Below are 68,616 nucleotides of genomic sequence, written 5' to 3'. Positions count from 1 at the left end.
AACAAATTATCTGTCTCTCTTTTATTGTGTTTATTTTCTATTTCCATTGAATAGTTGTATTTTGTGTCTTTCACTGTAAATCACCTCCAATTATTTATTTATTTATTTATTTTTACTTTTATTTGTTTTAGACAGAGTCTTGCTCTGTCGCCAGGCTGGAGTGCAGTCGCACGATCTCGGCTCACTTCAACCTCCACCTTCTGAATTCACGCCATTCTCCTGCCTCAGCCTCCCAAGTAGCTGGGACTACAGGCGCCCACCACCACACCCAGCTAATTTTTGCATTTTTAGTAGAGATGGGGTTTCACTGTGTTGGCCAGGATGGTCTGGAGCTCCTCACCTTGTGATCTGCCCACCTCGGCCTCCGAAAGTGCTGGGATTACAGGCGTGAGCCACCGCGCCCGGCCCATCACCTCCAGTCTTTACTAAAAATTAAAGCGTTGGTCCTCTCAGGTGGAGCAGTTCCCTTGATGATGGAGGCACAGGTGGGGTGTCCGCGGGAACTTCAGTCCAGTGCTGGGCTCACCTGGCTTCTGCAGGAGATGGGGCCATCAGGAAAGTGTGAGCCAGAGGACGCCATTTTCACAGAAGCAGGAATTCCCAGGGAGGGCCAATGGTCAGGATGTGGGGACTGAGTGACACAGCAGGTCAGAGGAGAGTTGAGAAGTATGGTGGCACACTGGGAAGAGCACAGTCTCTGCAGTCACATACCAGCTGAGGGACTTGGGCAAGTCCTCTATCCCCTGAGCCTCAGTTTCCTCATTTGTCATACATGGATAACACATCCTTTGCAAATATGCTATGAGGATTCAGTGAAATAACAGGTGAAGCACCTGGCATATAGAGGACCTAAAATAAAAAAGGAGCTATTTCTATAATTGCATCTTGGAGCTGCAGAATAGCTTGAATTTGAAGGTCAACTAAAGGGTCTTAGGAACGTTTCAGAAATGAAATGCAATGAAAACCCCTTCCTCCATACTCTCAAAGCAGGTGAGAAGGTGGCTCTTCCATAGGTGAGTATCAAAGCTGTGTCAACACATGAAGGATTGGGGATTCTAAGGAATTCAAGGTGAAAGTTGCTGAGATGTACAGGCTTCTCTGGGCATGGTGCGCGTGCACAGGGAGGTGAAGGGCGAGAAGCAGCGGTCTTTGGGACCTGCTTCCTGTCTGGGACGGTGCAGGCTTGCCGGGTGGGGGTTTCTCCTGCAGTGGCTTGGTGCAACAGTGATGTGAATAGGATTTCCCCGACTCCCCCACCCCCACCCCCCACCACTGCCCCAGGGTTCAGTCTCACTCCCAGCCCTCTCTTGGCTGGGGCCTGCACTGTGCTGGTCAGTCACTGTTCAAGCACCCCAGGGTCAGTTCTTGCCGTTCATCACTCCCTTGATCCAGTCCACGTAGCTGAGCACTTTGGTGTAGAAGTCATACCCTTCGCCACATCCTATGCCCCAGGACACAATGCCCGTGGCCACCCAGTGATGGGCACGATCGTCCCATACCACATAGACGCTGCCACTGTCCCCCTGGCAGACACTGTGCCGCTGCGTCTCGTCCCCAACACAGAACATATCATCAGAAAACACCTCGGGCCTCTGTCTCTTTCGGAGCCAGGCCTCACAGGCCTCCCTGGGAGCTACAGGCAGCCTGGAGTATTTCAACTCAGTAGTTAGCCAGCCCATCTCCACGCCAAACCCACTGACGTAGCCCAGCAAGCCGCTGCGGTAGAGGGTCTCATTATCGGGCAGACAGACCGGGAGGACGTTGGGGCCCAGCGGGATGCTGTGCTGCAGCTCCAGGAGGGCGATGTCCCCGCTGAAGTTGTGGGACTCATTCTGACGGTAGTCGGGGTGCACAATGACACGGCGGACAGGGTGGTTCCCCAGTTTCAGCATCTCATCTATGGCTGTGTGGCCCAGGAACACATTCACGCTCCGGTTCTTCCTGAGAGAAACACTGTCCTTGGGGTAGATGGTGTGGGCAGCAGTGAGGATCCATCTGTCACCCAGCAGGGCCCCGCCCCCACGGCCATGGATACTGGTGAAGGCTTGCCAGGGGAAGTTGCCCAGCTTAGCTCTGGAAGAACGGAGGGTCGTCTGATTCTGGGCAATGGGGGTGACTGGCCGTCCGCAGACTGGGAGAGAGGAGGGGTAGGGGTGACAGTCAGCAGCTGCATCTAGGCACATTGATTGAAGACCTACTTCTCTGAAGTGCTGTGGTAGGGGATGCGTGAAGAGGCTCTGGGATAAGGACTCTTTTTTTTTTTTTGAGACCGAGTTTCGCTCTTGTTGCCCAGACTGGAGTGCAGTTGCGCGATCTCAGCTCACTGCAACCTCTGCCTCCCAGGCTCAAGCAATTCTCCTGCCTCAGTCTCCCGAGTAGCTGGGATTACCGGCACTGACCACCACACCCGGCTAATTTTTGTGTATTTTTATTAGAGATGGGGTTTCATCATGTGGGCCAGACTGGTCTGGAACTCCTGAACTCAAGTGATCCACCTGCCTCGGCCTCCCAAAGTGTAGGGATTACAGGCATGAGCCACCGTGCCCGGCCGGGATCAGGAGTCTTATACTGATGCAGACCCACAGTGTAGACCATGTGGGCAGACACGGGCAGGTAATCAACGCCAAGTGTACGGGGCACCCATCCTGCATGGGACTCAGGACAGTGGACTGAGGGTAGAGAGCAGAGATGAGCACATGTTTGGGGCTGGTTCTGCAGGGCTCTCCTTCCTGCCTCCTCAGAGGCATTAAAGCAATTCCTTTGGATCATCCTGGGCCCCCATGCTACAGGCAGAGTCTGTTTCAGTGCTTCCTGCCTCAGTTTTGTGTCACTTCCTCATTTGTAACATCTCCCACTACCACCTGCCCTCCAACCCATCCCCAAAGCACCATGAGCCTTCAGGCTACCCCTAGAGTGTTCCGTGGATCAGACTGGGTTAAGAAGGCAATGCTTTCATTCAAAAGTGTGGATCTCCAAAATGGTGGACTTGAACCCTCATGTATAGCTGGTGAGATGTAAAATGGTGCTGCTGCTGTTGAAGACAGTTTGGTGGTTCCTCAAAAAGTTAAATAGAATTATTATGCAATCCAGCAAGTCTACTCCTAGGTATATACCCAAGAGATTTGGAAATATATGTTGATACAAAAACTTGTACACAAATGCTCATAGAAGCATCATTCATAAAAGGCAAGAAATAGAGACAACCCAAATGTCCATCAGTTGAATGAATAAACAAAATGGTGTATCCATAGAAAGGAGTATTATTTAGCCATAAAAATGAAATACTGATGGATGCTATAACAGGAATGAACCTTGAAAACATTACACTAAGTGAAAGAAGCCAGACAGAAACAGCCGCATATTATATGATTCCACTGATACAAAATCCACAGAGGCAAATCCATAGAGACAGAAGATAGATTAGTGGTTGCCAGGGGTGGGGCAGTGAAGCGTTGGAGGTACTGGGCTTTTTTGAGGAGGGTGATGGAAATGTTCTGGAATTAGTGGTAGTGGTTTCACTACATTGTGAACACACTAAACATTACTGTATTGTACTGTTTAAAGTGGTTAAGGCTGGGCGCGGTGGCTCACCCCTGTAATCCCAGCACTTTGGGAGGCTGAGGCCGGTCGATCACCTGAGGTCAGGAGTTGTAGACCATCCTGGCCAACATGGTGAAACCCCGTCTCTACTAAAAATACACACAAAAAAAATGAGCTGGGCATAGTGGCAGATGCCTGTAATCCCAGCTACTCAGGAGGCTGAGGCAGGAGAATCGCTTGAACCCAGGAGGTGGAGGTTGCAGTGAGCCAAGATTGCGCCACTGCACTGCAGCCTGGGCAACAAGAGGGAAACTCCATCTCAAAAAAAAAAAAAAAAAAAAAAAGTGGTTAAAATGGTAAATTTTGTGCAATGTGAATTTTAAAAATTAACTTTTAATTTTTTCTTGGCAACTACAGATTTTGAGAAGTTCTGTAATTTTTTTTTTTTTGAGACGGAGTCTTGCTCTGTTGCCCAGGCTGAAATGCAGCGGCACAATCTCAGCTCACTGCAACCTCCACCTTCTGGGTTCAAGCGATTCTCATGCCTCAGCCTCCTAAGTAGCTGGGATTATAGGCACACACTATCATGCTAATTTTTTGTATTTTTTTTAGTAGAAACGGGTTCTTGCCATGTTGGCCAGGCTGGTCTGGAACTCCTGATCTCAGGTGATTCACCCGCCTCAGCCTCCCAAAGGCTGGGATAACAGGCATGAGCCACTGCACCCAGCCGTGAATTTTATCTCAATAAATTTTTTAAAAAATGGTTGACTTTCTGGCACTGGGTGGCATCTAGGTAGGGAGATGTTTTAGGAATAGAGAGCCTGTCAGTAGATCCTTAAAACACATGGCACAAAACGGGTTTTCTCTTAGTTCAGCTTGTTGGTTTCTCTTCCTCCTTTTCTAGTCCATCTTATTAACTTCCTTCATGCTTTTCCTCAGATATATCTTGACCTCTGAAGAATGAGGAACAAGCCTCTTCTTTTCTGGGCCTTGTTGATTGCCCTGTTCTTCCTCACCTTCTGCTTCTTATCTTCCTTTCTATTCTAAGGCTTTCCTTTAACCCCTGTGTCCCGTAGGTCCCAGTTGCAGCTGCGACTTGTGGGGGGAATGGTGCTGGCAGGTGGCTACTCACCAGGCATACACTGAAGAACCTCCTCCCCATCCTGTCTGTCCTTCCAGGTCCCTGGGTTTGTGCCGGTGAGTGTCCCTGAGGCGCAAAATGAGGAGAGGCAAAGAAACAGGCTCAGAGTTGAAGCTGCTGGCAAACAAACCAGGCGCTCAGAGGCTGGCAGGCGTTTGGGTGGGAGTGAGGCAGATGGAAGCCACCTCTGAGCAGGTGGGGACTCACCTGCCGCCGTGGCCTGATAATAGGGCTCCTGGCAGTGGTTCTGGACCTTGGCGGGGTTGTCTCCAGGTGCGCTGATGGCCTCAGAGCCCCTGCTGGCCTCGCTGATGGGCTGACTATAGTTCACAGCTATAGGAAAACAGCACCTAGCACAGATTTGCCAACTGGCAACCCAGGGGCTGATTCTGGCCCATGGCTATACTTGGTTTGACTTGCACAGTGATTTATTTTTTATTTTTACTTTTAGTTTTTTAAAAACATTTGAGTTAGTTTTCCCTGATCAGACTGTCAACACTCAAAGAGTTTGAAGGTAAGTGTGACAAGCAGGGTAGGGGGAAACAGGCACTTCCATATATGTTTGGTAGGTATGTAAATTAGCAAAACATTTTTGGAGAAAATTTTAGCAATATCAAAATTTAAAATGCAAATATTTTTTAACCTACTACTCCATTTCTAAAAATTTAGTCTAAAGATATTCTCACACATGCGCTCAAAGACACAAATGCAAGGATATGCACAGTAGCACCGTGTGTGGCAGCAAAGTATCTATCAGGAGGGCTGATCGAATACGTTATGACACATCAGTCAAGGGGATTTTATGTGGTCAATAAAAATCATGCGTTCGCCGGTGCGGTGGCTCACGCCTGTAATCCTAGCACTTTGGGAGCCTGAGGCAGGCAGATCACCTGAGGTCAGGATTTTGAGACCTGGCCAACATGGTGAAACCATTACTAAAAATGCAAAAATTAGCTGGGTATAGTGGCATACCTATAATCCCAGCTACTCAGGAGGCTGAGGCAGGAGAATCACTTGAACCTAGGAGGCGGAGGTTGCAATGAGCAGAGATTGTGCCACTGCACTCCAGCCTGGGTGACAGAGCGAGACTCTGTCCCAAATAAATAAATAAATAAATAAAAAATAAATGAGTTAATGCTGACCATATGGAATGGGATGATCTTTAAGATATATTATTCAGTGGGAAAATGCCAAGTTCAGAACACTTACAATACAGACACACACAGTTTATCCTCTTCCTAGGAAGAATATCTAGGAAATGGAGAACACAGTTGTTTCTGGGGAGGGCAGCTAGGAGTTAAGAGCCAGAGATAGAGGAAGACTTACTTTTTAGCATACTTAAAAAATGGTATTTTATCATGTGCACCCTTCCTTCCCTCCCTTCCTCCCTCCCTCCTTCCCAGCCTCCTTTCCTTCCCTTCCTTCTTTCCTCCCTCCCTCCCTTTATTTCTCCCTCTCTTTCTCTCTTTCTTTCTTCCTGTCTCACTATGTCTCCCAGGCTGGAGTGCAGTGGCATGATTACGGCTGACTGTAGCCTCAAACTCCCTGGCTCAAGCAATCCTCCCCCTCGGTCCCCAAGTAGCTGGTATTACAAGTGTGCACCACCACGCCTGGCTAATTCTTAATTTTTTTGTGGAAACGGGGTCTCACTATGTTGCCCAGGCTGGTCTCCAACTACTGACCTCAAGCAGTCTTCCAGCCTTGGCCTTCCAAAGTGCTGGATTACAGGCATGAACCACTGCCTCCAGCCAGTATTTGTCTTTCAAAACCAATCTGAGTCATCATTTGAAAATTTATAATTTTACTTAAAAACCCGGATTTTTGGCATCTCTTTAAAAATGAGATGATCTGCAAACACCGGGCCTATAAATCTGTGCGGAAACCACCACTGGGGCTGGGCAATGGCTGTCTCTTAATAGGGTTGCTTGCCCGCAGGGGCAGGGCTGGGGTCCAGCCCAGGTGTCCCTGAGTCACCTCAGCTGTCACTCAAGCTTCCACTTAAGGCTTGAAGATACCAGGGTCATGGCTGGGGACAGAGGCTCCCTCCCTGCACCCCCAGGAGGGACACTCACCCACGGTTTGGTAGAGGGCCCGGAAGCCCTTGTGGAGGTGGACAGTCTTGTTCTCCGAGGAAGGCTGTGTGCGGAAGGTCAGCCGCAAACTCCTCCCTGAGGATACAAACTCCCTCTGACCAGGGGGCCTGCCCAGAGGGGAGTCTTGCTGACCACAGAACTGGCTTGGATCCGACCCGCTGGCTGAGATCTGAAAGCAGGAGGAGGAGTGAGGCTGCAGATAGGTGTGGGGTGAACCTGTGCTGCTGCCATCACAGGGGCACATCCTCGGTGTGACTGCAGCCCCATCTAGACGGGCCGTGCCCCTCTGGGGCTCAGAAGGCACCTCACAGAGGCTTCCTCAACTAGCTTCTGGTTCCATTATTGACTCCTGAGTTTCTTCCAGACATGGCCGCATACTATAATGTTTCTTTAGCCTACCATAATTATTTCATACAACCCATTATATTTTCCTTCTTTTAAGAAGTTCCTTGGGAACCCCAGGGTTCCCATAAGAGTCGCTGGATTATAAACTCTAAGATGTCAAGGACTAGTTCTGTCTTTTTCACCACTGAGTTCCTGGTGCTCAACGTGGTACCTATAGCACCACAGCTTTGACTCAAATGAACATAGGCATAAGCCCCTGCCATCCAGCTTCTCCTCCATCCCCAAGCCCCATCCCATCACCTTCCACTTCTCTGAGTAACTTTCTCTGGCCAACATCTGTGAAGCAGTAAGACCCTCTGCAGAGACTGAGCCTCTGGGGTCCCTGCCTTTTCCTGCCCCTCCTCTTACCCCATGCACTTTGTAAACGAAGCTCTCACAATGTATGAAAGCCTAAGGACACAGGTGTCCACAGTCCAGGTGCACTGGATGGTATTGCTTCACCTGGCAGGTTGTCTCTGTTTCAATGCCCTTTGACTGTCTCACCTCTGCTCAAATCCCTTCCTGTGGGTTCCTCAACTCAAGGAAAGGGCGGCTTGGAGGGAGTTCCTGGGCCATGCTTCCTGCTTCATCTCTGTTCCCGGTACACAGCTCACTGCTTGGCTCATTTTAGTTCTGGTTTTCATACTGATCCATATATCCCAGGTTTTTGCTAGCTCTCCATTCCCTCATTCTCCACAAGTCCCAAATTCATTCAAGACTTCATCCAGACCATGTCATTATGATCAGAGTAACTGGGTAAAAGTTGCGATGAAGAAAATTTCCAAATCGCCCCAAATACCTTGCTCAGACAAATCCCAGTACTGGTCTTTTGCTTAGAATATCAACAAATGTAACTCCTGGCATTTAAGAGGCCTGCCTTTTGGGGAAGAAGCAATTTGATATAGGAAATGGTGCTCAACTGCTCTACTTGGTTGTAAAACCCTCCAGTTTTCCTTTTGCCCTTTTCCCTGAATTGTTAGCTAAATACAATTGCTTAGGATTCTAACTGGGAAAGTAGAGTGGACACAGGACGGAGTCCTAACACCCTTAAATTCTAGACTTTGCTACTAACTCCATGTGCAAAATGGGGAGTTTCTGAAGCACCCAAGATCTCAGTTTCCTCTCCTATATAATGGTCTGTGTGGCCTCTTCCAGCATGTTCTATGGCATCTTCCAGAGTCCACACTAAGAGCAGTGGTGAGGATGGATACTCAATACCTGCTCCTTCAAAATTCATTCTGCTGTGTGTCCCGCACACACATAAGCTTGCATTTGATTCACTCTTTCACTTATTCCTTTAACACATGCACTGTGTACTATGTGTAATACACTGTGCTAGGTGCTGGGGACACAGATATGACAAAGGCACAGTTCTGCTCCTGAGGAGCAGTGGCTGAGGACACTGACAAGTAAAAAATAAACTAGATGATAGTGTGCTGAATTCTGCATTTGAGGGGTGTGTGTGTGAGACTTACTCTGGGAGGAATCCTATTTCTGATCTTGAAGTTTCTCAATGACAAGAAAAGAGGCCAGGATTAAAAATCTCTGTGATTTAAGAGGAACGGGACTCATGGTAGGTGCTCAACAGACACAGGCTGAATTGAGCAAAGTATCATCCCTTCTGGTTAAGTCTGAAGCAATAAATGCACGCACGTATCTCCTCTCCCACCTCAAACCCCAGTCATATGACAGCAAAGGGATAAAATGGTACACATAACCAAGGACAAAAAAGGGAGAGAGAGGATGACAGCAGATGAACACACTTTGGAAGATGGAGTGGAGATGCAAGTGATAACTTGAGTTTGCAATGATGGGAGCCAACATAAAGCAAGCAGGTTCTCATCACAGAACCAGGGTAAGTTTTAAAAATTGGGGCAATCAAGATAGGGATGAGGGAAGGACTGACACAGGGATGGCAGACGGGAAGCCTGTGAGGGAGACCACAGAATCCTAGAATCTCTGTGCACCCAGGCAACTCCCTCGGGCCCACCCTGGAACAGGGCATGAGCTTAACGAGAAACCCTGGACTTGAGGCCCCATGGCACACTTGACAGAGGGGGCGAAGGTCAGTGCAGCAGGTCCATGAATAACATTGTTGTTTCATTATGACACTGATGAGAAAAAATATCGGCTCCTGTCTGGGGCCACTGTCTGGGTGAAGTTTGCACATTCTTCCCAGGTCTTCAGTGGTTTTCTTCAGGTCCTCTGGTTTCCTCCCACATCCCAAGCTGTGCCTGTTGGGTGACCTGGCATGTCCCCACGGCCCCACTGTGAGTGAGTATGAATGTGTGTGAGTGCGTCCTGAAACAGGATGCTGTCCTGTCCAGCACTGATTCCTGCCTTGCATCCTGAACTGCTGGACCAGGCGGTGGCCACCCGTGACCCCAAACTGGAATAACTGGGTAAATAATCTTACTCATTTTTACTAAGCTTTCTTACATGTAGGCATAGTTCACATGTATTTCAATATTTAATATTAGAAGTGTTTGGGGTCTTTATTTAGGTGTTTGGTGATGTTTCTGTGATCAGTAATTGCTGCAGGTACTTCACTCTTGTCTATATCAATGGCCAAATTGGTTTCATTCTATGTTGTTTCTCTTAAAGTCATACTTGCCAAGAACCTATGGATGATATTAAGTGAGGACTCACTGTACCAAAAACAGAAGGATTAAGTGAAAGTCTACCTGCCAAACAGTGAGCTGCAGCTCCCTCCACCAGGCCCTTCTCTCAGCTTGTTGACCAGAATGCTAGGGTCCCTGAGCTGGAGACTGCAGGAGCTCTCTCAGGGGAAAATGGCTGTCCCCAAATAAAATGCTTTTACATCCTGACAGTTGGGAGGCCCCCAATGGCACATCTAGGTCACCCTGCTGATAACCCTATTTTCAAACCTATCATTTGACAAATTTTTAGCTATCTACACAGAACTTCCAATTAGTATTTTAGTGCTCCACTCTTTTTTTTTTTTTTTCCTTGAGACAGAGACTCACTCTGCCCCCCAGGCTGTAGTGCAGTGGCCTGATCTCGGCTTACTACAACCTCTGCCTCCCGGGTTCCAGTGATTCTTACGCCTCAGCCTCCCAAGTAGCTGGGATTACAGGCGTACACCACCATGCCTGGCAAATTTTTGTGTTTTTAGTAGAGACGGGGTTTCATCATGTTGGCCAGGCTGGTCTCAAACTCCTGGCCTCAGGTGATCTGCCTGCCTTGGCCTGCCAAAGTGCTGGGATTACAGATGTGAATCACCACACCGGGCCTTAAATATGAATGGACAGCCAAGTATTATCAGACATTGTAGGAAAGTCTCTAACACAAAAAGCAGAGACCAAAACAAACAAATGGCAAAAAGGAACTTGGATGAAACAGACCTACTATAGATAACAGAAGAAACATTTAAAAATAATCCCAAAGGAGGGAAAGGAGTTGATATTGCATCAATGAAACAAGAACAATACTCTATAAAAAGGCATATGTAGAAAATTAGAACGAATCCTTAGAAATGAAATAATATGTCAGTGGAAAGAATCCATTAACTAAAAGGTTGGGATTTAAAGATGAGGAAATTTCCCAGAAAGTGGAACTAAAGAGATGGTAAATAGAATAAAACAGATAACAAAGCTAGAGAATCAATCTAGAACATACGACAGCTGAATTACAGGAGAAAGAGAAAATAAAGAAATGAGATGTCTAGAAATTATTTAAAAAATAGCACAAGAACATTCCTAGAATTGAAGGACTAGATTAAAAGAGGCTCTATATTAAAAGAAACCTGTACAATGCGTGAAAAACCACGTGTATCAAGGGACATCATAATGAAAGTCCAGAATACTGGTAATAAGGAAAATATTCCAAAAGTTCTAGAGAGAGAAAACAAAGGATTAGGAATGATAAGGGCATCAAACTTGTTAACAAAGTCTAGACCTAGAAGACAATATCATCAACATTCTAGAAGAAAAAGGTGTCCAATCTAGAATGCTATACCCAGATCAACTATCCATCTACTGTGAGCATAGAACTGAGACATTTAGACACATATAAGATCCTCTACAATTCATTCTAAAATACTCTTTCTAAGGAAGCCACTGGTGAAGGTGCTCCTCCAAAATGGGAGAGTAAACCAAAAACGAGAAAGGTATGGGATTCAGGTTCAGCACAGGACAGGTAAAGGAAATCCCCAGAAAGAGGGAGAAGGGAACTCCCAGAATGTGTGACGGCTTAAAGAGCAAAGAACTCAGGCTGTGAAAACAAACCATCGAGAGATCTTCAGGAGGGATGTCACCAATTAAAAGGAAGACCAATAGACTGAAATCTGTGCTTGAGTATTTCAGAAGAAGATTTACACTCCTGGCGAAGAGTCTGCTGAGATTAGTTACAGAGACAACTAAGCAAACTAAAAAGCAAAACAAAGACAAACACCCCCCACCAAAAAACGAAACAAAACAAAACAAAACAAAAAGCCTTCATGTAACTATCGACTCCTAAATTATTTTATGCCATGTGCTCAGATGCAAATATTTTAGTCATAATAATGTAAATAATGAATAAAGAGTTAACTAAAAATGATAATATATGTAAACTGGCAGAATGGGGAGTGGAAATGTGAGTGGTTAAGACTGAAGACAGATAAAGCTAGTCCTTATCTTCTATACTGTAGTTGAACGTTAATAGAAAATATGTAAAAATGAAAGATAAATAAGCATGTGATTTATACATATGAAGTTAAAGACCAGATGAAACAGCTACATGAATTGCAAGATGACTGCTCCCAAGGAGCAGCTCTCAGGGGTGGGGAGGAACAGCTTGGAGACTGTTGTTATGCATAAGCCTTTTTAAAAAACTTTTTTTTTTTGGAGACAGGGTCTCACTCTGTCACCCAGGCTGGAGTACAGTGTCATGATCAGAGCTCACTGTAGCCTCTACCTCCCAGGCACAAGTGACCCTCTCACTTCAGCGTCCTTTGTAGCTGGGACCACAGGTGCGTGCCACCACACTTGGCTAATTTTTAAATTTTTTTGTAGAGATGGGGTCTTGCTATGTTGCCCAGGCTGGTCTCAAATTCCTGGGCTCAAGTGATCCTTTCACCTCAGCCTCCCAAAGTGCTGGGACTACAGACATGAGCTACTGCACCCAGTCTTAGAAAACTTTAATTAAAAAAAAAAAGTGTTACAACTATTATGTATCTATAATAATTAAAAATTTTAAAATTAAAAAATAAAGTTCAAAAGTTTATGTGTGTCATTTTGATATAAATAAAATTTAAATCAAAAGATAATGTGCTCTTTTTATTTTTATTTATTATTTATTTATTTTTGAGATGGGGTCTTGCTATATTGCTTAGGCTGGCCTTGAACTCCTGGGTTCCAGCCCTCTGATCCTCCAGCCTCAGTCTCCTGAGTATACTGCTGGGCCTACAGGCCTGCATCACTCCATCAAGAACTGTTTCTAAAATGTCCTTATTCTGAATAAGGCTTTGGCGTTAGAAGTTTTGTGACAGCTCTTCTAAGGTAAGTGCGAACGGTGACTTAATCTTTTGTTATTATTTGTGCCCAGCTTCCTCACCTGATAGAGCAGGCACTCAACAAATACATGATGATATATTTTTAACAACCAATATGTGCGTGCCTGCCCCTGGCTCCATAGATTTGCAAGATTTGTGTGTCCCTTCATAAGTCTTCCAAATGCAGGGCCTGCTTGCTGCCCTTTTTGCTCGCTGCGGCCCAGACGGCAGCCCTGGAGGCGCTGCTGGGAGGTTGTGTCCTGGGGTCCACCACTGCTCCCCGATAAGCCAAGCCCGACTGTCCCTACATGGAAAATTCCTCCTCCAGATGGGTGATTCAGGGCACCGCCACTTCCCACAACCCCGGGAGCCTCCCTGGCCACAGTCCTGGCGGGACCCCCCCATGCCCAGCTCACTGTGACAGAGTCCCCTGCACAGTCCTGGGACGGCTCCAGGTCGAAGTCCTGGAAGACGAGCCTCACAGCAAAGCCCTCTGGAGCCTTGATGTCCGTGCTGCTCTCGTGGCCTTTGCGATAAGGCTCTGGGTACCCGGGGGATGTCAGCTGCTGGGGTAGCTCTTGGGCCAAGAGGATGGAGCCCCCGGTGGGGCAAGCCTGGAGGACTCCCCAGAGGAGCAGCCACCACCTGTGAGTAGGGGGGAGGGCAAGGTGGGACCGCGCAGCTGTGGCCGGAAGCCTGTGGGTGTGGGAGGAGCGGGGGAGCCGCGCTAGGACTGAGAGGCCTGGCAAGGCCGGGTCAGAAGCGGTAGCCTCACCCTTGAGGCCCGGGCACTTCCCGTCTCCTCCCTTCCTCCCCTTCCTCACCCCATCCCTACAGCCTCCCGTGCAGCCTGAGCTCTAGGATTGTCGGTTTTCCCTCCTCCGAAGACATCACCTTTGCTCATCTCTCAGGAGAGTCTCATCCAAAGGAGGGGGTGCTTTCTGCTTCAGCACATCCCACCCCACCCTGGGATCCGAGGGAGCAATGGTGGGGCGAGTGAGGGTCTGCCGCAAACAGCCACCGACCACCCCCAGGAAAGGTGCTACAGGCCACAGGCAAATTTCAGTTTCCCCATGGAATATGTGCTGTGCTGCTGCTGCTGCTGCTGCTGGTGGTGTGTCTGTGTGGGGTGTGTGTGGGGGGGAGGAGGGGGTGGGTGGGTGGTAGGGTGGGGGGAGGGGAGGGTTTGCGGCCACACACCCTCCCATCCCTCTCCCTCCCGTCCTCTTCCCTCCTCCTCTGCCGGGAACACACTCACATTGCGCCTGGACAGCCTGTGGAGTGAGGGCTCCTCCAGAGATATTTCCCCCACACTCTGGGTCCGGGCATCTGGAACTGGACATCTGGGACCTGCGAGAGAACTGGCCCAGGCTAGGGAACAAAAGGTGAAGGCCGGTGGGGGAGGAGGAAGTTCCTGGAAGTGTTGAGCAACTCCTCAGTTCCCCTTCTCCAATTCTCCGGGCGGAGCGCCACCTGCCGTCGGACTCAGGAACAGCGGGCCGGCCGCAGCTTAGGGGAAAAGTCCCAAAACCTCGCTGGCCCTCAGAGGTCAGGGTGACAGGACACTGACTTGACCCTTTTGTACTATTTAACATTGATTTTTGCCACGTGTGTAGGATGACTCCTTGTGAGTTATGGCTGCTGCCTTCACTCAGCCATGTCTCTTCCTCCCCGACCTTTCCCTTCACCGACATACCTGGGGAGCCTCCCTCTTGTGGAATTGAAGTTTGTGATCCTTGAACTTGAGCTTTCTCTTCCTTTCCCTCCTCACCAAGCAGGGGTGGGGGACATGCGCTTAGGTGGCCTTTTGAATCCTACCCACAACCTCTGCAGGCTGCTTGTCCAGCATGGTCAGGGCTGGGGTCGAGCCCAGGTGTCCCTCAGTCCCTAGTCCCAGTCATCACTCAAGCCATCACTCAAGCTTCTTTAGGCAGTCACTAGAGCCCGTGGCTGCTCTCACCGCTCCCCGAGGAAGGACATTCACCCACAACTTGGTAGGAGGCCAGAAGACCCTTGTGGAGGTGGGTGGTCCTGTCCTCAGAGAAGGCAGGTGTGTGGAAGGCCTTACACTGTACACACACACATGCACACACACACACACACACACACCCCTCTCAGAGAAGAATCTATTGCTTCCTCCATTTTGCATATAGTAATATGGCAGCAAGTTACAGACCTAAACAGGATATGCTCTGCATCTTTGGTTTTTCTAGGCTAGAGAGATTTAGGAGAGCCACAGTCCATGGCTACAAGGAGATGATAAGAGAGTGATGGCCAGGACAGATATAATTTCTCAGGTACAGCCTTGAGCTCAAGCCTGCCTGTCTGCCACATCCCAACCCCAAATACACCTGGGGATGATCTCCCATGCCCGTCTTTTGAGGAGTGGGCCCCTCTGACTAGGACTTCTTTCCTCCCGTGACATCACTGAAACCCGCTCTCTCACAGAACTCTTAGGGTCACCTGGAGCACCTTGGAAGCCAGAGATGCAGCCAAAGAGTGAACAATGGTACCAATCCCAAGACCCATGTGTTAGGAAGAAACCAGCCAAGACTCAGATCAGGACTGGGGAGTCTACCTCTCGTCTCCATTCAGAGCATTATTTCCTTGTTTGCTAAGAGGGGCAGGAGCTGGAAAACCCAGCTAGCCCATCTGAGAAGACTTTCTTGGAGATGAGCTGGAGGAAGGAGGAGTAAGGCCTTGGAAGGAAACTCCAGGACGGGTAGGATGACTGACTGTTTCGATTTGCATGGGACTGACGGGTTTCCCAGGACATGAGGCTTTCAGTTTTAAAATGAGAGAAGTTCTGGGCAAGCCAGGACTGGTGGTCACCCTAAATGGATAGGGGTAAAAGTGCTAGAGTGAGGCTGGGTGGGAAAGAGGACAGGGAGCCAAGAGGGTGGAGAGGCAGTGATGCACCAGCAGCTCCAGGTGACTGGGCAGTCCAGGGCCTGGATGTGGTCCCTGTTTGGGGTAATCCAGCACTCTGAATATGAGGGCCCACCTTGGTCTCACCTAGGTGGTGTGTGTGGCTGCAGTGTGAGTTAGGGTCAAGGACAAGGGGACGAATGGCCGGTGATGTGGGACTGGAGAAGGAGCTGATGGCTCTGTACATAGCTGGTCACTGCAGGCTGCTGTGGGCTAGGGTTGAGCTGTGCCCTGCTGGGTTTTCAGCACCACCTCCCCTACATGGGACCTCGTTTCTAACTGGCAGAGTAGTCAATTAAAAAAAGGGCATGCCTTGGCACATCATGGTCAAACTGCTAAAAGCTGAAGACAAAGAGAAAATCTTTTCTTTTTTTCAATCTCATCCTAAAGAGTATACACAACAATATTTTCAATGTCACTGTTTTCTCATCAAAAGCAATATAGACCAGAAGACAGTGGAATAGCTCTAAAATGTTGAAGAAAAAAAAAATGTCAACTCAGAATTGTTTTTCTAGTGGAAGTATTCTTCCAGAATGAAGATGAAATAAAGCTATTTTCAGATAAAAGAAAACAGAGATTCTTGTCACCAGCAGACCTCCACTATGAGAAGCGCTAAAGAAAGTTCTTTAGGACGGGCACGATAGCTCATGCCTATAATCCCAGCATTTTGGGAGGCCAAGGTGGGAGGATTGCTTAAGCTTGGAAAATGGAGGCTGCAGTGAGCCATGATGGTGCCACTGCACTCCAGCTTGGGTGACAGAATGAGATCCTGTCTCAAGAAAAGGGTTCTTTAGAGGGAAGGAAAATGAAACCAGATGGAAAAGCAGAACTGCACGCTGGAATAAAAAGAATGGTAAATTTGAAGGTAAATACAAAATACAATTTTCTTTTTAATGTCTTTAAAATATGTAAAACTGTTCCAGGCAAAAATGATAACATTGTATTGTGAGGTTTATAACATATGTAGCTGTAACATATATGAAGGCTATAGTATAAAGGAGTCCCCAACCCCTGGGCCACAGACCAGTATTGGAGGTGAGTGGCGGGTGAGCAAGGAAGCTTCATTTGTATTTACAGCTGCTTCCCATCACTCCCATTACCACCTGAGCTCCGTCTTCTGTCAGAGCATTGGTGGCATTAGATTCTTATAGAAGCACGAACCCTATTGTGAACTATGCATGTGAGGGATCTAGGTTGCGTGCTGCTTATGAGAATCTAATGCCTAATGATCTGTCACTGTCTCCCATCACCCCTAGATGGGACTGTCTAGTTGCAAGAAAGCAAGCTCAGGGCTCCCAATGATTCCACATTATGGTGAGTTGTATAATTATTAATATTTCATTATATATTACAATAACAATAATAATAGCAAGAAAACATGTGATAAATGTAATGTGCTTGAATCATCCTGAAACCATCTCCCTCTGGCCCCCATCCCTGGTTTGTGGAAAAATTGTCTTCCATGAAACCAGTCCCTTGTGCCGAAAAGGGTGGGGACTGCTGGTATAGAGGACAAGGGGGTGGACTCATGGTTACAAGTTTCCTTCATTTCACACGAAGTGGTACAATAGGAAATGAGAAAACTGAAGAGTTCAGGATGCGGACGAATTCCCAGAGCAGTGGGTCTCCACCTGTGGTCTGGGAAGACACACAGTTCCTAAGATCCTTTCACAGGGTCTGTGAGGTAACAAAATGACTTTCACAAAAATACTCAGATGTTATTTGCTTTTTTCCCTCATTCTGTCATGGTATACGGTGGATTTACAGAGGCCACATGATGTGCAATCCGTGGTAACGAGCGGGATGCATGCTTGTGTATCTTTGTGTTTTAAAATTTTCTCAATTTTTATTTCTAGTACAGTGACTAGGAATAGATATACCCTACTTAAGCCAAAGCTCTCTGGGGTTCTCAATAATTTTTTAAGGGTATAAAGTTTGAGAACAGTTGCCCTAGGGGGACCACTAGTAGAAAAAAGGCAAAGAAGTATAGCTAAAAGGCCGATGTAGAAATGAAAATGGATGTCTGAATTTGGGGGGACTTGTTTCTAATAGGGTAACTTATTAGAAATCATCCTGGTCTGTCTAGGACTGAGGGTTTCCTAGGACATGAGGTTTTCTTTTTTTTTTCTTTTTTTTTTTTTTTGAGTCGGAGTCTCGCTCTGTTGCCTACCCTGGAGTGCAGTGGCGCAATCTCGGCTCACTGCAAGCTGCGCCTCCCGGGTTCACGCCATTCTCCTGCCTCAGCCTCCTGAGTAGCTGGGACTACAGGCGCCCGCCACCGCGCCCGGCTAATTTTTTGTATTTTTAGTAGAAACGGGGTTTCACCGTGGTCTCGATCTCCTGACCTTGTGATCCGCCCGCCTCGGCCTCCCAAAGTGCTGGGATTACAGGCGTGAGCCACCGCGCCCGGCGGACATGAGGTTTTCAACACTAAAACCAGTTAAGTTCCCTGGCACACACCAGGACAGTCGGTCAGCTTTTTTCTAACTCTTCAATCATTTACTTCGGTTCCCTTTTCCTTACCCAAGTGTGAGTCCCTAAAGAACACAGGCCGCTTCTGCTCTATGTTAAGGTCCCCAGATGTAGGTAAGGGAGCTGGGATTCCTGGCATGCTAAGTAAAGGTAGCTACCAAATTGTAAGGATATCATGTTTACAAATGCAGAAAGCACCTGTGAGAAAAATCTAAAATAAGTGCTTCCTATTAGAGTATGGGGTTGCGAATGATTTAAACCATGTTGCTCTGTTTAGTAAAACTTCTGTAATATTATTTAATAACTTTAATAGTTACAAAATAAATGTATCTGAAATTATAATTGTGACCAGATGGTCCTTTCTGAGTCAGACAGGACTAGAGAATGACGGGATGGATCCTTTAATCGACATCTCTGATCCACATGATTAATGAAGAAGTTTTTGTCCTTAGATATAAACTTAGGCCACGCATGGGTCTTTCCAGTGGTAGCTGGGCAAACAAGGTTGGGGTGCTCCAGTGACGTTTTGGTTTTATTTTTTAAAATCATGTTGGTGCTGCCCCCTACTGTCCTGAAAGGGGAAGGGCAGGACAACAGAAAGTGCCTTGGGGCTTCCTGGCCAGGGAGTTTCTCTGCAGCCTTCATCAGCCCCCAGCATTTAGAGAGGAGCTTGCCCTCTCTTGGAATCCAAACAGCCACAGGAGAGCCCAGGCAGAGGAGGCTGGGGCAGCACGAGTCACTCCTGTCCACAGCTTCCCTGTCTTATCTCTAGATACCTTCCCGTGGGCTGGGACACGTGGGGGCTTTTGTGCCCAGCGCCAGGTGAGAAGGGAGATACAGGAGCCAGGTGAAGAGCAGCAGGGGTGATGAGGCGGCTGAGTCAGCCAGGCTGGGACCCCGTGCTTCTGTCTGGCATGGCCAGTGGAGATGTGGACAGCCCAGGGCAGAGGGGTGACCCTGATGGGTCACACTCCTCCACCCCCAAGTTATCTCAGGCTTACAAGTCAGGGCCTTAACTTCCATGCTTTATGGACACCTGGGCAGTGGCTAGTTCAACCCCAGTGAAGTGTCAGCAACTAGGTTTAGCCCTTAAGCCCATCCTCCCTACTCTGCCAGTATCTAAAATCTCAATCAACCATGCCCCTTCCCAGGTTAAAACTTTTCAATGACTGTGCCTCCTGATCCATGAGATGAAGCCCCAGCCACTCGTTTTGTCTCGGCAGGTTCTTCCTTCATAATCGGGCTCTGCGTGACTTTCTGGCCCCGCTCTCCACTGCTCCCGCCTCGCATGTGTGTTCTAGGCACAGTCATGATGCTATGGCTTCGCAAACACGGTTGCATTTGCATGTGTGACTCCCTGACCAATGCCATGTTCTTTAGTCATCAGCATAACATGCTGGTTAAAGGGTTGGGCTTGTGTGCCACACTCACCACGTTTAAACTCAGGCTCTACCATTTAAAAGTTTGGTGATCAAGGCCAGCTTACATAATTTCTCTGTGCCTCTAAACATCCTCATCTGAAGAACAGGGATGAGGACAACAGTACCCACACCCAGGGTTGTTGTGAGGGTTAAACGAGTTAACAACCAGAATTGCTTAGGGCAGTGCCTGTCATTTGGCAAACAATAAATATCATTAGGCAGAATGTAATAGCAAAATGGTTAGATCAGTGGTTCTAACCAGGAGCAGTTTTGCTCCCTAGGGGATATTTGACGATATCTAGAGATTTTTTTTCCCATTACTGGCATTTAGTGGGTAGAGGCCAGAGATGTTACTAAGCATCCTACAATGCACAGGCAGCGCCTCCCACAACAAAATGTTATCTGACCCTGAATGTCAATAGCGGCGAGGTTGAGAACCTGAGGGTTGGGTGGTCAGGCTCCAATCTGTTTGGGTTCAAATCCCATCTCTGTCTTTAATTTGATGTATAACCTTTGGCAAATTACTTAAAATTCTCTGTTCCTTAGTGTTCTTACCTATAGAATGGTGACAATGTCATGTGCTTGGGTTCTTGAGAAGGGTCAGTGCCCGGCATGTGGTAATCATGCCTGGGATGCCGGCCATTTTTACTCACCTCTCTCCCCGTGTCCTCTCCCCTGCGAAGCCTTCCTTGACTCAGAGAAAATGACTTTCCCTGTGCTCGTGGACTCTTGATGCATGATAACCTCCTGCCCGTGTGTCTGTCTTTCCCACAGGGCTGTGGGCTCCTTGAGGGAGGAATTTTGTCCTGCAAGTTGTGGCAGCCCTAGGACTGAGCACATCTAGGTGTCCACCTGTGTCTGTGGGTGAGTTCTTGCGATGGGGCAGAGTGGGGAGTATGCACCAGGTTTTGGAGTTTTCAAGGTGTGCAGGGAGGAAGAGAAGCGGGTGGTAGACAGGTGCATCTGGGAGCTGGGATTGAGTAGAGATTGAGGGTCTGAACACGGCCCTTCCCCATTTACTATTCTCTAGTGAGAAGCCTGATCATTGCCATGTGACTGCTTGCTCACTATTGGTACCTGGTTGTAGAGAGCAGCTCTGTGAGTGGAAGGAGAAGGATCCTGCCCTGGAGAGGGCCTGGCTGGTCCTCACCTGGCGTCTATCATTTGGTAACAGGGCTTCTGGAAGTGGTAGCAGATCTGGGCCTGGTGGGCATTTTGCTTCTCCTGGGTGGCAGCAGAAGTCTCTAGATGGCAGGCTGGGGACTTCCCAAAGGCTCTGACTCTTAGGAAGAGCACAGTGGAACAGAAAGCCCTTATACCACCTTCGCTGGTGTATTCGTCCATTCTCACACTGCTATACAGAGCTAACTGAGACTGGGTAATTCATGAAGAAAAGAAGTTTAATTGACTCACAGGTCTGCAGGCTTAACAGGAAGCATGACTGGGAGGCCTCAGGAAGCTTACAATCATGGCGGAAGGCGAAGGGGAAGCAAGGACCTTCTTCACATGGCAGCAGGAGAAAGAGAGAAGGCGGAAGTGCTACACGCTTTTAAACAACCAGATCTCATGAGAATTCCATCGGGAGACAGCACTAGGGGGATGGCACTAAACCATTAGACACTGCCCCCATGATCCAATCACCTCCCACCAGGCCCCTCCTCCAACACTTGAGGATTACAATTACACATGAGATTTGGGTGGGGACATAGAGCCAAATCCTATCAGCGGGTGTCCTCCTTTTTCCAGGCTTTAGATTTGGCAAAACCTGATGGCATCTGCACAAAGTCTCCTTTCATCTGCATCTCTCCGTCTCACTCACCCTCTTTTCAGCAAAGAACCCTCTGGCTCTAGTTTCACTGGGGTGGTCCTGAGAGGGGTAGGGAAGACCCAGAGGCTCCTTACCCTGGGAGGTCAAACTGACCATCCAGGTTTGGCTCTTCCCTGCTGGTGTGTCTAGAACACCATCTTCCCCTTCTCGCTGTGGACTTCAGGGCCCTGCTGCTCTGTCCTCCACAGAACTTGTCAATCAACTTCCTACCAGCTAAGATCCGGTGCTGTCTGATATATCCGCCCTACGTCTGGTCACTCATGCCGTCTAATGGCGCAAGGCACATTGAGTTGTATTCTGATGTCTCTGTCCTTTTGAAGCCACAGAGTAAGGTCACACAACTGTGAAAGGAGCAGGGTACCATCTGAAGATGCTGGACATTCCTTTTAACAATTACCTAGGGGAGAGGCAGTCCTCAGACAGGACTCAGGTCCCTCAAAGAGGAAGAGAAGGGGGCAGCTGCCCGCCTCTGAACTTCACACTCTAGACTCGTGGAAGGGCAGACGCTGAGCTGTGGGTGCTGAGTGGTCTGGGCTTAGAGCTAGGATGGGAGGGCTGCGAGCACTGAGGGTGGTGTCATAGCTTTTTGTGGCTGGATACGTTTTTACTGCCCGAAGTCATCTATTGCCCCCACACCCCAACCCCATTCTTCTGCCCACTTAGTGAATATTGAGGCTGTAGTCAGGATGGGGTCATTGCAATGAAAATCAAGGTTAAGACTATGTTTCAGTTATCTGTCTGCTGGTAAAAAATCACCCCCACATTTTGTTTAAAACAGCGAGTATGTACTATTTCACACAGTTTCTGTGGGTCAGGAATCCACAAGTGGCTGAGTTGGGTAGTTTAGGATCAGGGTCTCTCACAAGGCTTTGGTCCAGGTGCAGGTTGCAGTCCTCCGGAGGCAGGACTGGGGCTGGAGATCTGCTTCCAGATGGTCACTCACATGGCTGTGGGCAGGAGGCCTCAGTTCCCTGCCACGTGGCCCTCCTCATAAGGACACTTGAGTGTCCTCGTGGCATAGCAGCTGGCTTTCCCCAGAGTGACCCAAGATGGAAAGAGCAAGGCAGAGGCTGCAGTGTCTTTTATAAGCCAGCCTTGGAAGTGACATAGCATCATTTCTGCCTTATTCCATTGGTCACACAGACAATCCTGGTACGATGTGGAAGGAGACATCACAAGGACAGGAATACTGGGAAGCAGGTATTGTTGGTGGCTGTCTCGGATGCTGGTTCTCATAGAAGTAGATGTATTATTTTAGTACAATACATGCAGACGATCAGCTAGCAGGATATTATTTTTGCTGGGTGTGCTTGTATTTCAGGTGCATTGACCCGAATCCAGAGTGCCTTTGGGGCTCTGACCCTCTCCTCCTCCACCTTGAGATCTGTAGAGTCCTCTCGTTCATCCCACCCAAGAGCAGGACTGGACGGATCAAAGCATGGCTTACAGGAGGCCAACACAATAGCGGGTAGAGCTTTGGGAAGACAGCATAGGTTTCAAAAGAACCAAGAAGCTGTTGAAAAGAAGAGCAGATGGGCAGGGAAGACAAGTCCCAGATAGAATGCCCTTTGCAACCTAGAGGAGGCAGACCACAGTGTGCATCCCGACACTCGAAGACAAGGTCTCCACCAGCAAATTGCCCAACAGAACAAGTTCAGAGCCTGGAGATCCCAGTTCCAGATCTCCCACACCCTGTGGGCTCTGTGTGGTCTTTCGTCCTGAAACAAAGTCCTTTAGTGAAGGACTCTTTAAATTCACTCCATCTGTGCTTTGCTTGCCAATAGCAGGGCGTTTCTGTTATACACTGGACTATCCCTTCCTTCAATACGTTTATGGCTGAGGCTGCATTTGCGTCTCAGATAACCGAGGTGCATATTACTCTCTGTTCTATTTCCCTTTTGTTTCCTTCAAGACTTTAATAAACCCTCATCCAAGAGGCCCACCTTGTCCCACCTGTGCTTCTCAGAAAAGACGGAGTGGTGGGAGACAGGCTGGGGTGGGGTTTTGCCACCTGGCTGCCCTTTCCCCTGGGGGTTCTTGCTCCAGTGAGGACCCAGCAGGATAAGCTTTAGTTGCATTAAGGGTGACAATAGTTTCCTTACAGCTGGGTCAAGGATATGAGCGAGCCTCTTCTGAAAACAGCCAGGAAGGGAGAGGAATCCAAGGGGAGGAGCAGGTGTGGAAGACAAGACAGAAGGTGGATCAGGACCAGGCCTGGGAGGGGGAACAGGCACACAGAAGTGAAAGAATTCACCTGAGGTTACACGACTCCTCGAGCGGTGTCTTTAGCTTTGCGTTGTGCCACCTGCCTGGGTCAAGGAAGATGCCACAGCTGTTGTTCTGTGCACAAAGAGGGAAAGGAAGATGTTGGCTCTCAGCAATTCTATAGAACAGAAGATGGAGAGGCCACACGACAATAGGCACACACACCGTACATTGAAGAAGTGCATGCAAGCAGAATCGTGTGGGATATGCACACTTGCGTGGAAGAAAAACTGTTCCATTCACGCTGAGGTAGACCCTCCATCTACGACTCGTCTGTAGGGTGGGGGTGTGGGTACAAACTGAGGCGTGAATGGAGGGGAAACTGGAGCTCTGCTAGTGTAGAAAGATAATGGGATGTGCTCGCTTCAGCAGCACATATACTCAAATTGGAAGGATACAGAAAAGATTAGCATGGCCCCTGTGCAAGGATGACATGCAAATTCATGAAGTGTTTTTAAAAAAATTTTAAAAGAAGAAGAAGAAGAGGAGGAGGAGGAGGAAGAGGAAGAAGAAGGAAGATGGCGAGATATCCTGTAGGAGACCAGGGCCAGGAGGATGGAGGTCTCTCAAGAAGAGGGAAGCATGAGGAATCTCCAGCGTAGGGTGAGGGCGCTGGTTCCTGTATTCAGCTGTCACAGGGATGAGGGGAGCAGCTGGGAGGGTCAAGGGAGAGTGGCAGTACCTGCAGCTGGTGACTGGGGGAATCCAGGCCTGGGATGTGGCCTCTGCTGCTGGTGCCTAGCACCTTGAATGAGATAGCTTCAGTACGTACTGTGGGGGATGGGGGAGTCCCAAGGGCTGGGGGGTTGGGGTGGTTGGAGCTGATGACTGTGCAGCCATCACTGCAGTAGCACTGGGCTGGACAGCTGACCCTGCACATCCCTTTTCTCCTGCATTGAAGCCTTCTCTCCATGGATGGGAAGGCTAGAGTGGCTGTTGCAGCAGGGGCTCTGGAGGGCAGTGCTGTCCTGGGGAGCCCATGCATCCTTCTCTGGGGATGGGGAGTGGGGTGCAGTGAGAGACTCTGGATATGGATCCCTTGGGGAGGCAGCTCCCCTTCATCCTTGTCACCCCCAGATGGTTTACCTGCCTGGACAGCAAGATGATGGCTACACTAGCCCCCATTCTCTGGTATGCGTCACTTACACTTTGGTGTAAATATGTCACTGTGTAACCCCAAGGGTAGTGGCACTTGCTGCCTTGTCCTTAACTGAAGAATACAAGGCTTTGCTTCTAGTTAAGAGAATTTCAATCATCAGGTGAAGAGGCAGGGAGTAGTGCAAGTAATGATAGCCAGCATCTGTCAGGGCGCACTCCACTCCAGGTCCTCTGCTGAGTGTGCGTGCAATCTTCACAGAATTCCCAGCAGGAGGGAAATGCTCTTGGTGTTGCCTTGTGGGCTGGTCGATGTGGCTCATTTGCTGAAGGCTGGCGATTTGTATATACTCCCGCAGCTACTGATAGGTGGCATTTCATGCCTGGCCACTATGCAGCACTGCCTCCCAATTTTGGGTGGCATTTTAGGTTCCTCTAGAGCCTCTGAGGCAAGTGATTTGTCCATGAACTCAATGGCCTGGCTATGCTGGTGACCCTCTGCTTGGGCACTCACTGCCCATGGGGAACAGAACAGAGGCTCTGAGAGCTGCCTCCTCTCCCTGGCGGCCAGAGTAAAATGAGGGCAGAGGGAAGGCAGCTTGGGAAAGGGTAGGGTAGGGGGAAGCAGGAGGCTCACCCCCAGCTAGATGGTGGCTCAGGAAGCCCTTGAGAAAGATGGAGGTCCTTCTTGTTTTTGCTGGAAAGGTGAGTGTGGAAGGTCAGCTACATTTTATCCCCCTGGTACCTAAGTGGCCTCTAGTGGGAGTGCGTATTCAGCATGGAGCACAGGTTCCCACAGAGCAATGCCATCCCGTTGGCTGAGGCCTGGGGAGAGCGTGAGGGCCTGGAGATTGCTGATTCTGGCCCCTGGGCAGGCAGGGTTCTCTGGGTACTGCTTGCACCCTGGCCTCAGAGGCCTTGGCTACCACTATTGTTTCTTTCTTTCTGTCCTCCATGCAAACTCGGGTCAGTTATATCAGAGACCTTCACAGGGCGCCTGGATTTGACCACTAGGTCTCCTCACCTCTTGTCCTTCACCTCCTGCTGTACCTACAAGGTCTCCCTGATTCCCACCTGCCCATAATCATGGACACAGCCAGGATGTGCAGGGTGAGCCCCCAGGGACCCTGACAGCATGGATACTCTGATGACTGAGGGCGTTACACCAGGGAGAGGGAGCTGGGGGAGATTTCCCAGACAGCTGGTTGGGGGTTATGAAAGTGGCCTCATGGCTGATGCGGTGGCTTACACCTGTAATCCCAGCACTTTGGGAGGCTGAGGCGGGCAGATTGCTTGAGGTCAGGAGTTCAAGGTCAGCCTGGCCAGCATGGTGAAACCGAGTCTCTACTAAAAATACAGAAAAATTACGTGGGTGTGGTGGCACGTGCCTGTAGTCCCAGCTACTCAGGAGGCTGAGGCACGAGAATCCCTTGAACCTGGGAGGTAGAGGCTGCAGTGAGTCGAGATTGCACCATTGCACTCCAGCCTGGACGACAGAAAAAGATTCTGTTTCAAAAAAAAAAAAAAAAAAGAAAAGAAAAAGAAAAGAAAGAAAAAGAAAAAGAAAAAGAAAAAGAAAAAGTGGTCCTAGTCCCAGGCCAGGTGGGAGCAGCAGGCTCTAGGGGAGGAATTGCATCCTGTGGAAGAGCAGGGAGCCGCTGGAGGGGGTGGGGGTGAGGGAAGGGGCAGCCCCCACCCTCATCTCCGTCCTCTGCACGCTAGGGATACCAGGCCTCTTACTTGGGGTACTTAAGCCTAGACCAGATGTGATTCCTGCATCTTAGGGAGTGACATTAGGGTGGGGGAAAGGGACCAAAATGGCCATGCCTCTGCTTTCTCTTGGGATCTTGGGATCTGTGGTGGCCTCTAGGGGTTCCCTGCTGCCAATAAGTGGTCCAACCATGTTACAGGATTGGACCCCTGGCCGGGATGGCCTTTGTGCTTTAGAGTTGAGGCACTTCCTGCTTCTACCTGAGTTCGTTTTCAACATACAGGCGTGGGCACGTAGGAGTCAGGGTCATGTGGGAGCTGGTGGCCGAGGGGAGATGTGGGCAGTTGGGAGCGGTACACGGCTAGACGTTGTTGCTCTGCCTCCTCTTGGGATCCCCAGTGGGATGGAGCCCAAGTCCTGGGCAGCACATGGTCCTCTGCTTCACAGGACACACACCTGTACCCACCCTCCCCATCCACTTTCGCTCAGTTTATTTTGGGGAAAGGGCTCTGAATTGACCTTTGGTCTTTACAGACTCTCAGGGACCATCTGGAGTTCCAGCCAGAATCTGGGCCCGGCGGAGTGGGAGTGGGGCAGGGGCCTGCATTGGGCTGACTTAGAGAGCACAGTTATTCCATCTCATATGGAAATAAACATTTTGGATTCCTGATCACATCCCTGGGGTTTAAGACTCTGGCCAACCAAGTCAACTCCACAACTTTGTGTGTCCCTTGGAGGGTCTGGTGTGCAACCCACCTGTCTGTGGCCCTTGTCCCCTCCCCTGCCCTTTCTCCACTCACATCTTGTTCCCACTGGTGACTATCTCGTCCTTCCAAGGATGGGTGGAACCTGATTTGAATGAGGGGTAAGGGTCTTGTGAGGACGAGGACATGGGTTGGGAGTGTGTATGTGTGTGTGTGTGTGTGTGTGTGTGTGTGTGTGGTGGGAATGGAATATCCAAGAAGGTGGTGGAGGAGGGAGGATTGAATTTGGAGGATCCCTGGCTTCTGCTGCGGTGCATAGCGCCCCCTGCTGCCCGCAGGGGAAACAGCAGCTCCAGCCTCCCACAGCGGTCCCCTCCCCTCTGCCGGTCGAGCTCCCACCGTCTTGGAGATGCCTCTGAAGCTGCGTAGTCCACCTCTGATGCTTGTGTTCCGTTAGGGGGTCTCCAGGCCTCTTGGTGGGGTCTGGCCCCTGGAGGAGTGTGGTCGAGTGGAGGATGGGGACCTGCAGTGGTCATGATCTGGACGCCTACATCACTGGGAGTTTTGAGGGACTGAACCCACTTTAGCTTGGGTCTTAAAACCACCATGGTAAGAAGTGTCAAACTTTGCGGGGAAAATTAAAATGTATAAAAATACTTAGAAAAACCCACCATGGGGGCCTACAAGCTCCTGAGTCAAGGCCTCTGCCGAGACTCCACTGACCAGCATGGTCACTGAAGGGCATGGAGGACCGTCCTGTGGGAAGAGGCTTGGACGCGCACTGTAAACTCAAGAGCGAGGACACTGTTGATCTGGAGATGTGGGCGATGGGTGAGTACACACGGAGCATCCTCCTGTGCCTTGGAATGGGACAAGGTGGATTCCAGCAGCCCTCAGAGCTTCTGCTGGTTGGCTTTGCGAAGAAGGGGCTTTCCACTCTACTGGGGACATCTGCAGAGAGGTTGGGCAGGGAATAGGATATTCCATTCAACCCCGAGTTCCTTTTTTTTTTTTTTTTTCCTATTCCAAATTCATTCCAGAGTGTGTGGTAGGATCAGTATTGCACGCCTAGTTCTTGGCCACAGCCCTAGTGCCTGTCTTGTGTGCATGGGGGGCCCAGCCATGGCAGGAAGATGGGGCAAGAGTCTTCATCTGATGAGGGCCAGGGACTTTCCAACTCCCTCAACCCTTCCCCCGGGCTCTGTTCCCACCCTCACATTGAGCCCTCTTCTCTCTGACACTTGCCCCCCTAGGACTTTTATTCTGAAAGAGCCAAGGCCCCTGGAGGTGAAGAGGAGGCCCGAGGCTGGAGCTGGCCTTGTCCCTGAGCCAGCTCCACCCTTCTGGGCTGTTTTCCAAGGCAGCGACTCTGGGACCCTTGCTGTCCTCAGCTCTCCTCTTTATCTCTGGTCTCCAGCCTTTCTGGCCTTTCAGCAGAGGGTGCCTATAGCCAGGACTGCTGGGCTTCTCCCTCCTATGCCCTCAGACCCCTGTATTCCTGTCTTTTATTCCTGGACCTCGCATCCTCCGTCTACTTCCTTTTTCTGCTTTTTCTGGCTTTCTTGCTGCTTGCCCTTCCCAAAGCAGACAGGTCACCGTTCAGAAGCTCCCCGCCTCCCCCAGCATTGGAAAAAGGTCTTACCCCATCCCATCCCTCTTTCCCAACACGTAGGATGGAAGTATCAAATAGCCAGATGCCTTCAGATGTCAGAACTGTGGGGTCCGTTGAACCCTGTGTGGGTGGGGCTGTGTCTTGGGCCTGGTTTTGTTGAGTACATGAGGCTTTCTCGAGAATAAGGACAAAGAAATGGACAAAAAGCCTCTGCCGGTAGCCCTCGTTTAAACTCTTGAACCCCAGTCACAGTTTTCCAGAAGTCCATCAGGATAGAATTTTCACTAATCGCCAAATGCCCATAGCTTAGTTCTTTCTTAGAAGGAAAAGAAGAGGTCAAATGGACAGGAGGGAGGGGACATTGGTTGTTCTCAGGGGCTCCTTCCCTTTGCCTGCTTCTTTCATCTGGGAGGCCAGACCTTGACCTGGAAGTGAGGTCACTATTGGGCAGTGGTGTGTGAGAAAGGACTTTGGCCTGGGGGCTGCAAGTTACAAATTAACAAGGGGAGGGGTGAGGAGGGACCCAGAGGGAGGGTAGGTGGCCAGAGGCAGGGACAGCTGACCTGGCACAATCTGGGCTTGAAGGGGGCATGGCAGGAGGGTCTGTGGGCTGGTGCTGTCTGGAGGGGCCTCAGTTCCTCTCTGGCTATCTGACCTTCCTGAAGACCTGCTCGCACACTGCATCCCTTGCAGTCAGTTCCTGGGGAGAGAGGGGAAGTAAGGGGGAGCGAGAAAGCGGGCTTTTGCCAGCCAGAGCCCCTTCCTCAAGGTCCTTGACCTCCATTTACTCCTTCCGGATACAGCAACTTCAGTGTTTGATGTATGGGCAATTGTATCATTATTCCACATCCTCAACTTTCCACCCCTCAGGAAGGAAGGTGGCTGGGTCAGGGGATGTGAAATGGCTGAAGCCTCCATTGCTCCAGTGATGATTTATGGGCATTCATCCGACTCATAGCCAGGGCCCACCTTGGCCACTCTGTTTCTTCCTCTCCCCACTCCTCCCAGTGCTTTTGCTTTCCCTCCCTGGTCAATTCCTTGGACAGGGAGTGGGGCTGGGCTGGGGGAAGAGTGGTGGACCTATCTGGTTTGGACAAGGGAATGCCGCATAGCTGCAGGCCCTTCTCCCAGACACCCAGCCCCTACCCCATTTACCAGATACAGCATCTCTCCCTCCAGCCAGTGTCTCCAGCCCCGGTTAGGGACCTCCCCTTTCTGCACACACACCAGCTGCTCCTCCTCCCAGGTTACTATGGTCTATAGGGAAAGAGGGAATAAAGACATTGGGAGGCAGGACGCTCAAAATGCTTCCCAACTCACTCTGAGTGGGCTCCCCTTTTACTCCGCAGCAGATACTGTCTGCTCCAGCCCCTCCACTGAGCGAGGGAGCTGCTCTGATTCAGCAGGACTCCCTTTTCCCCTTCGGTTTTTTTTTTTTTTTTTTTTTTTTTTTTGATGAGACAAGGTCTTGCTCCATCACCCAGGCTGGAGTGTAGTGGCAGGATCTCGGCTCACTGCAAACTCTGCCTCCTGGGTTCAAGTGAGTCTCATGCCTCACCTACCCGAGCAGCTGGGATTACAGGCATGCACCAACATGTCCGGCTAACTTTTATATTTTTAGTAGAGACAGGATTTCTCCACGTTGGCCAGGCTGGACTCAAACTCCTGAGCCCAAGTGATTTGCCCGCCATGGCTTCCTAAAGTGTTGTGACTATAGGCATGAACCATCACACCCAGCTTCCCACTCCTAAAGGTCACCGAGGGGGGCCCAAAGTTGTCTACAGTGACCTTTGGGTGAGAGCAGGGGTGGTAGCAGAATAAGTAGAGGTGAAATTGGGGAGGGCATTTATGAAGAATGGAGACTTTTTCCACTGAATACTTCTGGCTGACCTAGAGGGACTTTTGAGAAAAAAGAGAGATTGGTTGGAAATCCTACCAGGTAATCTCATTTCTCCTCTTTCTCGGTTTCAAGAATAGCTGAAGTATCCTTAGAAATAAAGAGTCAACCCCTCTGGGCCTGAGCATTCAATCAACCTTACTGAGTTTTCCCATAGGAGAGGCCCCAAACAAGGAGCTCAGAGTCTTGAACGGATAGAGGAGCAGTAAATAGGTAACTGTGACACCAGGCAGTGGGGCAGGCAGAGTGAAATCTTTAAGGAAGTTGGGAGTTAATTAGATTGGAGAGAATGGGAAATTTCTAGCAAGGAAAGAAACAGCTAGAAATAGCGGTAAAAGAGAAAGGCAATTAGTTCCGAAGGGCTCTAACCTAGAGTATATGTGGTGCAGGCAATTGAAGAGCTGATTCACAGAGACCCCTTGTATGCTGAGTTAAGTGTAATAGATGATGTAATGTAATAGATCATCACTGAAAGGGTGTAAGTCAGAGAGTGACATGGTCACATTTATATTTTAGGTAGACCCTGTGGCTACAGCATGCAGATTAGAGGAGGGTTAAGACTGAGAACCAGCTGGGTGCAGTGGCTTACACCCTTAATCCCAGCATTTGGGAGGCTGAGGCAGGAGAATCACTTGAAGTCAAGAGTTTGAGACCAGCCTGGGCAACACAGTGAGAACCCAACTTTAGCAAAAACAAACAAACAAACAAGCAAAAAACCAATTTCAGGCACCAGGTGAGAAATGAAGGCCTGAATTAGGGTGGTGATAGAGAAAGGTTAGGAGGGAACACAGGAGAGCCATTTAGAAGAGTGATGCTCAACAGAAATAAAATGGGTCAGGAGCCATATTAGACAAGTAAAGATAAATAGGGGAAATTAATTTAAATAATATATTTTAGTTAACCAAAAATATTCAAAATATTATTGTTTCAGCATGCAACCAATATAAACATTTCCAAAATGCTTCTTTTGTATTTGGCATTGTCTGAAAGTCCACTTACAGCATCTAGATTTGGACTAGTTATATTTCAACTATTCAATGGCCATCTGAAGTTAGCAGCTGCTATACTGGGTAATGCAGAAAAGTTACAAAGGTTTCTTGGCCAATTAGATGTGGTGGTGGTGGGGTGTGGGTGGGTGTGTGTGTGTGTGTGTGTGTGTGTGTGTGTGCTAGGAGCCTAGAAGTAAGGAAACAAGAGATATTGATTATGACTCCCAGGTCTCTGGCCTGGCTGATTATTGCCATTAGTGGAGACAGTAGATATAAAAGTGGGGTAGATTTGGATAGGAAGACGGTGAATTTGAGTTTGACCTTGGGCCTTCAAATGGAAATTGGTTCCAGGACCCCCACCCCACCAAATCTGCTGAATAAAATGGCTTAGTATCTATAGAGAACCTACGTATATTCCCCTGTATACTTTATTATTATTATTTTGATACAGAGTCTTGCTCTGTCACCCAGGCTAGAGTGCAATGGCGTGATCTTGGCTCACTGCAACCTCTGGCTCCCGGGTTCAAGTACATCTAATTCTCCTGCCTCAGCCTCCCAAGTAGCTGGGATTACAGGCATGAGCCACCATGCCCAGCTAATTGTTGTATTTTTGTTTTTTTGTTTTTTTTGAGACAGAGTTTTGCTCTTGTTGCCCAGGCTGGAGTGCAGTGGCGTGATCTTGGCTCACCGCAACCTCCGCCTCCCAGGTTCAAGTGATTATCCTGCCTCAGCCTCCTGAGTAGCTGGAATTACAGGCATGTGCCACCATGCCTGGCTAATTTTTTGTATTTTTAGTAGAGATAGGGTTTCTCCATGTTGGTCAGGCTGGTCGCGAACTCCCAACCTCAGGTGATCTGCCTGCCTTGGCCTCCCAAAGTGTTGGGATTACAGGCGTGAGCCACTGCGCCCAGCCTAATTTATGTATTTTTAGTACAGACGAGGTTTCACCATGTTGGCCAGGCTGGTCTTGAACTCCTGGCCTCAAATGATCTGCCTGCCTCAGCCTCCCAAAGTCCTGGAATTATGGGTGGACTTTTGGTGGAATTATGGGTGGACACCACGCCCAGCCTTTTCCCATATGCTTTAAATAATCTCTGGATTACTTGTAATACCTAATGCAATGCAAATGCTCTGTAAATAGTTGCTATACTGTGTTATTTTTTATTTGTATCATTTTGTATTTTTTTTATTTTTATTTTTCCCAAATATTTGCCATTTGCAGTTTGCTGAAGCTGTGGATGCAGAACCCATGAATATGGAGGGCCAACTGTATTTTGTAGGCAGTTGAAAACATTGCCCTGGAGCTCAGGAGATGGCTCTGGCTGGAGAATTCATGCCAAGGGCAGCCTATAGATGGAAGCAGAAGGCATGGGTGTAGATTTAGCCTATGGATAGTGGGCAGACAAAAGGGAGAAAACATTAAGAACAAAACTCTGGGGAGAAAACTCCAGTTTAAAGAATTAATAGGAGGATTAGGATCTGCAAAGAGGCTAAGAAGGAATATGTAAGAAGTAGAAAGAAATGCAGGAGAGTGAAGTTATTGATGCTAAAGTAAAAGAGACTCTGGGTGACCAACAGTGTCACAGGCTAGAGAGTGGGCAAATGTTTGCTCTTCGGTCTGGGTGTCTCTGTTCTTTGCCCTTTGGGCTGGTGAGAAGAGAGGGCAGGGAAGAAGTGGGGGAGAGACGGGGAGCACCAGGACCTGTTAGTTCTGGAGACTGGTATCCTGGGGACTGCGTTCCCTGCTCTGGTGACCATTCCCCTCCTCCCCCCTGCTCTGGATGGGGAAGGTCACTTTGTTTTGCCCCATGTTGTTAAGAGTCTCCTGTAATGCCTTCTTCTGGCCACCGCCCAGCCAGGGGAAACGTACCTGGCATTTCCGTCCGTCCACACTCCTGAGGTCCTCCTCAAACTCCACTCCCACATCGAACTGCACAGTGTAGTTTCGGAAGGTGCTGAGCGTCCTCACCGTCATGTGGTTGCCCTGGTGGTCGATCTCCTTGTCGGGCTTCAGTAGCAGCGCGATCTTCCGCACAGCCAAGCTGATGTCTGTGGGGGCTGCCTCTTAGTAGGGGTGCTGCTAGCCAGCCAGGAGCTCCTCTGCCAGCAGCAGCCCCTCAGGGCTGTGAGTTTCCCTTCCTTGGGTCTGGGACTGTGGATTCACCCCCCTCCTTCCAATGCCTGGTTAGAAATGGATCCCAGGTCAGGCGCCAGCCGCCTGAGCCTTTCCACAGTGCCCAACCCCGGGCATTCCCTCTTCTCCATGGGACCAAGAGGCAGGAAGAAAGAGGGGAGAAAGGGAGTGACAGGGGTCTGGGAGGGCGAGGCCATTACTTAAGGCTTGCAGGTAGTCCTCCATGTTCTTCTGTGAGACAAAGCAGTAGTAGCCAGTGAGGTTGGGAGGCATTGTGTGGATCAAGGTTTCAGGAGAATACAGGAGACAGGGTGAGGAAGGAGGGGGCGTTGTCTGGCAGGTGAGGCTGAGAGACTCAGGCCAGCCGGCACACACAGAGACAGGATGTGTAACGGCCTGGTTACCAGGGCTTTTTATAAGGCTGGGGCCCTGTTGCAATAAGAGTCCCTATCAGACTTTCTCCCTCCCCCTATGGTGAGTTTGGGGGTGGTGTCTCCAGCCTGAAGAAGGGGCAGGGATTTGGCAAAGTTGTGTCTGACCTTGGCTTTTCCTGAGGAAAGAACCTGGAGCAGGATCTGGGGCTGTCAGTAATCCAAAACTCGAACCATCCAAAGGCCAGTTTTGGCCTCCACCTCATTTTTGGCAGGCTTGGGAACCCTCCCAGGGCCTGAGGGTCAGTCTTTCCTGGGAGGCACCTGAGGCTGGTCTGGCTGTGTGAGGTGGAGATGAGTTCCAGCAATATCCTGAGATCCTGGGACTGAGTGATGTTGGAAGATGTGAGGGGAGGGGTGAGGACAGCCAGCTGCCCAGAAGCCACCATGAAGAGCACCCTGTAGGCCTGGCCCCCAAAGCTCCCTCAGGCAATGTGCTCAACTGGGACCCCAAAGTGGCTTTCCAGACTCTTGGTCCTAAGGAGCCTTTAGGAGGGAGGCGGAGCCCGAGGGCTGCTGAGTTCAAAGTCCGGAACAGACAGCCAGAGAGGAGTTTGTTGGCTATTCTGGAAAATTTTATTCTCTTTGGCTTGGGACCCTGAGGGTTTTCTCTCCCTCTGAGTCATCGATGAGACCATAACCCCCAGTCTCCAGCCCTAGGACAGCCCATGCTTTCCAGATGTATTTCTGTGAAGGTGGGGTGGAGGCGCCTAAATAATATTGTGCCCCGCCCCCAGCTGCCCAGTTCTGTCTCGAACCTGCCCTCGTCCCGGGCTTCAGAATCCCCTGGGCTTGGTTCATCACGGTTTAAGGTGAAATTCGGGGCGAAGGAGGGAGGCAGGTAGGCGGGAGGAGGCGACCGGTCCCTACAGGTGCGCGCGCGAGGGGTGCACGACGTCCTATCCCTCCTCGGGTCCCAGAGCCTCGTTACCGCCCTGCGATTTCCTCGCAGACCTGGGCTACAAATGCCAGGATTTCTCAGACTCAGACTGAGGGTTTTACTTCACTGCTCCCAGAGGGCACGCAGCAGGGATCTGTGGATGGAAGGGGCTGTGGAAAGAGGTTAATGCAGAGTTTGGGGGGCGGGGTGACGCGGCGCCACCCCTCCTGGCCGCCCTCAGGTCCCGCTGACGTCTCTCTTCTCCACCCCCTGGCTTCTGGCTTCTTTCTCCCCACGTCCCTCTTCTTTCCCACCCCCTCCGTGGCTCTCCAGCTTCCTCCCCAGCCCCGCAGTTCCTCGGCTCCCCCAAATTGCAGCCAGGGGAAGGAGCCCTGAAGCTCTCCAGCCCCGACGCCCCAGTCCCATTGGCTCCCTCCCCCGCTGCAGCACCTGGTACCCCCCAGTCACCTGATTGGCCGGCGGCGCCATCAATCGTTGCCCGGCTGTGCTGACGTCATCCTGCAGTAGCGGGGTTGGGGTGGGAGTGAGAGAGTGAGGACGCTGGGCTGGGGGAAACTGGAAGCCACTGCAAGTCCCCCGCCTCAGCTACCCAGATTGGGATCTGCCCAGGCCCGCTTTATGGACTCGTGTGGGCGGTAGGCTCCTTTAGGTCCCTGCCCTGCTGTCCCCCGCTCCTTAGAGACCCCCTGTATCCCTCCCGCAAGGTGGAATCCGCAGGCTGGAGGCTCCCAGGGGAGGCAAACGCCTGGCCCTGCCCTGCCCCACGCCGCACCATGACCCTCCTGCTGCTGCCCCTTCTGCTGGCCTCTCTGCTCGCGTCCTGCTCCTGTAACAAAGGTGAGTGAGGTGGGGGTGGGGGTCCTGAAAGAGGGGTGTCGGGCAGCGCCGTGCGCGGTAGGGGTGGGAAGGAGGTGTCGAGGCTCCCTGGCACCTGACAAGTGTCTGGTCCTCTTCTGATCACCCGCCTTCCCATCCATGTTCTCAGACCTGCTCCGTCTCCTCTCCCTCTCTTCCTCCCAGCTACACCTTCCTTTCCGGTCCATCTCTACCCATGCGTTTCTCTTGCTGGTCATCTTGCTCCCATTTGGTCTCCATTGCCGTCCTGTGGTCTCTATTCTCCCCCTCCCCCAATTTCTGCACGCCGGTGGCTACCTCGGGTCTGGGAAGGATTGCCCCCGGGCGGGTGACAAACGTCTCCCAGCGGCTCTCCCTTTCACTGGCGCATGCTAAGGGTGTGTGGCAGATCCATCTGCTTCGCCTCCATCCCATCCTGGGGAGAAAGTATTTGCTGCAGTTCAGCAATTCGGAGCACGTATGTTTTTGCGTGTGCCTCTGCATTCATACCCTTATGCCTGCATCAGCTGGGCTGTGGGTTACCAGAGCTGCCCTCTCTGGCAGACAGCGGATACATTCAGCTGGGCGGGGCTGTCGGACGAACGGAGAGAGAGGACGTGGGGGGTGGGGGGCCTTGCGGGCAGAGGGCTCAGGTAGGTGGAAACGGATGGAGACTGGCAGGAAAGGGCAGAAGTGGGTGTGTGGGGGGCGCTAAATGAGTACTGAGAGGGAAAGCTGAGAAGGAGAAGACCGGAGATGAGGCGTGGGAGGGGGTGAGGAGGGGATGGAAAAGGGTAAAGGTGGAGGCAGAAAAAAGAGGGAAGAATGAGAGGAAAGTCAGGAAAAGAGTGAGTCAAGGAGGAGCCCGAGAGCCTAGGAGTGAAAGGGAGCAAATGCAGAGACCGCAGGGGGCCAGGAGGAGAGGAGACAGAGGCTCAGCGACCTGGGGAGACAAGCAGGGTGGGAGCGGGAGCTGCGCAGAAGGCGCCCAGCCCTGCCCTTCCATCGCGCTCTGTTCCTCTCCTGCATCTCTGACCTCAGCCTCCCCTCTTAGCCTCCTGCCACTTCCTGTACCGCCTCCTGTGCACCATCTTGTGGCTTTCTCCTCGGCATTCAGGAAGGGGTTATGGTGGTCATCAGTAAGAAAGCCTTCCCATGCCACAGGCTTGCTGGGGTGTGGTTGGAGGAGAGAATGGAAATCAGGGTTTCTTGCTCACCGTGAGATACTGGGGATGAGGTTCCTTTTGGTGACTCAGTTTCCTTCTGCCTCATGGGTGTGCTTTGGGAGCCTGGGTGTTGGCTTGATGGGATTAGATAGAGCAAGTGTGGAGGCTGGGTTGGGGGGTGATGTGGAAGAGGAGGAAACATGCTTCCCCACAGTCCCTCACCAGCCTGAATTTGGTAGAAGATGGGGAGATTGGGAGTCTGATGAGTCCGGCATCCATTCTGAATTGGCTGGTGGTTGAAGGGAAGGGGGTGGGGTAGATAAGAACTGGGATTGAGTTCTGTATAAAAAGTGGGTTTCAGGGAGTGTGGTTTGATGGTCTGGTGGAGGACATAGAAATGTGCCGGTTTCCAATGTGTTCTCCTGGGTGTGGGGGTGGGAAGCAGGGACAGGATTTGTCATGTTTCTAGGGCAGCCCGATAATCCCTCAGGATGACGGCTCTGCTGGGTCCAGTTGCTCGGCATTGATTCCCCTGCTCCATTCCTGCCCCTCTCTGCCCCCTCCCTGTGTCCTATATATCTTCACTTCTCTCCTTTCTCCCCATCCTGTGTTCTGGGAGAATGGCCTCAAGTTGGGGCTTGGCTGGGAGAAGTGCAGAGTGAAGGAATCAGGATTGAAGTGAGTTAGGAGGAGGATAAGCAATCAGGATCCCAGGAAACTTCTACCTCTTTTTCTAGTTTCAATTCTGTCCTTAATCTATCCCTTCCCTTTCCAGGGCCTTCTCACGGCCCACCACTGCTCCCTGAAGTTCCCAGTCTCCATTCTCTAGCATGTGAAATCCCCAAAGAACATTCTCCACATCCTGACCATGGTTCCCAGGGAGATAGTGATCCCCTCCTTCTCACCCCCAGGGCAGGTAGTTTCCATGGGAACTGTCTACCCTACTATAGGAGAAGGCTATGACCTTCCGCAGACCCTCTGACTCCTTTAGTAGCTGATTTCTTGTCCTCAACCACCCGCCTCCTGTAAGGTGCTCGTATAGGGGGTGGAAAGGGTGAGGGTGCTGAGGTGTGAGTTGTCTGGGTCAACAAGGGTTGTTGTGGGAGTAGAGGCCCTGCTCACAGGTGCTTCCTCTCCTCTCCCTGGGGTGGGGCCAGCCAACAAGCACAAGCCATGGATTGAGGCAGAGTACCAGGGCATCGTCATGGAGAATGACAACACGGTCCTGCTGAACCCACCACTCTTTGCCTTGGACAAGGATGCCCCGCTGCGCTATGCAGGTAATTGGGATTGGGGGATGGCAAGGCAGGATAGGACAGAGAAAAGTGGATGGGAGGGCCAAAATCAAGGGAGGGAGGGAAGGTCCTGGGAGCAATGAGAAAGTAAGGGAAGAGGCCTTGGGAAAATAAAGGTGGGCTCAAGGAGGGAAATGGGCTCCATTGAAGAATGGAGATTGAGTCAGGGGTGCCAGAAAAGGACATGGCCAGGCAAGGGTTAAACACATCATGATTTTGTCAGATCTCAGGCCTGGAGGCTCTGGGAGGTTGCTGCTCAGGGAAGCTGGGCTTGGAGTTGTGTGTTTGATCATTAATGCTTTTATGCCTACAGGAGAAGGGACAGGGCTTCGGGAGGAGAGGTGGAGCTGGACCCCAGGTGGGGAGGCTGAGGGTGGGGAAGGAGACAGCAGCCTCACTCCTCCCCTTCTCCCCTTTGCCAGGTGAGATCTGTGGCTTCCGGCTCCATGGGTCTGGGGTGCCCTTTGAGGCCGTGATCCTTGACAAGGCGACAGGAGAGGGGCTGATCCGGGCCAAGGAGCCTGTGGACTGCGAGACCCAGAAGGAGCACACCTTCACCATCCAGGCCTATGACTGTGGCGAGGGCCCCGACGGGGCCAACACCAAGAAGTCCCACAAGTGAGCCAGTCCTTATCTCCTGCCCCATGTGTTGCGGGGTCCTCCTCCCTTCTCCCAAGCCCACCGTCCTCTGTCAGTGCGGTCATCAAATGTCCACCCCCACCCGCTGCTGTTCCTAGGACTTAGGGAACCCCATCCCCTGCTGTTCCTAGGATTTAGGGACCTTCAGGCAAGGTGACAGAAACGTATAGTAGACTTCAGTGGATCTAATCTTGGTTTTGCCTCTCGTGACCTTGGGCAGCCTAGCCTCTCTGGACTTGCTTTTCCTTATCTGTAAAATGGAGATTGTGATGACACCTACTTCATAAGGTTGCTGTGAAGATTCCAGGAGATGGTTTGTGTTGAAAGCATGCACCACAGTGCCTGATACACGGTGAAGGGCTCAGTACATGGGCGTAATGACGAGGAGGAGAGCAAGAAGGAAGAGGATGAATACACTCAGCACACATCCAGATTCCTTTCCACTGCCCCCTCCAGTCTATTTGCAGTGTATACCACATACACGATCCCTAACATATACATATAGCTCTAGGTGAGGGTGGGCAGGGGATGGTTGTAGCAAGAAAGAGGCTCGGGTCTGGGACACCTACGCCTGTTGCCAGCTAACTTCTTAATTTGAGAAAAAGAGAAAGATCTTCAGTCAGGATGCCTGAGCCACTAAGAGACACTAGAGATAAAAATGCTCTTTGTGACTCAGTTTCCCATTTGAAGATAGGACCCTTGCCTCTGGGGCCTGGGAGCCTGCGTCTTGGCTGGGGGCAGGGCTCAGTATGAAGGGCCTCGACCCAGCTCTGCTTGCCCTGGCGCATGACTACGGAGGGGCCACATGCACGGGAGGCAGCGCTGCCCACACGTGCTCTTCAGATGTGTCAGATGACTTGTGACCTTTGTACAAATGCCATTTCCCTTCTTATGGCTGGTTTTAATTTGGCTTTTACTCTGCATCTTCCTCGGTTATCCCCCTGGAGCTGACTGTTGTGAAGGAAGGCCCTGCTGGATTTTATGCCTTAGCCCTCCTCTTGCATCCTTACCCATAGCATTCTGCACAGAAGTCATCAAAGTCAGCTCCTGAGTACCCCTGGGGCTTATTCCTTATCCCCTACCTCAGTCGCCTTTCTTCGGGCCCTCCCCCTGGTGTTGTCCTCTCCCTGGCATGGCTCTGATGCAGCTTGGTGCTCTGTGGGGTGGCGAGGAGTGTGCTGGCTGCCTCAGTCTCAGGGATAGACGGGCAGGCTGCCTCCTGCTCTGGCTCCTGGTCGGGATTCCTGCTTGTTCCTTTCTGGCATATGGGTGTACCGTGTCGAGGCTGTACCTTGGTGTACAGTATTGAGGCTGTATCTCGTTGTGCCCATATTGAGGCTGTTTGTTGGTGTACAGTATCGAAGCTGTATCTCGGTGTATGGTATCGAATCTGTCCCTCTGTGTGTCATATCAAGGCTGTATCTTGATGTACCGTATCGAGGCTGTACCTCGGTGTGCTGTATCAAGGCTGTATCTCGATGTATAATATCGAGGCTGGCTGACGTGTCCCCATCCCTCCTCCCCTCTGGTATGTGCAGGGCCACTGTGCACGTGCGGGTCAACGATGTGAACGAGTTTGCCCCAGTGTTTGTGGAGCGGCTGTACCGTGCGGCTGTGACAGAGGGAAAGCTGTATGATCGTATCCTGCGGGTAGAAGCCATTGATGGTGACTGCTCCCCCCAGTACAGCCAGATCTGCTACTACGAGATTCTCACACCCAACACCCCTTTCCTCATTGACAACGATGGTGAGTCCGCCCCTGGCTTCCCTGGCCACCCAGTTCCCCTTGTGCACCCACCTCCCTCAGGACAACCCGGGGTTCCACTCTCCACTTTCACCCCTCAGACCCTCGCCTCACCCTTCTTCCCAAATGGAGCCTTCCCTTCCCAGACGCCTTTTCCCAGCGTCTTGCTGCCTAACCTGCCTGCTGCCCGATGAACTCGCACATCCTCCCCTCTCTGCCCTGGGCTTTCTCCAGTGCTCTAACGCTCTGTCCTCCTGACCCCACCCCAGGGAACATTGAGAACACAGAGAAGCTGCAGTACAGTGGTGAGAGGCTCTATAAGTTTACAGTGACGGCTTATGACTGTGGGAAGAAGCGGGCGGCAGATGACGCCGAGGTGGAGATTCAGGTGAAGCCCACCTGTAAACCCAGCTGGCAAGGTGAGAGCTCAGCGCTGGGCCCTGTCTTGTGAATCCTCTTTTTTCTTCGTCTCTCTTTCTGTCCCTTCTGATAATCATGGGGGCTAGGCTAGGGCTTGGAGGATATTGGGGCAGATTTGCAGCTATCTCCTCTAGCCGGGCCATCCTGCCAGGAGTCCCAAACTGTCCATGGACATGGCAAGAGGAGCATGGAGAGGGGAGGCTGCTTTACCCTTCTCTCTCCCCGTCACCCTCTCTGTCTCACCCATGCAGGCTGGAACAAAAGGATCGAATATGCACCAGGCGCTGGGAGCTTGGCTTTGTTCCCTGGTATCCGTCTGGAGACCTGTGATGAACCACTCTGGAACATTCAGGCCACCATAGAGCTGCAGACCAGCCATGTGGCCAAGGGCTGCGATCGTGACAACTATTCAGAGCGGGCGCTGCGGAAACTCTGCGGTAGGTGTGCTCCCAACACTGCCTCAGGCCCATCCCTTCCCATCTAACCTCTGTCCAAACTTCTCCAAGACTCTGCTTTATGTCACCTCTGGCCATCCTCAGGTGTTTATCCATAGAGGTTGTGACACATGGTTACCTTCTGTGGCCCAAAAGACAGGTACATATGTCTTTGGCAAAAACGCATAGTCGTTGCACCAGACAGTCACGAGATGCATGGTGGAACGATGGTGGGGAGAGATGAAGAGCTGGAGAATGGGTTCACTGTAGAGATACTCTTAGAAGAGAGTTCATCCCTCTCTTGTCTTTGAAAGGCCACAAGAGGTGGCGAGATATGCTGCAGGAAATCTTTTCCCATCAGTCCCTCTTTCCCTGCCTCCTGCCCATTTCACCATCTGCTGCTTCTTGGCTCTGACACTTGTGCCTCCTGGGGCTCCCACAGGTGCTGCCACTGGGGAGGTGGATCTGTTGCCCATGCCCGGCCCCAATGCCAACTGGACAGCAGGACTCTCGGTGCACTACAGCCAGGACAGCAGCCTGATCTACTGGTTCAATGGCACCCAGGCTGTGCAGGTGCCCCTGGGTGGCCCCAGTGGACTGGGTTCTGGGCCCCAGGACAGCCTCAGTGACCACTTCACCCTGTCCTTCTGGATGAAGCATGGCGTAACTCCCAACAAGGGCAAGAAGGAAGAGGAAACCATCGTATGTAACACTGTCCAGAATGGTGAGCCTCCCCTCCAGGCACTAGCCACTAGCCAGAGAGGGAAACCGGCTTCTTTTCCTGCCTCTGTCACTGCCCATTGTGTGACTGTGAACAGGTCACTTTCCTTGTCTTCATTTGTGAGGTGCAAGTGCCAGGTGTGATATGTCTTGATTCTGTGCTTTATCCCGAACATGACATGTTGGATCCTACTGCGTCAGAGTGCAATGGGATTCCTCGCTGCTACTCTCATTTTCAGTTGCCCAATCAACTTCCCTGTGTCCCACCATGTGGTAGGCTGCCCCCACCCCCTATCTCCACTCCCATTAAAACCCCTCCATTGCAATGGGAAAGCCTGGGTAATGGTGTGCCCCATTCTTTCATCTTCCCATTTTGGGACTGGTTGGCCCCATCTCCGAGCCCTGTTCTTCCCTCAACTGCAGGGCTTACTCCACTGGCGAGGGCTCAGTCTTGACCTGCTCTTTCATTTCTAGCCACTTCTCCAACCTCATTTCTCTTGACCTTGACAACTCTTTTGAAAAGGGTTGTCACCCATGATGTATGTATTAACCAAAGGACTGATGAAGAGCTGGTGAGGGAGTGGGCCCGCTGACGCTCCCCCCTCAGCCAGCCAGGGTGCCTCAGAAGCCCAAGTTATCACTTGGACTGGAGTGTGTGTGTGTGTGTGTGTGTGTGTGAGAGAGAGAGAGAGAGAGAGAGAGAAACGCTAGAGAATGAGGGAATGAGAGAGGATTAAGAGAATCCAGCGTCCTCTCCTTCCTGCTGCTTTGAACTTGTTCTGGCCTCAGCCTCTGTACTTGACCCCGTCCCCTTCCTGTGCCCTCAGAGGATGGCTTCTCTCATTACTCGCTGACTGTCCACGGCTGTAGGATTGCCTTCCTCTACTGGCCCCTGCTTGAGAGTGCCCGCCCAGTCAAGTTCCTCTGGAAGCTGGAGCAGGTGAGGCCAGAGCCAGGCTCCTGCGAGGGCTGAGTAGATGTGACTCACTTTTAGGAAAGGACCTTCTCTGGGCAGGGTCAGCATTTTCTGGGTTCCCCTTGCGCTCTCTTTGCTTCTCCACTTTCAGCCCCTGACCATTCTACTCCCAGGTCCTCTTGTTCCCTTTTCCCAAGGCTTGTTCCCTGCAGAAAGCACTTCTGGATTAAAAAAAAAAAAAAAAAAAAAAAAAAAGAACAAATGACTACTAACAGCAAACTCGACCAACCATCTATTTCCTCCCTGTTTTATTCCATCGCTCTTTAAATAGGACTCTAACAGTATATGTCCCTGACTTTCAGGCAGTTAGCCTGTTGTAATCAAGATAAGTCATTCTGAGGTACACAGATTGGGTTTGAGTCTTGCCAAGGGAATTTGCTGGCTATGAAATCTTCGTTAATACGTGTAAACTTCAGGGTTAAAAAAACCCTGTTAAATAGGGATAGAAAGAATTCTGTATCCCAGAGTCGTTAGGATTAAATGATGTAATAGACCCTTGTAGACTGAAAAGCACTCCCTCTGTATATGTTAATTCTCACTATTAGCAGCCCTGATTATGGAGGGATAAATAAAAATGGATAAAATATTTAAAATCCTCTCTTGAGCCAAGAGTTGCAGCCTCTTTATTATTTATTCTCCAGGCTGACCGCAAGGACCAGTGAGGACTAATTTGAGTTTTCACTCCTTCTGTTTCTCTTGTAAGTCCTAGTGGAGTGGCTGAGTAAGCAAATGGAAAAAAAAAAAAAGCAGAACAGAGAAAGAGAAGTGCCCAGATAATTTATAAACTAGATAATTGAGGGCTATCTACAAAAGCTTTGCTGTCTGTGGCACTCTTTTAAAGAGACAGTCTGCCATTTGCTGCTTCTTGATTTCCGCACCCCCCGACACGTTGCAAATATTGATAATGTCACCCTTGCTATCTTTCTTTAATTCAACCTCATTTAATCAGCCAGTATCTATTAAATACAACTAAGTCTCTGTCATTCAGCTAGGTTCTGGGGGTACAATGAATGAAACAAAATCTTTGCCATCATTGAACTTACATTTTAGTTGGGGAGATAAATTTTTAAAAAGTAAATAGACATGTAAAAACGATAAATTGTGATAAATGCTCTGAAAGTAGCAAGCAAGGGACTGGGGCAGAGCATGGGGGGAGGCAAGGAGAGGAGAAGTCACCTTGGATTGGATGCTCCTGGGGGACCTGACTGAGGCGGAATTTAAGCCTAGTGCTAAAGGATGAGAAACAGCTGCCTGTGGGAAGAGAGTGGGAAGGTTCCAGGAAGAGAGAAGAGCAGATGCAAAGGCCCTGAGGCAAGAAAGAGCTCAGCATGTCCCAAGCATGGAAAGAGGGCCAGTGAGGTTGGAGTACAGTGAACAAGGCTGGAGATAAGTTGCAGAGATGGACAGTGATCAGGTTGTACAGTGGACTTTTTCAGCAGAGTTAGTCTCGATTTTTGTCATATGAGAGGTGGGAAGTGTTTTTTGAAGGATTTAAAGCAGAGGCATGACCTGATCAGATTTTTACATATATATATATATATTTTTTTTTTTCTTTTTTGAGATGGAGTCTCACTCTGTCGCTAGGCTGGAGTGCAGTGGTGTGATCTTGGCTCACTGCAACCTCTGCCTCCCGGGTTCAAGCAATTCTCCTGCCTCAGCCTCCCTAGTAGCTGGGACTATAGGCACAACCAATTTTTGTATTTTTAGTAGAGACGGGGTTTCACCATGTTGGCCAGGATGGTCTTGATCTCTTGACCTTGTGATTCGCCTGCCTCGGCCTCCTAAAGTGCTGGGATTACAGGCGTGAATCACTGTGCCTGGCCAGATTTACATTTTAACAAGATCCCCTTGGCAACTGTGGGATGGATGTATTGAAGAGATCTAATGGAGACAGTAAACAGGACTGTTGCAACAGTCTTCATGAAAGGGGTTGGGGACATGACTGATGTGTGGCAATGGAGACGGAGAGTCCTGCACAGAAACCTGCAGCTTGTAACTCTGTTTGGACCTGGGATCAACAGCACCTGCTGATGGACTGGATGTGGAGGCTGAGGGAAAGGGTAGATCAAAGTTGTTTCCTGTGTCAGCCGCTTGAGCAGCTGGATGGATGATGGAGCATTTATACTGCCTGGGGAGAAACTGAGGGAGTTGGGAAAGGGCATGGACTTGCATCTTACATGTGTTAAATGTGAGATACTTGTGGACATCCAAGCAGAGAACCTGGCATTCAGAGGAGAATTCTGGGCTGGAGATGCAGATTTTGGAGTTACCAGTGTATAACTATGGTACCCAAACCCATGGCAACAGATGAGGTGACTTCTAGGAAGAGAGTGTAGAGAGGAAAGAGAAGAGGGCCTAGGTCTGAGCCTTGAGGAACTCCAATATTTGGAACTGGATGAGGCAGAGTACTCTCTGCCTCTTTTTCCTCTGACCATCCCCCATTCCATCTTGGCTGGCCCTAGGAGAGACTGCAAAGGGAAGCAATATTTATTTTAGTGCTTAATGGTGGGTTAGAAGCTACCCTAGAGATAAACTGTAATCCCAGCTACTTGGGAGGCTGAGAGGATCACTGGAGGCCAGGAGTTTGAGACTAGCCTAGGCAACATAGTGAGAGCTCATCTCTAAAAAATAAAAAAATTAGCTGGATGTGGTGGCACATACCTGTAGTCCCAGCTACCCCAGAGGCTGAGGTGGGAGGATTGCTTGAGCCCAGGAGTTTGAGGCTTCAGTGAGCTATGATTGCATCACTGTACTCCAGCCTGGGGGACAGAAGAAAACCCCATCTCTAGAGTTTCCAGTGCCTTACATACATACGTAATACATAAGTTTTTGCGGGAAATTTATTCATGACAGTGTGTTACTCCTCTTAGGAATATTTATAGCTTTAATTTTCCCTGAAGACTGGAATCTTTGCTACTAGGCTGATTACCTGATAGATTTTGGACAAGGATGTTATTCCTTGAGCTGGATAGGCAGCAAAGCACTAGTAAGCCCTATTGGTAGAACTGGGAATAAAGGGACTGTCCCCTGTCTCCCAGGAGACGGGGCAGTGCCTGGGGTTAGCTCTCTGAAGAGGAATTACCTGAGAGGCTCTTGCCCCTACCCTACTCGCCCAGGTCTGTGATGATGAGTGGCACCACTACGCTCTGAACCTCGAGTTCCCCACAGTCACACTCTACACCGATGGCATCTCCTTCGACCCTGCCCTCATCCATGACAATGGCCTCATCCACCCGCCCCGAAGGGAGCCTGCTCTCATGATTGGGGCCTGCTGGACTGGTAAGTCCCTCTGAGTCTTCTCAGTGAAGACTCCAGTGGTTTAGGATTTGGGAAGGGAGGTAGGCTGGTGAGGAGCAAGGGCAGTCTGACACGGCGGCTGAGGCCACCTCATGCATCTCTCTGCAGCTGGGCAGGGTGACTCTGAAGATCTCCATGGAAGAGACCACAGCCTCCCTCCCATATCTCACACTAATCCAATGGGTCATCACCTCTGACTCGGAGGAATTAATTTCTCAGGCATCCCCAGACTCTCTGTAACTCCAGCCCGTTTCCACTTTGTTCCATCAAAGTGATGATGACTTCCATAGCCTGTTCCCCTGCTTAAGGAGAGTAACCCCTTAGATTGTCCTCAGTCTTTCAACTTTTAAGCCATTAAAAACTTTTCTCCTCTTGGGAGTGTGTGTGTGCACATGTGCCTGCCTGTCTTACCAGAGCCCACGTGTTTCCTCAGCAGTGTATCGTATTTGGGGGTCTGTCTCTAACAGAGGCTGGAGAGTTTGGGACATGACAAAAGAAGGGTTGGGGTTGAGCTGAGAGGTTGCAGGTTACACACGGGAGGGTCAGAGTCCCATGTGAACATGAGAGTACTCATGGGGATGAGAGGAAGACGTCTCATTCCTCTCTGTCAATCTCTCCACATCCCTGAACTCATCACCACTGTTTTTTTTTTTTTTTTTTAATCCCCAGAGGAGAAGAACAAAGAGAAGGAAAAGGGAGACAACAGTACAGACATCACCCAAGGTACTCTGTGTGTAAGAACTGGAGACTAGAGAGTTCTCATCCTCACCTTCTGTTCTAAGATCCCTTTTCCACCCCAAATCCTATCCAGCCTGTGACAGCCTCCTAGGCCACCAGGTGGCAGAGCCTCCAAGAAATACAGCAGGGCGGAGGCTCCTGGAGTGGTAAGGCCAGAGGCAGCTCGGCTGGGTTCTGGGTGTCCTGTCCAGCCCACAGAATGAAGAATGGGGCTCTCTTGGTGGCTTTCCATATGGCAGAAGGGAGGTGGCAGGAGTCAGGAGTCAGGTCTGGGCATCTGTGAAGCTCGCTCACATCCATCCTGGTCTCCCTGCATGTCTGGAAAGGCGTCCTCTCCTGCCACCTCCCGCTTCCTCCTTGTTTTGACTCTTTCCTCCTGTTGGTCCTGTTTCCTTTTCTTCCTCCCTCTCATCTTTGTTGCTTCTACTTTTCACCCTTTTTCTTCTCCCCTGGCTTTATTCTGTCTTCTTTTGTCTCATTTTCTTCCTTCTCCAGCCTCCCCTCTTATCTTCACTTCTCCTTCACCTCTCATCTCTTTTCCTTTTTTTTTTTGTTTCCACATTTCTCCTTTTTGTTTTCTTTCTCAACTCTTCTGCTCTTTCTCTCCTTTCCCTTTCTCTCAGCCTTCATCCTTTTCCATCCTCCTCTCTTCTCACCTTCCGTCCTGCTCCTGTGTTCCCACCCTAGGAGACCCTTTGCCGATCCACCACTATTTCCATGGCTACCTGGCTGGTTTCAGCGTGCGCTCAGGTCGCCTGGAGAGCCGTGAGGTCATCGAGTGCCTCTATGCATGTCGGGAGGGGCTGGACTATAGGGATTTCGAGAGCCTGGGCAAAGGCATGAAGGTATTGCCCCATCCTCTAGCCCTGTTCTTCCCCGCATGCCCCCCGCCCCTCCCCCTTGCCCTACCCCTCTACCTCTGCTCCCTTCCTCTCCCACCTCCTGGCCCTGCTCTCAGCTGTATCTGTATCTGGGGCCCAGGTCCACGTGAACCCCTCACAGTCCCTGCTCACCCTGGAGGGGGATGATGTGGAGACCTTCAACCATGCCCTGCAGCACGTGGCTTACATGAACACTCTGCGCTTTGCCACGCCCGGCGTCAGGCCCCTGCGCCTCACCACTGCTGTCAAGTGAGTGTTGGGTGGGGCAGGGAAAATTGTTGAGCAGAGCCAGACCCTGTCACAGGTCCTTGGCCTAAGGCATCACTTAGAGCTAGGCATACCTCTTTTGTTTTATGGATGAGGAGACAGGGCCCTCAAATGGAGAGGGTCACAGAGCAATATTGGTAGAAGAGTCTGGACTACACTCAGATTTCTCAACAATCAATACGTTACTCTTTCTACCAAGTCACACTTCTAGGGTTTTCGGGCTTTGATCTCCTTTATGCCTCTGTGCTGATACGTAAAGTGGGACACAGGATTGGGAGTGGGGAGACCGGACATTAATTCTGACTCAATACGAATTGCTTGGATAACCTTGGGCAAATGGTGAGTCCGGGCTGCTTCACTTGTTTTAATCTTGCGTCACCAAGCTCTTGCAAGGTCACATACGATGACATAAGTCTAGGGGTTGGCAGTCCTAGGCCAAATCTGGCCTGCTGCCTGTTTTTGTAAATAGTTGTATTGGAACACACCAGTGCCCATTCATTTGCATATGTCTATGGCTACTTTCACACTGGGATGGCAGAACTGTGGGTAGTTGGGACAGAGATCATATGGCCCCGCAAACAGAACTATCTAATCCTTCATAGAAAAAGTTTGCTGGCCGGCCGTGGTGGCTCATACCTGTAATCCCAGCACTTTGGGAGGCTAAGGCAGACGGATCACGAGGAGTTCAAGACCAGCCTGGCCAACATGGTGAAACCCCGTCTCTACTAAAAATACAAAAATTAGCTGGGCATGGTGGCACATGCCTGTAATCCCAGCTACTTGGGAGGCTGAGGCAGGAGAATTGCTTGAACCGGGGCCTAGGAGATGGAGGTTGCAGTGAGCCGAGATTGTACCACTGCACTCCAGCGTGGGCTATAAAGTGAGACTCTGTCTCAAAAAAAAAAAAAAAAGAAAAAAGGAAAGTTTGCTGACCTCTGAATTCTAAGTGAATGACTTTTGGTGTCTTTAAAAGAAAAACTGTAGATTGATTATTTCAAGGTTTGAGTATATATTACATGTTTAAAAATACAGATCAATTGAGAGGCAATGAAAGTATGATAGTTAAGAGCATAGGGTCTGTTGCTAGCTTTTTGGCACTGGGCAAATGCTATAAAGTAGTGATAGCAATAGAGTAACTCATGGAATTGTTATCATAACTACATGATATAATCTGGATCAAATGCCTAGCAGAGAGCTGATGCTGCTTAAATGCTGGCTATTATTACATGAAGGCGTTTTCAACCCTTATTATGGTTTATGGGCTGTTTTTAGGAGATACTGCCATCTAGTGGGTGAATTACATGCTTTAGGAGTCAGGATTTCTGCGTTCCAATCTTGTTACCCCATCCCCCATTCTGCCTCAGTTTCTCTGTGAGCTATCTTTATGAAGATAAACATCCCAAATTTGCCCCTATCCTGGGAGGGGTAGATTTAGAGGGGAGAGCGCTCTGAGCCCTAGAGGGTGACTGGGTGTGATCATCAGGCCTCAGAGTTAGAGCTGTGGAAGGGCCCGGGCCGTGGCTTTTGGGAATTTGCTGGTTCAGGGTATGGAGCTGAAGGTCACAGGCAGATGAGTTAATGTGGGTGCAGCTGATTGCTGAGTATGCACCCCACCATGTCCCAGTCAGAGCTCCAGTTGTTAAAGGGCTGTCATTCAGTTATGACAGGCTTAATCCCTCAGAGGCCAAGGCGTTGCCTCGTTCCCTCCAGTGCTCAGGAGCCGTGTCAGAAGGGAGGGCTCTGGGTTTTGGCCTAGGGTGGAGCTCTGCAAGGGGAGTTCCTGCAGGGGGGGGAGTTGACATTTTCTTTGCTGAGTGGCTCATCTGAATTCCTCCTATCTTTTTCATGCCCAGGATAGAGGTTTATCCAAGGGCTTGGAACCTGCCTATGAGGAAAGGGGCCTTGATGTTTTCTCTATGAGGTTAAGAAACAGAGTTTACATGTCTCCATATCTAAGGTTACTACATGGTTGGTGCTATCCTTATACTTCCCTGAGGTGATGGGAGGAAATATAGAGGGATATGTGTGCGTGTGTGTGTGTGCGTGTGTGTGCGCATGCAAGAGAGACAGACAGGTACCTAGCAACACTTCCCTTTCCCTGATGCTTCTCCTTGCCCCTGTCCATGTGGCTTTCGTAGCTTCCAGTTTTCAGTTCTTGGACGTCTGTCTATTTAAAGCCAGATTTATGCAGCTATTTGGTCAATGCCTAAATGCAGGTTTTCCTTAATTTTTTTTTTTTTTTTTTTTAGTATTTTCTTGGAAAGCCCATCTACTTGTGGCATTGACCCCCAAACAGATAAATACCACATCTTTTTCTCTAGTATTGTCCTCTTTCCACAGCTTTTGACTTTCCACCGGCTTCCTGTAGCCTCTATGTAGAAGTTCCGCCAGCACCTCAACTGAATGAGCTAATGCTGAAATAATCAACTGCAATCCCAAACCAGCCCTCCCCCTGAACTCTCTCTCTAATGATGTCTCTGTCCTTGCAGTCACCCAGAGCTGGAAAGCTCTGAGTCATCTTTGATTCTTCCCTGTCTTATCTTCCACTGCCCATCGGTTGCCAGGTCACCTGGACCCTGCCTCTGTGCTGGGTGTCTGAAATCTGTCTCCTCTTTCTTTTGCTGCTGTTACTATTCTAGCCCAGGTCTTATTACCTCTTGTCTGGCCCATTGCCTCCTAACTAGCTGACCTATCTCTAGTCTTCTAATTTTATTTATCCTCCACTCTGAGGCTGGGTGAGTGATCTTTTGAGTTTTCATCATCACACTTCCCTGATGAAAAAGATGTCAGTGGCTTCCTCTTGTCCACTGCATAAAAATGTCAAATGTGCTGGGTGCAGTGGCTCACACCTGTAATCCCAGCACTTTGGGAGGCCAAGGTGAGAGGATCACTTGAGGCCAGAAGTTTGAGACCAGCCTGGACAACCAACAGGCTGCATGCCTGTAGTCGCAGCTACTCAGAAGGCTGAGGTGGGAGAATCACTTGAGCCCAGGAGTTCAAGGCTGTAGTGAGTCATGATTGCACCACTGCACTCCAGCCTGGGTGACAGAGCGAGACCCTGTCTCTAAAAAGTTAGAGAAAAAAAGTCAGATCTTATCATGGCATTTAAAGCCACCAGCCATCTGGCTCCTGGTCGTTCCTGCCTCATATTCCTCTACTCCCCTTAGTAAAGCTTCTCGCCATCCACTCTGGGTCAGTACTACCCTCCTTCAAAGGCTAGCTCAGTTGCTACTTTCTCTGATCATTCCTACCTTCCTTTTCCAAGCACCCTCCTCTTATCCTAGCCAGAACTAACCTTTCCCTCCTCTGAACTCTTCTGGTTGTTTGTTCCACTCATATGTCGATGACTATATTTACCTTTGTTTTAACTTTTGTGTGCCATGTCTAATCTCTCTACCAGACCAGCAGTGCCTGGGGGTCAGGCCTCCTGTTCCCCTTGGGATTCCCAGAGCGGCAGCACAGCACAGCATTGCTCATTGCAGGGAGGATGTCTGTTGGAGTCTGTGCCTTCAGGGTCATCTGGGATTGTTTCCCAAGGGGCTTTGCCCTAGGCCTATCTGGATGACAGTGCAGATTGTAATAGGCCCTGCTCCATGTGGCACAGGAACTCAGCACATCGTGGGCATTGGCAGCTTCAGGGGCTCTGAGCTCGTCACGCCTGCTGAGATTATGCCTTCTCCCTTTTTGCTCCAGCATTCAAGCTGGGCATGCTCAGTAACACTAATCATTACAGTTCTCTCTGCAAAATTGTTTCCACTAGCACCAGCATGTGGATCAGAGTCCCTGCTCCTGCATCGCTAACTCCACTGTGAAGTCTGCTTGTTCAAATTTACACATAAATTTCCCTGGTGCAAACCCAGGCCCCAAATGGTGCCTGTGGTTTAGTGGAAAGATCAGTGGACTTGGGCCATGTGTGGTGGCACATGCCTGTGGTCCCAGCTACTCAGGAGGCTGAGGCACGAAATCGCTTGAACCCGGGAGGCGGAGGTTGCAGTGAGCTGAGATGGCGCTACTACACTGCAGCCTGGGCAACAGAGTGAGACTCTGTAAAACAAAACAAAACAAAAATCAGTGGACCTGGAAGGAGAAGAATGGTTTAAGCCTTGACTCTTTTGTTTTCTTTGTCTTACTTTTCTTTGTTTTTGTTTTTGTTTTTGAGATAGGGTCTCACTCTGTCACCCAGGCTGGAGTGCAGTGGAATGATCTTATTGGCTCACTGCAACCTCTGCCTCCTGGACTCAAGTGTTCCTTCCACCTCAGCCTCCTGAGTAGCTGGGACTATAGGTGTCTGCCACCACACCTGGATAATTTTTGTATTTTTTGTAGAGACGGGGTTTCACTATGTTGCCCAGGCTGATCTTGAACTCCTAAACTCAAGGGATCCTCCCGCCTCAGCCTCCCAAAGTGCCAATATTACAGGCATGAGCCACCATGCCCAGCCTGAGCTTTAGGCATTTTACAGCATAGAAATGAAGTTATAATGAAATAATATAGGCCAGGTGCGGTGGCTCACGACTGTAATCCCAGCACTTTGGGAGGCCGAGACAGGCGGATCACCTGAGGTCAGGAGTTCAAGATCAGCCTGACCAACATGATGAAATCCCGTCTCTACTAAAACTACAAAAATTAGCTGGGCATGGTGGCGTGTGCCCTATAATCCCAGCTACTCTGGAGGCTGAGGCAGGAGAATCGCTTGAACCCAGGAGGCAGAGGTTGCAGTGAGCCAAGATTACACCATTGCACTCCAGCCTGGGCAACAAGAGTGAAACTCTACCCAAAAAAAAAACAAACAAACAAACAAAAAAAACCAAAAAACAAAAAACAGACAAACAAACAAAAGAAATAATATGGGAAAAATACTTCATAAACTGGCAAGGGCTATTGATTGTGAGGTGTTGTTATTACTGGTAAAAGGTGGGGCTAAATGTGATCCTGACAGCATCACTCCTGAGCAGCTGTACTGTTGGTTGGTCTGGCTCAATGGAGTCCTCTAGGGATAGCTTGTCCTGGTGCCTGGATCCTAAAGCTTCATGAGACGGTGGATCTAGGTCCAAGGTGGCCAGATGATCTCACCTACCAAAGTGTGTTTCCCCGCTATTGAAGGGAATGAAAGACACGCGAAAGAGGAGGCTATCCTTTGATAGATGTCCACCGTCTACTTTTATTGTTGAATAATTTTGGGCGCATATGTGCTAGATAGTATACTGTTCCCATGTATTTTTAAACTCCTGGATAAAGAACCGTGTGTGTATATATACATGTTTGTCAGTTCAGTTTGCTTTATTTTTCATTAAAATAGCATTTATAGGTACTCCATAATCCTGGGGTAGGGCATTGATGGTGTGATCACACCCACAGGTTGGGGTTACCTGACTTTCTGTCCTCAACATTTTCCTTAGTGACATCCTACCAGGAAACGATATGTCCCCCTTCAACTGCTATGGGGGTTGGGGTGCAGAGGCATGACCCCCTTTCTTCCCTTGCCCCTCCCTGACATGAGATGCTCTGTGATAGAGGTAGCTGGGGAAGGGAGTGAAACAGAATGTAGGTTTTCAGGGAGGAAGTGTTGGGGTCACATGCTGCTTCTCCTCCTTTCTCACATAGATGCTTCAGTGAAGAGTCCTGTGTGTCCATCCCTGAAGTGGAGGGCTATGTGGTGGTCCTTCAGCCCGATGCCCCCCAGATCCTGCTGAGTGGCACTGCCCATTTTGCCCGCCCAGCCGTGGACTTTGAGGGAACGGAGGGCGTCCCTTTGTTCCCTGATCTTCAAATCACCTGCTCCATTTCTCACCAGGTGGAGGCCAAAAAGGATGAAAGTTGGCAGGGCACAGGTAAGGATGACTCCGGGGAGTAACACCATCCAGAGAACCAGCCAGTGTCTGAAGCCAGAGTGCGGGAGAACTCCTGGGGCTGGAAGCAGAAAGTGACTCCACCCTGTGTTTGTCTGACTAAACAACTTCCCTTTAAGAAGGAGAGCAAGCGGGAAACCCATGGGTGGAAATGAATTGCTGCATAATGATATTCTTGAAAATGGTGCTGCCTTCCCTTTCCCTGATCCTGGAAAGGGAGGGAGAGTGGTGGTGAGGGGATGGCTGGGGCTGAGAACCTCTGTGGGCCCTTTGGCTCTGACCCAGACCCTGCTCTCCCTAACCCAGTGACAGACACACGCATGTCGGATGAGATTGTGCACAACCTGGATGGCTGTGAAATTTCTCTGGTGGGGGATGACCTGGACCCCGAGCGGGAAAGCCTGCTCCTGGACACGACCTCCGTGCAGCAGCGAGGGCTGGAGCTCACCAACACATCTGCCTACCTCACCATTGCTGGTAAGTGGGGCCTGAGGGCCTATGCTCTGTGTGTGTGGGCCCCTCCTGAAAAGTAAGGGCCTGGGAAGCCCAGAGGGTCCTTCCTCCAGGTCCGGGGATGTGGACAAGTGCCGTTTTGCATTTTCCTAGCCTGGAAGATCCTCTGGCTTTGATTGTCCCTAGGGGAGGTGTGCTGGGTTTAGGCTCCGAATGCTTCTCTCTTCCTGCTCCTCTGCATAGCCTAGCTCACCTCCACTTCTGGTCCCACTCCTGTTTCCATCCAGGCTTCTCTCCTTCCTCTCCTCCTTCGGCTCATCTCTGCCCAGCTTTCTAACCCTCTAACTGTTTGTTACTGGTCATCTCTGTTGTACAGCTCTCTCATCTCACGTGCACACCAGAGCTTTACAAGAAGTGCTCATCTCTTAGTGAATAGTGGGAGGGATGATTTGGTAGTTTCCAAAGGAAGCCAGGAGGGAGAATGGAGAAGGTGGAGATAACCAGTTCCCTTCTATTTCCACTCCTTTCCAGGGCTCACTGAGGACTTCTGTGTTTTCCTCTTTCTCAGATTCCCTCCTGCTTGCCATCTCGCTTTCTGTCTTTCAGGATGTCTTTATCTCCTTCTTTCCATTCCTCCTCAGAACCTACAGAGCAGGAAACGGAGCCTTGATCTCTCCATCCTAGTTAGGCAGAGCGGGCAGGGATGGAGGGGAGCATCTCTCCCTTTGACCTCAGGTCGCACTTCTGCAGAGATGGGGCTGACCCGCTCTACAGCTTGTGTGGTGTCAGCTGGTGGGAGTCCAGGAGAGAGGGTCCTGCCCAGGTCCTGCCTCCACTGGACCTGCCCTGAGGTGCTTCCTCATCTCCAGGGGTGGAGAGCATCACTGTGTACGAAGAGATCCTGAGGCAGGCTCGTTATCGGCTGCGACACGGAGCTGCCCTCTACGCCAGGAAATTCCGGCTTTCCTGCTCGGAAATGAATGGCCGTTACTCCAGCAATGAATTCATCGTGGAGGTACCTAGAGAGTCTCCTTCCTTCCGCAGTTACCCACCCCCAGAAAGGAGCTGAGGTGGCATGGACTCAAAATGTTAGCTGGTGGGCATGGACATGGCAGTGTGGAGGGCTGCTGGACCCTGCGGTGGGTGGAGAAGAAGGCGATGGGGGCGGTAGTTAGGAGACGGGGCTGGGCTCTAGAGAAGTGGGGAGGACCTGGGAGAAGCGTGTGTGCCCATGGAGGCCTCCCTCTGCCCAGGTCAATGTCCTGCACAGCATGAATCGGGTTGCCCACCCCAGCCACGTGCTCAGCTCCCAGCAGTTCCTGCACCGTGGGCACCAGCCTCCGCCTGAGATGGCTGGACACAGCCTGGCCAGCTCCCACCGAAACTCCAGTACGTAAGCCTGGTGGGGCTGGGCAGGGAGGGGAAGGTGGCAGGTGAGTGGGTTGGGACAAGTATCCTCCCCTCCACCTGTGGGAGAGGACAAGGGGGGTGGAGCAATGGGTTCTGTTCCCCTGTGATACCTGCCTTAGTTGACAGCTACGGACCAATCCCTCTCTCCCTTTGGATCACTCACTTTCCCTTGTGAAGAACATGAGCCTTGTGTCATTGTAGGGGTGCTTGTTCCTGGAATCATAAAGTCAGTGTGGGTTTAGAAGTGTTTGCTTTTCCTGATGATGCCTCCTTCCCCAGCCCCAAGCAATATCAAATTAGCCCTGGACCTAGGATCCTCTGTGGTGAAGCTATCAAGCATTTACTAAGCACCTACTGTGTACTAGCACTGTCCTAAGATGATCTAAATGATTTATAGGGTAGATACAGTCCCTATCCCCAAGGAGAGAATTGGTACTATTACATGTAAAATTATGTGCAATGTGTGCAGTCACAAGAATATTTCTAAAAAATATATGCAAATATGCAAAGCGTTACATTCAGATGGAGTGCTGCCCTTCAAAGCTGCCCTTCAAAGCAACCTGGCCATGGTCCCAAAGGTTCCCAGTCATGGTCCTTTACCAATGGTGCAATTTTATTTTCAACTTTTGAGTTGCATAATTGTAGAAAAACCAGAAAATAAATATCAAATATTTCTTTTAAAGAAGAAAAATCAGGCCAGGCACAGTGGCTCACGCCTGCAATCCCAACGCACTGGGAGGCTGAGGCGGGAGGATCACTTGAGCCCAGGAGTTTGAGACCAGCCTGGGCAACATAGTGAGACTCTGTCTTTACAAAAAATTAAAAAAATTAACTGGGCATGGTAGCACTTGCCTGTAGTCCTAGCTACTTGGGAGGCTGAGGTAGGAGGATCTCTTGGGCCTAGGAGGCTGAGGCTACAGTGAGCCATGATCACACCATTGCATTCCAGTCTGGGAGACAGAGCAAGACTCTGTGTCCAAAAAAAAAAAAAAAAAAAAAGAAGATGATGAAGAAAAATCAGCCATAATTTCATCAGAGAGGAAACCACTGATAATATGAGATTTTCTGTTCCAGTCTTTTTGCTATGCCTAATTTTTCCTTTTTATAGAGTTAGGATTAACCTATTTTGTGACCTGATATTTACACTTCATATTATAAAACAAGTATTCTCCCACGTTATTAAAAATCGCTACTGATGCTGATGTTGTTGAAAGTGATTTTTGGAACCCCTTCTTAGAATTGCTTTCAGAGCCCATTTATGAGGTGCATTTATTTTTGTTATTTTTTGGACATAACTTGCTTTTGACCCTGTTCAGTGTTACTCAACTTCATCATCCACTTTTGCCAAAGTTGGCTCTGGATATAGTTCTCAGTTTTTAAACATTAAACCCACTCTCAAAGGCCGTAGATTGGTCACCTTTGAAAAAAGTCAAAAGGTTGTGCCACAGGCTCTTAAGGCGATTCTCAAAGGATTCCACGAGTACTTTCCTGGAAGAAGTTCATGGTCTGTGAATACTACGTGAAAGTACAGAGCTTATTTCAATATATGTGATGGTAATAATAGTTATAACAAACACAGGGTGCTCTCATCATGTGCCAGGCACCGTGCTGGGGGATTACGCATATTAACTCATTTAGCCATCATAAACAACCAATGAAATGGGTACCAGAATTATCCCCTTTACAGGCAAGGAAACAGAGGCACAGAGAGTTCAAGTGCCTTATCCAAGTTCACACAGCTAGAAAGTAAGTGGAGCCAGGATTTGAATCCAGGAGGCATGATTTCAGTCTGTGCACTAACCATGGCCCTCACCCCTCTCGCCAGATGTTGGATGCTTTAAAAAAGATTAGTCTGATAACTTTAGAGTTGTACATAATTAGGGGGAGCCCCTGAGGGGCTTCCCAGGGTTTTCTGACAGAGGCCAGCTCTTCTGATGCCCCCAGGGATTCAGTCTGGCTTCCTCTCCTTGTGCAGCGGCCACCACCTACGCTGTCTCTTATGTTTTCTTTTTTCTGGGACTGGCTCCCTTCTTCCTGGCTTTCTCTGAAAACAATTGCAGAGGTCTTTGGGAGGGGGAGACAGGGTCTTGTTCTGTCGCCTAGGCTGGAGAACAGTGGTAATCAGCTCACTGGAGCCTCGAACTTCTGAGCTCAAGCAATCCTCTTGCCTTAGCCCCCCGAGGAGCAGATGCATGCCACTATGCTGGCTATTTTTAAGATTTTTTTTTATAGAGACAAGGTCTCACTTTGTTGTTCAGGCTGGTCTTGAACTCCCGGGCTCAAGCACTCATCCTGGCTCAGCTTCTGAAGTGCTGGGATTACAGGTGTGAGCCGCCGCATGTGGACTTGCAGAGGCCTTTTTCAGTGTTCTACTGTGATTCACTATAGCAAGTAGGTGGAAGTGAGGATTCGCGGGGAATATAAGGCATAACCAAGCTGCAAAGATTCAGAGAAGTTTCACACAGTATTTAGTCAATAGAGACATGTTAGCAAACCAAACCTATTTATTTCAAATAAACTCTTGAGGCCAGCTATGTATTTTTTTTCCTTCTTGTGATTCCATAGCACTTTCTCCAGTTCTTTCATTGGGGATCATTCCACTCAATCTTTTCTGGGTTGGATACTAGGTCCTGCTACTCTGATTAGGCTCAAGGTAGATAGGGGTGCTGCCCAGCCTGGTGAGACTCTTGATCCTTACTTTCTTTGGTATAAGGCCCGAAGTGAGGGACTTCTTGTTCTAAGAGCCCAGCACCTTCTCCCCTGAGTGTCCAGCTGCCCTGCATGGGCTGGCCTGGCAGGCAGCGCTTCTCACCCCTCGGCCCCTGGAGCAGTGTCTGCACATGGCACCCTTTCACCTCCCCACAGTGAAGCCCAGTCTCCCCATCCTTTGTTCTGAGCTCATGTCCAGGCTGATCAAGCTTCCCTCAGATTTCAGTTGAGAGCAGCAGTTTTCCTTTGCTTCTTCTCTTATTTTGGCCTGAGAAGGACACAGAGTTCATAGCTTCCCTGAGGGCAGTGGTGATTGGCATGCCTGAGCTGACAGGCCGTTCATTGCATAAAACCTCTTCTATATACCTTTTCTGACTCCGCAAGCTGCTCCCTCCCTTTCACCTACAAGTGCCGAGTGGTGTTGCAGAATTGTGGTTTCACAATATCAAACCATTCTAAACATGCAGAAGCAGTGAGAGGCGCGATCTCCTCCAGTGGCACAGAGGCCCATCGCTCTAAATCTCCTAAGTGCACCAGAGATGAGAGACCAATGTGAACTGGAACCAGTGTAAACTGGAACAGTCAGGGGAGATTTTATGGCACATGTAGAGTTTGCATTTGGACCTGAAGTGTAGAAGGGAGTTTTGGATGGGCGTGAGAGAGAATGAGAATTTGAGAACTGGGGGTAGATGGGTGGTTAGGAGTGTTTACGGTTAGAGAGAATAAGGTTGGTTAAGAAGAGTGAGCCAAGATGATGAGGGTATTGTGCATCTACTCATATCAAATTTTGATGCCTGCCAGAATCACCTGGGGAGCTTTAAAAACTCTTGGCACCTAAATCACACCCTAGAATGTCTAGCGGGTGAGAGCCATGTATCAGTGGTTTTTAAAAATCCCATGTGATCTTTAAAAGTTTGGGAATAATTTTCCTCCTTTGTTTCCTACAAGTATCTGAAGCTTTGCAGAGTTAGAAAGCAATAGGACAGAAAGAAAATGAATGAGGAAGTAAGGAGGAACAGGTAATGATGAACTAAAGATCAAATGAAGCCAGGGAATAAAGTCAGCTCATAACATGCATACTATGAGATGCCGTGCAGTTGCTACCATGGGCCAGAATTTTGACTCTGAGCTTCTTTGAAGCTAAAGCAAAAGGAAACCTGAGCAGTTCTGAAAGCCATGATGGAGCCAAACGCTATTTCATGAAAAGCCCCGGGACTGTGAGCAGAAAGAAATCTCTCCCGGGGCTCTTCGCAGAGGGCACTGTGTGGAGCTGTGGGCAGGGCTTCCAACAGTGTCCTCGCAATCCCACAGGCCATTTGCTAAGTCACCCCTTGTGTTGGCTCTGGAGGTCATTCAAGGCTGGAATTAACTGCTCACATCTTATGTAGCAAGAAAAGTTGACCGTACTACTTAAATCCTTGATTTTTATCTGTAGCTGATTTAAAAATCCTCCCATCTCCCTGGGCTGCTGACTCATCTTAAACTAATTAACCAGACTTGTCTGCTTGTAGATACAGTGTCTGCATTTTGTCTTTCCTGTGGTCATTTCTTATTGTCCTGGCAATCAACTTGTCATTTCCTTCATTAGGCCAGGAGCTCGGAGGGACACTGCGTTGATTAAGGCACAAACCAGCTTTAGCTCATCACCATTGTGTGCTTACAGCAAGTTCACCTGCTTTGGCCTCCACTCTGAGGCTGGGGTCACCACTCCTTCTAGAGCCTAGGCTTAGCCACCGGGCCCATCTGCCAGCGGAGGCACTGCCCCGGGTCTGGTCTGTTGACATGGAGACCTGAGAGGCACTATTCCTGCCGATGGGCAGAAGAGGCAGCTCTGTCCCCTCCTCCCTCATCCCCCGTTCCCAGGCAGTTGGGAAATACTGATCCAGCCAGTCCTGTCTTCACCTTGGAACCAGTGTCGAGGGAGTGTGCCCCAGCAGAGTCCGTTCTAATTGGCTAGTGGCCTCAAGTGGGCTGTGGGTCGGGTCAGGATGGGGACCAACTTGGCAGACAGCCATCAGGGCGGCCTCAGGGAGGTGTGTGGCCTGCCCAGGCAGGGCGTTCTCCACACACCTGCTTGGCCCTGGCGTGCGTGGCAGCGGAGTGTGCTGGCTGCTGGGGAGGGGGCGCTGCAGCAGGGTGTGGGTGTGGGCGCAGGGGAGCTCCTGGGCCATGTACTTCCCTACGCTCTGCTCTGTCTATTGACACATGAGTCTCAGGCTGTAGGTAATTTGGGGACGGGGCTGGGATGTGATGTGTGTATGTTTCTAGGAGCTTGCTTGTGCGATTGCTGGTCTCTGTGTGTGTTTGGGGCACACATACATGGAATAGTCCCTCAGCAACGGACTGCCCAGGGAGAAGCCGTGTGCATGCATGGTGGGCAGGGGTGTGCACCCATGTGGGGAGTAGTGACTCAGCTGCCCGTAAGGGCCCTGGGCTTGGGGGTGCGTGTGTGGGGTCTCTACCTCCACCTGCTGTCCCTGGGGCCGTGGGCTTTCCTGCTTTGCTTCCTTGTGCTTCTCCGAGAGCTGTGTGTGTGTGTGCAGGAAGCAGGCAGGGCTGTGCTCACGGTGGCTCGCTCTGTGGCCCTCACGGCCCACGTCTGTAGTGTCTACATCTTCCTTCAGGGGGCTGCCTGGTCTGCCCAGCTGGTGGGGAGCTGGGTGACGCTGCACATATGGCTCTGCTGTGCCTTACTGGAGACCCTCAGACGCGTTCCTTTACTCCCGCTGTGTGAGCAGGCGGCGAGGTGGCTGGTGTGGGCCGGCATGCAGGCTGGCAGAGGCCTGGCTCGGGTGTGGGGTGTGGCGATCTTTGTGCAGCTGTGTGCCCACACGATCTTCCTGAGCATGTACCTGTGCATGCACATGTGCTTTGCCGCCATCAGCTCTCAGGTCCGTGTGAGAGTGCACGCGCCGTTCTGTGTCTCACTGCCTTTGAAGGTCCATGCCCCTCTGAACCTGGGCATCAAAGTGGGGCTGCAGGGCCGGAAGCATGGCAGAGCCATGGGGGAGGCAGGTACGCCTCAGGGGGAGATGTTGGGGAAGCAGGAACCCCAGACGTCCAGGAGCCCCAAGCCGACCAGGAGAAGGGAGGTGTCATGGAATGAGCTCAGCCCAGGTGGGTAAGGGAAGGGGCTGCTCTGTGCCCCTTGGACTTGTCCCCAGCCTCAGGTGCTAGTGCCCTCTTCCTGCAGCCAGGCCAGGCTTGGAGCTGCGTCTCCACCTGCACAGCCAAGCTCATGTAGTGGCCCCGCCCCTCCCTCACTGGGCACTGGCACCTCTTTCCTAGGCTGAGTGGTCTCTGGGGAAGGCACAGGTGGAATGACAGGGGCAGATTCCAGTCCTTGCCCTCTGTCCTGTGCGAATAGGGCTGTTCATGACAGTGTTGAGAGTCTTTTTCCTCTGCTGCCCTTGCCTGTCTGTACACCTGCCACCCTCTGTGTTTGTCCCTTTACCCTGCAGCAGCTCCCTTCCTCCCCTCTCCTGCCCTTCCTCGCGGGCTGTTTCTCTTCTGGCTTCTCCAGGTGTTCGTCTCTTCTCGGCCACTGTGGGTTCTGCCCTGGGACTCCTTCAGCCTGGGCTGCCTCTTTTCCTACCCAGCCCCCTGTCTGAGTGCCCCCAGGTGTGCCTGGTCACGTTCTGCTCACACCCCCCCCCCCCCGCACTCTCTCTGCAGTGATTCCCAGCGCCGCGACCCTCATCATTGTGGTGTGCGTGGGCTTCCTGGTACTCATGGTCGTCCTGGGCCTGGTGCGCATCCATTCCCTTCACCGCCGCGTCTCAGGGGCTGGCGGGCCTCCAGGGGCCTCCAGTGACCCCAAGGACCCTGACCTCTTCTGGGATGACTCAGCTCTCACCATCATTGTGAACCCCATGGAGGTGAGAGGCCGGGGAAGGGGGTTCTGTAGGGTCAAGACTGTGGAGCACACACTGGGAGAACTCCTGAGGAGGGGCAGGCCCCGGTGGAGGCTGTTCGCAGAGCTGCAGTGAGCAGGAGGGAGAGAGGTTCAGGCAGGGAAGGGGGTGCAAAGGGGATAAGGGGACCGAGGGAAGTGTGGCCCCTGAAAGAGAGGCTGGGGTGTGTGCAGGCCATTGATCCCTTCTCCTCTCTGTTCCCGCCCTCCAGTCCTACCAGAATCGGCAGGCCTGTGTGGCAGGGGCCGCTGGGGGCCAGCAGGAGGACGAGGACAGCAGTGACTCGGAGGTGGCCGACTCCCCCAGCAGTGACGAGAGACGCATCATCGAGACCCCCCCACACCGCTACTGAGGCCGACACCTCTCCCCACGCAGAGGGAGAATTCTGCCCTGGTGAAACAGACACTCCAGGTGTGGGAGAAGGACCTTCTGGGAGAACAGAGACCAAGAGGGAGAGAGGCTTCAGAACCTTTCCTCCTTTCATCTCAAAACCCCAGCGGGCCCTCTGGAGTCTGCCCTGCCCCTCCCCTAGCCCCCCATCCCTCGCCTCTGGGCTGTCATGCTCCTGGTGTGCCCCTTGCACTGGGGCTGGCTGGGTTGGAAAGTGGGCTGGACTTCAGTTGCCTTTCTACCCCCAATGGCATCTGCCCCCTTAGCAGTCACTGTGTTGGGGAGAGGGTGACGATTGCAATGGCTGGGGCTGGAGCTGGGAGTGGGATTGAAGGAAACCCTCTCCTCTCCCCCTCCCTTCTCTCTCCTGTCCATGGGAAGCTTCTCTCCCTCTGCAGCGCTCCCTGAGCTGGGCCGTCGTCCCTGCTTCTCTTATGATCGCCCCACCTCGTTTCCATTTCAGTCTGGGGACCCCGCTTCTCCCTCCTTTCCAACTTCCTTCCTTTCTTGTCCTGTTTCCCTTCCTGCCCTTGCAGTCCTGAGGTCCTGCAGCCCTGGCCCCTCCTCTGTGACCTGGTGTGGCCAAGTTGCGGGGACGGGAGGGGATGTGGGGGCCCCAGGTGTATATATATAATGTATATTTTTTCAATGTTGTCGTGAGTGCAGCCCCTGTGTTCCCGTGTGCAGCTCACGGCCTTGTGTGTGTGTGTGTGTGTGTGTGTGTGTGTGTGTGTGGCATCGTCATGTCCTGGGGCAGGGGCGGGGGGATGGGTGTGGTGAGGGAAGGGACATATCCTAGGGTTTTCAAATAAAACAATCAGAAAAAAAAAAGCTCTGTGAGGTGTCTCCTGCCTGCCTGGTCCTGTGTGGGCGTGACGGAGGCTCTGAGGCCTCAGGGGCTGTTTTGGTCTCTGCGCAGGGCTGAAGTGAGGTGGGCAGGGCTGGTGATCTTGAGGGCCTGACCGGGTAAGTCCTCAGGATGCCAGATCACCTGGAAAGTAAGCTGGGGCAGAAGGTTCCCACGCCCCCTTCCTTCAGTACCCCCTGGAAAAGTATAGAAGATTCAGGGAATCTTCTATAGCCCAGTGCCTTGTAGGGGCGCTGCCAACCCCACCCCATAACTTGGAACATATTGCCTGTGCACACGGGCTCCCTGCTGGGTGTCCCCAGGGAGAAGGCAGGCAACCCTGATATTTGTACCAAAGGGATCTAGAGACTGTTCCCAGGCTGAGCCTTCCCTGCTGGCCAAGGTTCAGACCCAGGGGATATCTGCCTTCCTTGCCCATGTCCTCGTGGCCACCTCACATGGCTGCTGAATGGCCTCAGCCCTCTCCACGCTGGCCCAGCCCCTGGCCTGACAGCAGGCAGAGTCTTGCCCTTCCGCAGCCTTTTGGGCCACTAGTTCTCTGACCCAGGTCTTACTTAACCCGCAGGTGATAAAGGATGGTAACCCGAAGGGGTTATTTCAGAAGAGTGAACTGCTGGTGGGAGCATCCCTCCGGTGCTGTCCTGGCCCAGGAAATACCAGGGATCCAAGTCTTAGTTCCTTCCTGCAGCATGAGGGGGTAGGGCATCCTTAGGCTCTTCCTGGTTCTCTGCGGTTGCCTATAGCGCAGTTGGGGTGGAGGTGGGTGCTCCGCCTGACGCCTGTTCTGATATCTACGAGGTACCATTGTCCTTGCCCATAGCTGCAAACTCCCAGCTGTGTGTTGATGCCTCCATATTTTTATCTCCCACCTGGATGTCTCTCCTAACTCATATTTGCAACTACCTATTGGCATATTCACCTGCCCTTCCTGTGCCTCAGACTCCACCTTTACCCAACTTCTCTGTGACCTATCCCTATCACCTTTCACCCATTTGCCTATGCCAGAAATCTGAGAGTCAGCCTAGATTCCTCCCTCTCCCTCAACCCGATGGCCAAATGGTGATGAAACCCTGTTGTTCTTACCCCTTAAAATCTCTCCAATAGGTCTTTTGCTTTCTATTCCCCCTATCGCTGCCGCTGCCTTGACCCGCACCTTCTGCGTTTTTGCCTGGTCTGTGGCAAGAGCCTCCCCCCTGCCCTCCACCTGCCTCCCCCCTGCCCTCCACCTGCCTCCCCCCTGCCCTCCACCTGCCCTCCACCTGTCCTCCACCTGCCTCCCCCCTGCCTCCACCTACCCTCCACCTGCCCTCCACCTGCCCTCCACTTGCCCTCCACCTGCCTCCACCTGCCCTCCACCTGCCTCCACCTGCCCTCCACCTGCCTCTCACCTGCCCTCCACCTGCCTCCTCCCTGCCCTCCACATGCCTCCCCCCTGCCCTCCACCTGCCTCTCCCCTGCCCTCCACCTGCCTCCCCCCGCCCTCCACCTGCCTCCCACCTGCCCTCCACCTGCCTCCCACCTGCCCTCCACCTGCCTCCCCCCTGCCCTTGTCTCCTGTGCCTTGCTCCACTCCAACCCGTCCTCAACTCTGGATCTCAGTGGCCTTTCTCAAGTGCAACTCCGTTTGGACCACTCTCCGGTATAGCAACTTTCCTACCTCCTTGACAGGCCTGGGTCGCGTCCCGACGCCTTAGCCCCTTAACCCAGATGGAGCAGGTCCTGCCTTCTTCCTTCTCTGGCCTCTTTGCAGCTACCACCCCTGCACCCCTGCGGTGGGGTCACAGACATCATGTACGCTTCCCACACGCACCCTGCTCTTTCTCGCCTCTGTGTCTGCAGGTATTGTTCCCTCTCCCTGGCACGTTCCTTACCCATTGTGTGCCTCGCCAGTCTTCTACTATTACTGAAGACCCGGTTCAAGAATTGCCTCTTCCAGGAGTTCTGCTGTGCTTCGGGACCGCTTGTTCATGCCTCTATGATGGTAGTGACTACAAAGCTGTGGGACATGTCTGTCTCCCCACAGATTCTTTGTATCCCCAGCAACTTGCATAGGGCCTGGCACACAGTAGGGGCTCAGTCAGTGGTGACTGAGGTGATGTGTATGACTCTCAGACTCAGGGAAGAGTCACTGGTAGGAAGAGAGAGGAGACCTCCATTGGTGGCCCACGGCATGGGAGGTCCAGGGGCTGAGCATGGCCAAGCAGACGCCCTGCAGTGGCCTCTCCGGTAGTCCAGGTCTGATAGACACCAAGCTGATGCTCCGGGGTCTGTGGTAATACTGCATGGAAGGCCGCCTTGCCTGTCTGCCTAGAGTCTTCCAGAGGCTCGAAAGATCACAGACTTCAGACATCTGAGAGCTTTGGTTCTCAAAGGGGCTTGAAGGAGAGTTTTTATTAATAGTTGGTGTCCTGAATTTCAGTGGGTGAAGTTCAGCCCCCTCCTCCTTCTTGTCATCCTCTTAGTCCTCACCTACCCTGTCTCAGAGATACAGTTTCCCATGAAGAGGAGCAGACGCCAAGTGGCTTCTACTATTTTTGTGTTTGTCCTTGGAGCCCCTACACTGTTGTTGAGACTTGAGGCTCGGGGGTCCTTATTCACCTCTAGCTCAAGCCTCAGGGGTAGTGGCCACGGGTGAGAAGGCAAGTTTGCCATGAACTCTGCTTCCCTCTTGATGTACACACCCCTGCAGACTGCCACAGAGTAGCATATGTCCTTCTCTTAGTGTCTGCCCAGCCTCGGCTTGACTCTTGGCCTTCCTGGATTGGTTGCCTCTGGGGCTGGACATGGGTTTTCTCTTAAATGCATCCACTCTACCTGAGATTCCTGGAAACTCTCTCCAGAATCAGAAGCCCTGACCACTGATTATTTCTGCTGGTGTAACCTTTCCTGGCCCTCCTCTTCACCCTCAGTGTTTGACGCCCAGGTCTTGGCCCATGGTTAGCACATCTCCCTGTGTGACTACTGGGCCCATCGAGATGTTACCTGGGGTGGGGGTATACATGGGCACCAGAGGCCTGGAGAAGACCATGAATTCCTTGTGCCACCACATGCCCTGAACCTCTGCTGTCACTTGCTGACTTCCTTCCCTCTCTCAATCTCTGCCCCTCTCTGACACGCACACTCACATACACACTGCGCAGGGATCAGGTTTGGGGCAGGAGGCCAGCTCCAGCGACGCAGGGAAAGGGCAGCAGGGAGGATTCTGCGTGAGTTTTTATTTTGTGGCTCAAGATCTCCTGGAAAGATGTTTCCTAACCTCCCTCCAAGAAGCTGGCAAAGCCTGGAGATATCAGGCCCGGGGCAGAGTTTCCAATTCACCTATTCCCAGTTTAACTTGAAACAGCAAACACATTTCCCTTGGCATCACTCGAATCGTTCTTTCCGCAATGGAAGGCTGTTTTCCTCTCAAGTCCACTCTCCACAATGAAAATTAATTAGCTTCTCTAAAGGTGCATGATGAAAAGCATGTCCTTGAGGAAAAGCGATGCTCTAGAGGCAACTATGTTAACCACCAGTTCAAGAACAAAGTGTGTCCTTCTTCCTGTCACCAAACCGGAGTCCTGGAAATTCACTTTTGTGCCGTCAGAGCAGCTGGATACAAATGCACTGGCGGTGCGCAGAGGTGTGGCTCTACCCACTTCCAAAGTCTGCACTCCATCCTGCAGCCTTTGGGCTGATGCACCTTCACCCTGGGGGCTTCACTGGGGTGGGCCTGGAAGGTCACATGTGCTCCTAGCCTTCTAGGTACTGTGGGATAGTTCATGTTCCCTTCAGATTTTAGGTCCGTGTCAGGGACTCCCCAAAGTAGATGCCCTATATCCCCAGACCTACCCCAACTAGGAGCTCTTCTGGACTGTGTGTGGAGCCGGTGAACCTTTCAGACTCTGGGGTGTTTCCCTGAGATGTCCATAAGCGTGAATTGGAGATGAGTGTGTCCATTAGGTTCCTTTGTGCAGTTTCCTAAACTCCCCAGCAACCTGCGGAGGCTCTCAGTGTGCTCCCTCTGGCGGCCTCCCGGGAGAAACGAAGAACAGGAGGAAGGCAGACAGGTGTGGAGAGAGCTGGGTGAGCCCGGGCAGGTGGGCGTGTCTGACAGGCAGCGAGGAGGAGCTGACGCGCCTACCTCCACGGTGCTGGCGTCACTGCCTCTGCTGCGGCACCACGCTGCGGAGCGCTTAAAATACTCACGTCCTACAGGAAGAGGACAGATGAGGCTCTAAATTTAGCGACAGTGGGTAGGAGAGGGGGAATGAAGACTCAGGGTTGGAGGGGAGCTGGCGTTGTCAGAAAAGGAGTAGGAATCCTGTATTTCCTGGGTGGGGATTCTAATTCATAAGGATACGGGAAGTTCTGTCCCAATATCCAATCTCAGCCACCTGACTCCAGTTTCAGAAGTTCTCACCCCAGCTCTGTCGCCCCTCTCCCACGTCCCCCATCAGACGTGGTCTCTACCCTTCCACACTTAAAGGTTGGGATTGTGTTACCCTTTCTCCTTGAGTCGCAGTGTGGCTGGCTCTGGGGGAAGACGGTATTACCAGGGGACAAAAGCAGCATTTGAGAGAACCTCTGATT

General features: G+C 50.9%; 3 protein-coding genes and 1 non-coding gene across 8 annotated transcripts in view; 2 read left to right on the top strand and 2 right to left on the bottom strand.

Annotated features, from left to right (window-relative positions):
• Positions 1-14,077, bottom strand: part of C1RL (complement C1r subcomponent like) — a 14,534-nt gene extending 457 nt beyond the window's left edge. The window contains exons 1-6 of one of the 3 annotated variants that reach the window (XM_025401822.1): positions 13,911-14,077; positions 13,069-13,297; positions 6,754-6,943; positions 4,889-5,014; positions 4,673-4,798; positions 1-2,131 (exon numbers count right to left, since the gene is read on the bottom strand). The exon at positions 1-2,131 is cut by the window's left edge and continues 457 nt beyond it. In XM_025401822.1, coding sequence (XP_025257607.1) covers positions 1,359-2,131; positions 4,673-4,798; positions 4,889-5,014; positions 6,754-6,943; positions 13,069-13,297; positions 13,911-13,981 — 1,515 coding nt within the window. In that variant the 5' untranslated portion in view covers positions 13,982-14,077 and the 3' untranslated portion in view covers positions 1-1,358. The remainder of the gene's footprint in view (positions 2,132-4,672; positions 4,799-4,888; positions 5,015-6,753; positions 6,944-13,068; positions 13,298-13,910) is intronic. The other 2 variants (XM_025401823.1, XM_025401824.1) reach the window with 2 other exon arrangements.
• Positions 14,078-23,922: 9,845 nt separating this feature from the next.
• On the top strand, positions 23,923-24,033 carry LOC112635601. Its single transcript, XR_003121948.1, has one exon. It is a non-coding gene; the product is annotated as a U6 spliceosomal RNA (small nuclear RNA).
• A 4,863-nt stretch (positions 24,034-28,896) lies between these two features.
• On the bottom strand, positions 28,897-35,186 carry RBP5 (retinol binding protein 5). 2 transcript variants are annotated; one of them, XM_025401827.1, is made up of 5 exons: positions 34,898-35,186; positions 34,248-34,465; positions 33,445-33,623; positions 29,844-29,945; positions 28,897-29,388 (listed from the first exon to the last, which is right to left on the bottom strand). In XM_025401827.1, the coding sequence occupies exons 3-5, from the start codon at positions 33,547-33,549 to the stop codon at positions 29,335-29,337; spliced, it is 261 nt and encodes an 86-aa protein (XP_025257612.1). In that variant the 5' UTR covers positions 33,550-33,623; positions 34,248-34,465; positions 34,898-35,186; the 3' UTR covers positions 28,897-29,334. The 2 variants fall into 2 exon arrangements, with proteins under 2 accessions (XP_025257612.1, XP_025257611.1); XM_025401826.1 differs by lacking the exons at positions 34,248-34,465; positions 34,898-35,186 and adding an exon at positions 33,909-34,143.
• On the top strand, positions 34,702-64,007 carry CLSTN3 (calsyntenin 3). Of its 2 annotated transcripts, XM_025401820.1 has the most exons (19): positions 34,885-34,980; positions 35,745-35,877; positions 38,198-38,320; positions 38,758-38,953; positions 40,513-40,721; positions 40,988-41,137; positions 41,390-41,575; positions 42,015-42,296; positions 43,120-43,232; positions 46,385-46,547; positions 47,235-47,288; positions 47,991-48,148; positions 48,285-48,433; positions 54,056-54,282; positions 54,607-54,777; positions 55,623-55,768; positions 56,007-56,142; positions 62,548-62,750; positions 62,998-64,007. In XM_025401820.1, exons 2-19 carry the CDS (start codon positions 35,814-35,816, stop codon positions 63,136-63,138), a joined length of 2,871 nt encoding a protein of 956 aa, XP_025257605.1. In that variant the 5' UTR covers positions 34,885-34,980; positions 35,745-35,813; the 3' UTR covers positions 63,139-64,007. The 2 variants fall into 2 exon arrangements, with proteins under 2 accessions (XP_025257604.1, XP_025257605.1); XM_025401819.1 differs by having other exon boundaries at positions 34,702-35,877.
• Positions 64,008-68,616: the final 4,609 nt, after the last annotated feature.

Source organism: Theropithecus gelada, chromosome 11 (assembly GCF_003255815.1).
Source record: "Theropithecus gelada isolate Dixy chromosome 11, Tgel_1.0, whole genome shotgun sequence".
Lineage (NCBI taxonomy): Eukaryota > Metazoa > Chordata > Mammalia > Primates > Cercopithecidae > Theropithecus > Theropithecus gelada.
Note: the sequence above shows the minus strand (reverse complement) of the source record. Positions and strands in the feature narration are given on the sequence as shown.

What these genes read in the sequence shown, in the direction of transcription:
- RBP5 (XM_025401826.1), bottom strand. Translation starts at nt 33,981, where the DNA reads ATGCCTCCCAACCTCACTGGCTACTACTGCTTTGTCTCACAGAAGAAC. An exon ending in GGACTACCTGCAAGCCTTAA is followed by an intron (nt 33,624 to 33,908) that starts GTAATGGCCTCG and finishes CAGCCCCCACAG; the next exon opens with ACATCAGCTTGGCTGTGCGG. An exon ending in AGGGAGAGATGCTGTATCTG is followed by an intron (nt 29,389 to 29,843) that starts GTAAATGGGGTA and finishes CTCTCTCCCCAG; the next exon opens with GAACTGACTGCAAGGGATGC.
- CLSTN3 (XM_025401819.1), top strand. Translation starts at nt 35,814, where the DNA reads ATGACCCTCCTGCTGCTGCCCCTTCTGCTGGCCTCTCTGCTCGCGTCC. An exon ending in TTTCCTCATTGACAACGATG is followed by an intron (nt 40,722 to 40,987) that starts GTGAGTCCGCCC and finishes ACCCCACCCCAG; the next exon opens with GGAACATTGAGAACACAGAG. An exon ending in TCCTCTGGAAGCTGGAGCAG is followed by an intron (nt 43,233 to 46,384) that starts GTGAGGCCAGAG and finishes CTACTCGCCCAG; the next exon opens with GTCTGTGATGATGAGTGGCA.